This window comes from Hesperophylax consimilis, chromosome 20 (genome assembly GCF_061612785.1).
Source record: "Hesperophylax consimilis isolate HC1 chromosome 20, BYU_Hcon_1.0, whole genome shotgun sequence".
NCBI classification, from domain to species: Eukaryota; Metazoa; Arthropoda; class Insecta; order Trichoptera; family Limnephilidae; genus Hesperophylax; species Hesperophylax consimilis.
The window spans coordinates 31,312,379-31,384,467 of NC_142855.1; the positions used below are offsets into that span (position 1 = coordinate 31,312,379).

The 72,089-nt window shown below is 37.1% G+C and overlaps 1 protein-coding gene and 2 long non-coding RNA genes across 3 annotated transcripts; 2 read left to right on the forward strand and 1 right to left on the reverse strand.

The window, feature by feature from the left end:
• The first annotated feature begins 9,878 nt into the window (after positions 1-9,878).
• On the forward strand, positions 9,879-13,291 carry LOC149414546 (uncharacterized). Its single transcript, XM_089644224.1, has 5 exons — positions 9,879-9,883; positions 10,651-10,812; positions 11,030-11,298; positions 11,875-11,943; positions 12,641-13,291. The coding sequence occupies exons 1-5, from the start codon at positions 9,879-9,881 to the stop codon at positions 13,030-13,032; spliced, it is 897 nt and encodes a 298-aa protein (XP_089500350.1). The 3' UTR covers positions 13,033-13,291.
• Positions 13,292-29,772: 16,481 nt separating this feature from the next.
• LOC149414547 (uncharacterized) lies at positions 29,773-30,552 on the forward strand. Its single transcript, XR_016303999.1, has 3 exons — positions 29,773-29,875; positions 30,208-30,335; positions 30,453-30,552. It is a non-coding gene; the product is annotated as an uncharacterized LOC149414547 (long non-coding RNA).
• Positions 30,553-47,532: 16,980 nt separating this feature from the next.
• LOC149414548 (uncharacterized) lies at positions 47,533-49,854 on the reverse strand. The gene is made up of 3 exons (XR_016304103.1): positions 49,801-49,854; positions 48,049-48,201; positions 47,533-47,695 (listed from the first exon to the last, which is right to left on the reverse strand). It is a non-coding gene; the product is annotated as an uncharacterized LOC149414548 (long non-coding RNA).
• Between the last annotated feature and the right edge of the window lie 22,235 nt (positions 49,855-72,089).

Genomic DNA, 72,089 nt, shown 5'->3' on the forward strand with positions numbered 1-72,089 from the left:
AATATATGACATTTTCCATCCGCAAACATAATGTACCCAACAACTGCCCTAAACCTATTATTCACTCGTGTTCACTCAATTTACACACTCACGAAAACACACCTAATATAAATTGCACGTGTTCTACCCTTAAATCATCAAATGCAGTTAAATATTTGGGAATAATCATAGACAACCAACTACGGTGGGAAGCCCATATCAGTGACACAGTAAACAAACTTCGTAAACTCTGCCATGTATTCTGCTCCCTTAGGTCCATCCTTGATTTACAGACTTTAAGAAGCGTATACTTTGCCCTTTTCCAATCTATAGCAACGTATGGTATAGTGGGATGGGGTGGTTGTGCTGAATCCATTATTAATCCTATTATTACAGTTCAAAAACTAATTTTGAGAATTATATTTAAATGCCAACCTACCCATCCCTCTAATGAACTCTTTGCTAAAATCAGGGTCTTAGATATACGACAGTTATTTACTAAGGTAAGCATTTGTTACATACGAAAAAATAACTTACTGTTGGCTCCACAACACCAAGCTCACACCCGCTTTTCATCAAACCTGGGTTGCGTGGTTCCTCAAACTAAAACCTCTTTCGCTCAACGGCAATTCTGGTTCATCGCGCCTAAAATATACAATGCATTGAGTACCGACTTAAAGTCAAGTAATTCTATATCCATATTTACTGCTCGTGTACATCAATGGATATTTGAAAGGGGACGACCTTTCTTCAAAGATTATATGAGTTCCTAACACAAAAAAAAATTAAAAACTTCTTTTCCAACTTGTCTCATATCACGAAAATTAAAATTAAGTGTTGAACATAAACATGTTGTCTTATAGATAATACCTAAGATATATAAACTTGCACACAAACAATTATATGCATTAAACAATCTACATCAATTATGTTTAAATTTTAATCTTAATGTTTAATATTTTAAATTTTTATTTGTATCTTTTTAATATACATATAATTTCTCTTTATTTTTCAGTTTACTATTAATTTTAATATACTTGTTTTTAGTTTAATTTATCATCAAATTTGTTTTTCTTTTTTTTCTTCTCTAATTCTTTCTTATGTTTCTATAAAATAGTATTTTTTAGTTCTTCTAAGTTATTTTTATTATTATTACTTCATTATGATTTATACTTACATACTTTTGTTACTATAAGTATTTTTTAGTTCTTTTATGTCATTGTTATTATTATTTCATGTATAACTACCACAACACGGGCATTAGCTTAGTATGGTAGTTAAAAAAAATGTCTAAACATGTAACTTGTAAACATTTATTAAATAATAAAAAAATTAAAAAAATAAAATTAAAAAAAATTTGGGTGCCGCATCACTCACTGCTCTACTTATACACGCAGTAATATTAAAGTGCTGGCGACATCGGGGCGGACACGGTGCGGTAGTTAGGGCACTACTCCTGTCCGGAAAGCCCGTCTTGATAGAAGGAGAGAGGCTCCTTCTATTACTTCTCACTCCAGAAGATAGGTGGAAACTTGAGTAGCAATCGGCCATCATGAGAAATACCCATCTGCCCACTGAGAGACAGCCTGGATTCTCACTGCCTGTAGTCCGCCATCAATAGGATAAGTTCCTTAAACAGTGCCCACATGATGCCCCCACAGGTGGGACCTAAAGAGTCGGCGATCTGGTCAATGAATGCCCGCTGCGTTCATTCCCCACAGGGGTTGATGGGGTCCACAGGGCGACTACTTAGGCCCTAGATCAGTGGTTCTTAACCTGGGTTCGATCGAACCCCAGGGGTTCGGTGAGTCAGTCTCGGGGGTTCGGTGGAGGTCAAGACCCCCGACTTATATGATTCGTGGTGACACGCCCCTCTTGTCCATCATTGGCTGCATGGGTGAGACAGCCGTTCACGTTTAGTGTTGAGACAGCAGTCAACATCAATGATGAATACTTTGATGAAATCATTGAAATTCAGCAGAGCCAGGTTCAACAGCAACTCTTCAGAACAACATCGCTCTCAACGTTTTGGTGTCAACAAATGGAAACATACCCTTTTATTGCTAAGAAAGCTCTGGAGATTTGTATACCGTTTGTACACCTATAAATATATACCACATTTTGAATTTGTAAAAATCTAATTTTGTTTTTCAAATTAGGAGGGGTTCGGTGAATGCGCATATGTAACTGGTGGGGTTCGGTACCTCCAAAAAGGTCAAGAACCACTGCCCAAGATGTTCCCCTCCGATCCACCACCATACGAAAGAAGAAGAATAACCGGGTCAGTGATGTCAGTCAAGTTTATTTGAATTAGAATTTAGAGGAAATCAATATTATTACAAAGAACTGATGACAATACTCACGGTGGGTACTCCACCCTCTTTGGTTCTGGTGACGCACATCTGCGTCGCGTTCCTGACTGGCCTGGTGATCACATCGGAACACTTCTCGTAGGAGACTGGCTTCATGCTCCACTGAAAACACATACAATATAATAACAAAGAACTGATGACAATACTCACGGTGGGTACTCCACCCTCTTTGGTTCTGGTGACGTACATCTGCGTCGCGTTCCTGACTGGCCTGGTGATCACATCGGAACACTTCTCGTAGGAGACTGGTTTCATGCTCCACTGAAAACACATACAATATAATAACAAAGAACTGATGACAATACTCACGGTGGGTACTCCACCCTCTTTGGTTCTGGTGACGCACATCTGCGTCGCGTTCCTGACTGGCCTGGTGATCACATCGGAACACTTCTCGTAGGAGACTGGTTTCATGCTCCACTGAAAACACATACAATGCCGTTATAGCGAGCAATTTAGTCCGATTGCTGCATTATTTAACAATAATTATTCATAATAATTTGCACATCCATTTTTTAAATAATTTTTCATAATCATTTGCAAATTCACTGTGAGGCGTTTTCTTAATTCAAATAAAAAAACTAACTTGGTGTACACCACTTTTTAATCAAAATGATCGACGTCTTTCAAAACCAAAGGTTTCTTTGTAAGGATAAACGTAAAATGAAAAAAAAAAATTATAATAACCAATTAATCACTGCTCATTGCAATATTATTGTCCATAGATACTAATTTGTTTATACTAATTTGTGTATCCTTATATTTGTCAATTTTCTCTATTCTGACGAAGAAACCACTGATTTTTTTTACATTAAACCCACACAGGAGGTACTGACGTAAATGATTTGCCTCAGGGTCTATGTTATCTTTGCGGATGCTGTGTGGAGGGTCTTATTAAGGAAAGGAAGCAGAAGAATTTCTGAGAAAGAAAAGTATGAGGAGTAGGTAGGAATCAAGGGATCAATCAGTATGTCCAGGAGTGACTGACGTACGATCTATCTATCCTACTGCGGCGCAAGGCGTTGCGTCAAGAGAGACCAGTTGGTGAGGTCAAAGGGTCTCCCCAAACCAGCCTCACATATCAATCAGTGTGTCCAGGAGTGACTGACGTACGATCTATCCATCCTACTGCGGCGCAAGGCGTTGCGTCAAGAGAGACCAGTTGGTGAGGTCAAAGGGTCTCCCCAAACCAGCCTCACATATCAATCAGTGTGTCCAGGAGTGACTGACGTACGATCTATCCATCCTACTGCGGCACAAGGCGTTGCGTCAAGAGAGACCAGTTGGTGAGGTCAAAGGGTCTCCCCAAACCAGCCTCACATATCAATCAGTGTGTCCAGGAGTGACTGACGTACGATCTATCCATCCTACTGCGGCGCAAGGCGTTGCGTCAAGAGAGACCAGTTGGTGAGGTCAAAGGGTCTCCCCAAACCAGCCTCACATATCAATCAGTGTGTCCAGGAGTGACTGACGTACGATCTATCCATCCTACTGCGGCGCAAGGCGTTGCGTCAAGAGAGACCAGTTGGTGAGGTCAAAGGGTCTCCCCAAACCAGCCTCACATATCAATCAGTGTGTCCAAGAGTGACTGACGTACGATCTATCCATCCTACTGCGGCGCAAGGCGTTGCGTCAAGAGAGACCAGTTGGTGAGGTCAAAGGGTCTCCCCAAACCAGCCTCACATATCAATCAGTGTGTCCAGGAGTGACTGACGTACGATCTATCCATCCTACTGCGGCGCAAGGCGTTGCGTCAAGAGAGACCAGTTGGTGAGGTCAAAGGGTCTCCCCAAACCAGCCTCACATATCAATCAGTGTGTCCAGGAGTGACTGACGTACGATCTATCCATCCTACTGCGGCGCAAGGCGTTGCGTCAAGAGAGACCAGTTGGTGAGGTCAAAGGGTCTCCCCAAACCAGCCTCACATATCAATCAGTGTGTCCAGGAGTGACTGACGTACGATCTATCCATCCTACTGCGGCGCAAGGCGTTGCGTCAAGAGAGACCAGTTGGTGAGGTCAAAGGGTCTCCCCAAACCAGCCTCACATATCATAATACGTAACATAATTACGGTCCCAACTGGCGCCATCCAAATAACTGCAGGATTAGTAGTCTGCAACCTGGGCCTGCAAATCTATTATAATTGTGCAAATTACTTACCTGAGCCCTCCTCCTCTAATCCACCGGGATAATTGACGGCAAAACAACCTTTTTGTTCTTTTGTTTCCATCCACCTATCAATAATTCCTCTATCAGATTGTAAATGCCTAGCTTAAACGCGCACCCTGATTATCTTCCTGAATTTAGTTCTTTAATCTCAGTAATTTTTTTGTTCTTACTATTTGTTATAACGAGGTATGGTTATTATTTTATCGTTATATTTTATTTATCGCACGTTAATCGAGTAAGCGATTAAATTTTCCCTTTTCATACCAGTATTAAAAGTATTATTATTATTTCTATCATTTTTCTAGTTTAAATTCGTAAGTTGACATGAACACTGAATGTAAATAATTCTCCGAAGTCCGAAATTCTCTGGATCCGATAATAATTATTTTATCTTTAATTATTATTGTCATCATTTTTCTAGTTTAAATTCCTTACAACGAAAGATCGCGTTAATCTCGAATTATAACCGTTTCCCCTCTTCCAACACTTCGTATTAACAACTCGGTTTATAACGCGACACCGTAGTGTCGTTTTCTAATCCCTTTCTTTTTTCACTGAATTTAAACTAATTAAAATTTTCAACCTTAATTTATTATCACGCCAAATACTGTGTTTAACTAATTCTTTGAAGTTCTAAAATTCTCTAAGGTCCGATATTAATATTAAATTTTTCCAAACACTGAATCTAACTGTACGTTTTTGACTAGAGAATTTTCCTAAGTCCACAAATAATTACCAAAGTGACGTTAGGGCGCAGCGCGACGCGTTAGAACGGTTCCCGGCGATTTTCAAACTCTGCCAAAATTCACGAAAAGACTCCCAGTTTTTTCTAAATTCAGCCCTTTTATAGTCCCGTTTCCTCATTAATCACGTCAAATACATGCTATTCTAACCTTTATCGACTCGTATGTTCTTTTCTATTTAGTCCATAGTCGCATCATGCTAATTAGGCCATTCTGATCATTTCAAGAAGGTTAACACCCTGGCGTTCGTTTCATGTGACAAAATGATCAGGCGTGGACTGGGAAGCGGTTCCGAATTCCCATACGGCGTTTTCTATATAACGCTCTAGTGCGAGCTGTCCTTTTGAAGTGTGAATTCCGGGCCTTTTATTTTAAAATGCTATCGTGTCCGCACAATTTATTTAATGGCCGTCGTTTATGATGTGATACGCTTTGTTTTTAACGCTTTCACGAGCTTAGCTTTGATCTACTTCACTTTGCCTCCGACAATTTAAACGGTGTACACGTCCGTTCCCCCCTCTACCTTCCAAACCAATCACTTCCGACAATCATCCCCATGTCTTGATGGCCCAAAACCATGTCCGTATTTTTTTCCAAAATCAGCGCTTTCAAGTGTCTGAAACGCCAACCTGTTTTCTCTTGGTATCCCTTTTGCAACTACCTCCGCGCCATCAATCTCCTGTAAACTCAACGCTGTTTCTTTGCAGTCCCACGTCATGCTTAGGATAGAAGTTCAATGTTTGCTTTTTTTTCACTTTTCTTACGTAATTTGTCTGTTTTTCCCTTATTTCTGTTGTTTTCTTTTAAGTGACACGTGTAACTGCCCTCTCCCCCACTGATTTCCACTTCCGGTATGTCTTAACGTAGGATTCCACCAATTTCTCTCAGTCCTCAGTTCGTTCGCGTTATGTTTCTTACCTTTCTTGAAACACGTCCCCCTCGTTTGTCGATGGTTTACGATCCCGTTCGTCACACCCTTGCATTCCAATCCCATGACGTCATCGTACCACCCCACTAACAAGGTTCCCGTTTTTTCCTGTAATAAATCGAGATAGCCCCGCCCTGTCCAAAGTCCATTCCTTTGTCTGTTTTGGTAAACCACGCCAACTTGCCGCCTCGCATCTTCTGGACCCTCTTGATTGGTGGGAGATTAAATCGAGGCCTACGATTGGTCCACCTCTCTACCTCACAGAGACATCTGCCTTCAACCCTGTAAAGCTTTATCCACCCATCCATTTGATTGTAATTACTTATTTCTCGACTCTGACGCTAGAGGCCTCCGTCTGTATTATCTCAGTAAAAGTGCATCATATCACAACATTTAACAAAAGCATGTACCCCATCATTGTTTTTAATCGATCAAATAACTTAATACAATCACCTCTTTCCAGTAATCTACTTTTCTTATCATGTAAAAAATGTGTTATTGTAATTGCATCAAAACCATTACAACTTACTATGCTTTATACAATTATATACATTTCTTATTTTGTTATTGCATTTAATAACTGGCGAACTCCTTCTCGACTATTGCCAACAACAGAAACCAGTGGTACAACTTATTTTAATAATATTCTACATATTGATACGATTACCCTTAAATGCAATATTACTTTAATTACTAACAAGAATGAAATTAACTTTTTAAATTTTATTGTTTTTAGTTCGGCGAACAATAAGAATTTTCGGAAATATTTTTTTCTTACATTACTTAACCGTGCGTTATTTTTACCTACAAACAAGATTTTTATCTCAAAATCATTATTTCAAATCCCATGTATACCACATATTCATAATACCATTGCTTTCAATTCTTATTTCTTTAATCTTCCTAATTTCAAAATGACCAACTATAAATTATATTCTTATGTTACATCTTCACAACAAATCAATACCTATATTACTAATAAAGATATCACTGTCACTACATCTTTACTATTAATAATTAACGCAATGCAAAAAACCAAAAAATGGAAGACTTAACAGATCTACTAGATAATACAACACCTATCCCATGTTCATCAACCAACGATTCTGAAGTTGTACGTCAATTATTATTAATTAATTCTACCCTTATGATATTTTCAATGAACATTAGAAGTATTAACAAAAGTTTTGATGAATTATCCATTCTTCTTACTGACCTTGCCTTAGATTTCGATGTAATTGTCTTGACCGAATGCTGGATTCAAAAAAATTTCCTTCCTAAAACAATAAAAAACTACAATCACTATAACACACTACATAACCAAACTCAAAACGATGGCGTTATTGTATACATCAAAAATCACATCCCACACTCAGTCAAAGAGGTCAGAATTAAAAACGCCAACTGCCTTCAAATACAACTTGATAACCTCATAACAATCCTTACTATATACAGATCTCCGAATACACATGATATAACCCCATTATTATACTCACTACAAGAAATATTAACAAACATAAAACACTGCCAAAACACTTACATAATTGGTGACCTTAACATAAATATAATCAACAAAACGCATCCTCAAGCCAACGAATACCTAAATGCACTAACTTTATTAAGATATTTGCCAGCTGTCACCACTCCAACAAGAGAATCAGACATAAACAATAGTAGTTGTATAGATCATGTGTTCGTTAAGAGTAAACTAGACAACAAATTCATTGTATATCAATCAACTATAACAGACCACTATGCAATCATTACTTCCATTACCAAAAAAATTCACAAACCAACTCAAAATGCTCCACCCCAAGTAATGATTTCTTATGAAATTCTCCTAGATCATGTCTCGAAAGAAAACTGGGAACTCATCTATTCTTGTACTGATGCCAACTCTGCATGCGATTTATTTATAAATACTTTACATAACCACTTGGCCAAAGCAACATCATATTCAAAAACTAAAACAAACCGATCGCAAACAAAAATTAAACCATGGATCACTGCTGGTATTCTCCACTGTATCAGAAAGCGTGATAAGATCCATCACTTCTGTAGGAAAAACCCTAGCGACTATGCATCTCTCATATTCTACAAACGTTATAGAAATAACTGCAAAAAAATAATTGACACTGTTAAAAGGGATTATTACAAAAAAAAAATCAGTGAAGCTACCGATGATAAAAACAAAATTTGGAATATCATAAAAGATATAGCCAACATTAATAAAACTGACACACCTATTGTTAAAATTAATATCGAAGACAAAACAATACATGTAAATTCTGAACCTGAAAAAATATCCGACCATTTCAATCAATTTTTTTGCAATATCGGTCCCAACTTAGCAAAAAAACTTTTAGCCAGAAAAAACGTCTCAGAGAAAGATCTTGCAAATGGTATACCTATCAGTACTCTGACCTACAACCCGTTTCACTTCACTCCCACTACTGAATCAGAAATTATGGAAATAATAGCATCTCTCAAAAACAGTAACTCCACCGGAATAGATCACATCTCGGCAAAAATTATTAAACACCTCCAAAAATTTATCGCCCCCCCTCTTAAACACATAATCAACTCAAGCTTCAAAACTGGTACTTTTCCTAACTCCTTAAAACAGGCTACAATAATCCCAATCTTCAAAGCAGGTGACAAATTATCTGTAAATAACTACCGACCGATATCCTTACTAAGCACAATATCTAAAATTGTAGAAAAAGCTGTGAAACATAGACTCTGTAAGTTCCTCGAAGATAACAACATATTATCAGACAACCAATATGGCTTTCGCAAAGGTAGAAGTATATCTGATGCAATAGTTGCCCTCACGAAAATCGTTTCCTATAATCTTGACATTGGTCGCAAACCACTGGCTGTCTTTCTCGATCTTGCGAAAGCATTTGATACGGTCTCTCATTCCTTACTGCTAAAAAAACTACATCGGGTTGGAATAACAGGAGTAGCCTACACATTTATTTATTTATTTATTTATTAAACGCCATAAAAGGCTTTTACAGTAATGTGATACATTATATTATAAGTTCACAGTGATACATAGGCGAATATTAGTATTAAATTGAAGAACACAACAATATGCATATAAAACGACATTGAATGTGATACAGCTGAAATTTTCTTAAGGCATAGAATGCTACAATAATAGAAAACACTTCATTTACACAGGATAAAATATACAGTAAAGGTGACTTGCCAACAGATATAATCTAGCAAAGTATTATAGTAGCGCAAATAGTAGTGAGTTTATTGTTACAATCAAATTTATATCTCAACTTGGCCACTATGGCCGGAGTGTATGGCAAAGTAGCTTCAACAATTCAGGGCTGTCAGAGACTTGACAATTAAAAATATTTTTTTATTATTAACCACTGGAACGATTTCGGTCGAAAAATCGACCACTTTTATTTTTCTGCGATTGATATCGGTCCAAAAATGGACCGATTTTTCTACCATTCGTAAAATATTTATTGTAATTATTTAAAACGTTTCCATGGCCAGCTACTTGTTTTATCGAATAGCTGATAATATATTCTCTTTGTCTATGAACTTATCCGTTGTCTTTGAAGTGTTATTTAACGAGTTTTCGCGGTTTTTTTATGGCGTCCTGTCAAAAAACAAAATTATAAATTTTCAACATTCACGAAAGTTTGGCCTCTTCCTAAAATGCCGTAAGTAATTAATTTATTGGGTTTTTAACGCATAATTATATATCTGTGTAATCATGATTGACTTATCTATCTTTGAAATGCGTTTTTAATTCGTTTGTTTGTAATATATTGTTTTGGTTGAAGTTTTTGTGTAAGAATACGTCAACTGAAGACGTCATCTGTTTTTGATTTACAATAATGTCTTAAATACTGCACTCGCGCATTTGAAATATAGATATTCCATCACAGTGATTCAAAACAAAGAGACATATATAAGTTTTATTTGAATTGGTTCATTATTAATACAGATATTTGTTAACCAATTATTTTAAGTCATATGTCAAAAAGTTGACTCTTTTTCACATGTAAAATGGTGTAAAGCCTTCGTCACACAATAAAAATTTAGTAATTTAGTTGTATAATTAATTAATTTGTTTACTTTTACCAAATTTGTGCAGAAACAGCTGTCGTCCAGGGAAAGGGATCACTCCACGACCCAATAATTATTTTCAAATTTTATATTGCAATATTTAACAAAATTTAAACATTTAAGTACTTACATTAAGTGTTTTCAATTTAAAATATATAGAGTGGTGCTGACTGCAAGAGGAGGCAGAGGAAGAAGGAGAGGTGGGGTACGAGCTGGTGCCGGACTTCCTGCACGTGGACGTCAACGCAGAGCTGCAATTGCAGCGTCGTCTGGAGTGTTAGTATTTTTTAATGTTTTTTTATGAAAGTACTTTGCTGTGGCCGTTGAACTCATCATATATTTGTATTTATTTAAACAGCGACCCTGCTTTGCTACTGGTGCGAGAGGATCGCGTCAAGGCCCTAAAGGCTGTTAGGGCACTGCCTGCTTCCTTCCGGCTAGAGCTGGAAAGCCGAAAATTCAAGAAGCAGGCGGCGCGCATTTTGCTCCCTACCGCACCTCCAAGAAAAACTAAACAAAAGTAAGTAATCGTATTTAGATGCTTGATACAATATTATTGTTTTTTCCTGACAGCGTTCCACTCTTACAGTGAGAGTTGGTAAGATCAGCGCTCTGTGCATTTGGCACATTCAGTGCATATTTTACAGAGTTCTAATTTTATTGTTTATTTACATACTGTACTTACTGTTTCACACGTGAATGAGAACAATTTATATGATTTATGTAAATGTTTTCAGAATTCCATCTCCGGAGAGAACAACGTGTCCCTTTTCACAAGGGACGCCTTCACCGTTGCCACGACCCGTACCACCTCCGTGGATGTCCACTCCCGCACAGACCCAATCAACGGCTCCCAATGCACCAATTATGCCTATCCGTGCAGCATCTCCCGAGCCGTTACCTGGGACATCGCGGAGTGGGGAACTCTTCTCTCCGGAGGCCGGCTATCACAGCGAGCTGTGGGTGGACGTGCCATTCTACGAAGAATTGTCGGCGTTTGGGAACGGTGAGTTTATTTTTTGAAATGTCATACCAGGGGCTCAATATAAAATCAATTATCTATATTTTATATTGATATTCCTAGCACAGTTTCACTGTTGGTATATTGGCAGGAAATAAGCATAGTACTTAAAAATTCCACATAAACATACAAAATGTATTGTTGTTATGACGTGGATGCATCATTACACATCTTTTTTTTCTGTAACGGGTATTGCAGAGTGAGAAATAAGACATGCCGAACTTCTTTGCGAGGATTACATTTGATTCACCGGCTTCTAAACGGTGTAATACAGTATTTTTTTCTTAAATTGAAAAAACACTTTCGCTTCACGGGACTCATTGTGTCGAGCTTCCTAGTCAAAAGCGAGGCTGTATTGGTAGGTGGGTTTTGTAACCGGACAAATTATCATTAAAATAGGTCGCTTTACGTAGTTGGTCACTTTAAACGGATACGTTTTCCTACTAAAAGCTATGAAACCTTTCTAGAGTTTACATTATCGTCACTTAAAACAGTAGACCGTTAAATGCAAAGTCATTATATCCAAATTCTACTGTTAATTTGTGTTTTCTTTTATTTCAGAGTCAGACATGGGCAGAAACAGTAACGTGGACGAGGCAGCTGTACTAGAAGAGTCTGTACTTGGAAACCGTGAGTTATAAAACTAACTAACTTACCTTCACGCCATTTCGGTAGGCAGAGAGGATGAACCACCATGCAACTCGATCTTGGCACACACACTCTTTTCTTCATTCCATACCTACCTGACTGTGCTATTCTGACTCCTGACATTGCCCGCCTCAAGTATTTGACTAACTTTTTATTTATTTTTTTATATGAATACCTCACAAGAGCCTTTTTTACTAACCACAATTTAAATACTAACGCAGACCCGTGAAAAATCATTAGATATATATTTTTTTATGTGCTTATCAATTGCTCCCAACCGTATGGAGCCAGTGAGACTATGGCATCCCCAATCGGGGTATGTTGTGAGGCTGAAGGTAGCGGGTAGGGGAAGGAGGTGTGGAAGAGGGAGGTGGAAAAGTACCTGGCTATTCAGAACTGGTCACCAAACACGGCTAAAGCCATTTCAAGCAACGTTTCAATTCTGAATGGGGTCTTACACCAGGGCGATACTATGGGTATCTTCCACTCTGGAACGTGCCGCAAATATAATATATATTATTTTTAATGAATTTTGTGTGAAAATAACACTAATTATTCAAATATAATTTATTTGATTTGATCCCGCGACCATCGTATTGCGAGTCATAAGCCGTACCAGAGGCAGTGGGTTATCGTAATATAGACACATTAAATTAATTTGGGTTTCCTGTTGTTTCAGAAATGGATATGGACAGATCGAGCGACGAGGATGACGAAGCGAGCGACGTCGACCACGAAGAGAGCGATGAGGATACATGCCACCAATACCTTATCATAATATTATCAACGTTTCACCTAACTCCCATAGACTTTAGTAGACAAGACCAGGTAGATAGTGAGGCAATGCGTTCGATTCTGCCGCCTGAAGGTTACTCTTTCGATTGGTCTAATGATATCTTACGGGATAAGGGAGACTTTCACAGGCACGCCAAGACCAACTTTCAATACCGACGAAATGGGCAAACCTTTCTTAAAATCTTTGATGCAGATTTCGTTGAACTGATCGCGAGAGAGACCAACAGGTATGCAGATCAATCAGACTTACAAACCTCAACTCGTACTAGACTATAACAAGGTAATGGGGGGGGGGTTGACCGAAAAGATCAGCTTTTGTCAGGCTTCCCCATTGAACGACAGCGAAACCTGGTCTGGTACAAGAAGCTTTTCAGGAGACTACTAAGCGTTTCGGTGCAGAATGCGTATATATTGTACGGCTCAAAGCTCCGCAAGGAAAATAAACGCATTTTGTACCGAAACTTCAGGAGTGAGGTTGCGGATGAACTCCTTCTGCTGTTCTGTCGTAGTCAAATTGACACGACTGTGCGGACCATTGGCCTAATAGCTGAAGGAAAGACTCTGCGACCTATCCTGAAAGGTCCGTAGCGGAAAAAAGGTGAAATGTGCGTGGTGCAACATAAATAACATTTTCAAAAGGACCCTTACAAAGTGTGATGTGTGTGATGTGGCATTATGCTATGATTGCATGAAGCCATATCACACTACAATATAGATTTGCTGAGGGTTTTTTTTTATTTCATTTTTTTCTTTTTTGGTTTTTTAGTTATGAAATTCAGATTTACAAATTTAATTAAATTTGTTTGAACATCAATTATGATGGCCTGGATGGCTGGACTTCATTTCTGGAATCATTTCTTTCCGCATACTCACGTCTCATGTTATGTTGTCCTCAAAGGTTCTATATGATAAGGTTCGGTGGACATTTAATATGTATATTTCAATTCTGATCATTGAAATATGCATGTTAACAAATGCACAGGTATTCTCATTTTTCCCTGTTTATTGTACACATTAAATAACTCGTTTTATTTTTATGTCTTAATTATATTTTGTCAATTTTTCTGTAAAGAGGCTTTTCCAGATCTAGTCACTAAACATAACTAAGCCAATTCAAGCAATGTTCAATTCTGAATGGTGGTCCCTCACCAGAGCGATACTCAGAATCTCACTCTATAGCGAGGCACAATGATATTATTATGTATTGATTTTCTTAAATTATGAATAAACCAATAAACTGAATACATTTTTATTATGACAAAGTGTGTAAACAATGTTTAAATCAATATACTGCTCTTTCATTGTAACCATACAACTGTAATATTGATTTAAAAGGATATTAGGGCTTAATAAATAAATCAATTATTGGTTCCATCAATTATTTTCCCCTCACCCATTTTTTTTCGATACCTTTGCGTTTAGATATAAAATTATCACTTTGATTTTATTTGCCATTCTAAGGTCATACAAAGGTTTGATATATAGGTATATACAAATTTATCATCATTTTACATATTCCGATTTACCCTATGTAGATTGACCTTAAGGTAGCTGTCAGAAGTGATTTTTCGTCAAATATTGGTGAATTTCATCAACTTTCAAAGTATCCCCCCTGAAATATTGGCAATGTTTATATCTATGATATGTATCTCATTTTAAGCCTTTTTTCCTCGTTTTGCACGTTATATAAAAACATGGTTACAAATCTCCAGTTCTAATTTACAATTATTTAAAAAGTAGCACCATGATTTTGACATCGTGAAATAGGCTCTCTGTATAATTCATCAAATGAATAAAATAAAGCCAACACGGCAACTATGCTTATTAATAATTGTAGACAGTTAATGTATCTTCCTAACGTTATACCCGTTTTTGTGGTAAATTTATTGTATAGTATAATACAGTGATTTCAATTTTGACACGTCACGCACTCAAATTTAAAAAAATTATTTTCTAACCAAACTTTTGAAGAGAGCATAACGTACAAAAAATTATTTTTCTATTATATTCTTGCATCTGTGGTTATCAAACAGGCCATAGAGAACATAAAAACGTAGAAAATATTCTATAAAGATATTTAAAACTCCCACTGGCGGCAATTTCAAATCACAAAAACGCTAATTTCGCGCATTTATAAAGTTTAAGATTTTTTAATAATTTATCTATCAATTCTAAAAATAAAGAATAATTATTAAAATATAGGTGAATTCATTGGCTGTATAGCACTACAATCAGTTTTATGTCTCCGTATTAAAATTCGGAGGTTTGATTTTTTTAATGTTGGCGAAAAATATTCAAATTCGTCGCCAAAAAACCGCGAGCAATCGGAGAAAAAAGTTTTTTGACGCGCGATCGTTCGAGTGGTTATAATAATACATCCGTTAGCCAACACTGTAAGAAATCTCAAGCAGTTTATATTGATGCTATACATATACATTTCACATATATGTATATATTTATTTATTGATTTATTGTGAAAAACAGTATAAGCCATTTACATTTCACAAATAACAGTTTATAAATTACAGTTTATAAGAAGTAAGTACATACATTTATTTGCATGGGTAAGTGCATCAATACTATCTGATTAATTAGATTTGTTAAATAGTATGCTTATTGCCGTCTTAAATTCTCTTTGGTTCAAATTGAAAATGTCAATCACAGAAGAAATGTGATTTAACAAAGTAGTTATTCTCCCCAAAGGCATGATCATTGGTAGGTTGGTCCTGCCCCTTGGAAAAATAAATAATCTGTGCTGTCTAGCTCTGATGAAATTATCAGGGACATAAAAAGAAATTCGTTCCAGAATATCTGGATTGCAAATGTGCCCATTTAGCAGCTTGTGCGCCACTAACACCATTGCAATATTTCTCCTAACGTCTAGACGTTCTATCCCCAGCATTCCGGCAAGAAAATCAGAGGGATACAATAAAGGGTAATATCCGAACTCTCGCATGTAGAGGTATCGCATAAACTTTTTTTGCACCTTTTCTACATCATTTGAGTAAAGGGCATCTTCGGGTCCCCATATTATCGATCCACTCTCAAGAATGCTGCGAACCAGAGTAAAATAAAGCATTTTTATGACTGCCGTATTCGTAAAAGATTTCGAATTACATATAACAAAACCCAGCATTCGCATTGCAGAGTTGCACACCGAATCGACATGAGTTCGGAAAGTCAAACGCGTGTCAAAAGTGATTCCTAAATCCTTCGTTATCGAAATATGTTTTAGAGAGGTACCAGACATTTTATAGTTAAAATATAAAGTACGCTTTGCCCTTGTAATGCACATAATTGAACACTTACTACTGTTAAAATGAAGTTTATTTTGATGACTCCACTCTACTATACCGTCGATATCGATTTGTAGACGAATGGAGTCTTCATTTGTCGTTATACAGGTGTATAGTTTAATGTCATCCGCAAATAATAAAATTTTTACAAATCTTATAAACATCCCTATGTCATTAATAAACAATAAAAATAATAGTGGTCCTAAATTAGACCCTTGAGGGACCCCAGAATTTGTGGCGTAGAGTTTCGATGTGAACTGCCCGTAAACAACGTATTGTTTTCTATTAGACAAATAATTATGAAAGAACAAAAGCAGCATGTATGAGAAGCCGAAGCTTTCAAGTTTATTAAGTAATATGAGGTGATCCACTTTGTCAAAAGCTTTCGCAAAATCATTATATGAGACATATACTTGTTCGTTATTGTCCAATATATTTGAGACGTAATCCGTAAATACCATTAAGTTGGTCGTTGTAGACCTGCCCTCTCTAAACCCATGCTGCTGGTTTATGAGAAATGGTTCTACTTTATAGTATATACGTTTTTGTATTACGAGTTCAAATAATTTGGCCGGTGCCGAAAGAATTGCCACAGGTCTGTAATTAGATACACATGATTTATCGCCGTTTTTGTGTAAGGGCGTGACTTTTGAGATTTTCCAGCGGTCGGGGAACTTACCGGAGTTAAGTGAAATATTAAAGATATGTAAAAGCGGTACCATTAACGGATCTGCATATCCCTTCAGGACAATTGTGTTAATAAAATCTGGTCCAACAGATTTTTTTGGTTTTAGTTTTTTAATTGCAGCTAGGTAATCATTTTTATTTACACTTAAAATTTCAACATTTTGAGCTAGTGAAGAGTAACCGCCTGGGGTGTATGAGTCAAATTCTGCACTATGTTCGCTATAGACTGACTTAAAGTAATTCGCAAATGCTTCCGGAATATCGGGCCCAGTATGAGTACTTCCGTTCCATGACACTGAGTTTAGAAACCCACCGTCTTTCCTCTTTTCGGATACAAATTTCCAGAAGGATTTCGGATCACTCTTGACGTTTTTTTCGATATTATTTATGTAATTCTTATACGCAATATTTATACTACGTTTGATTTTAGATCGTAGAATGCAAAACTTTTCCCGATATCTTATCAATCCGGTGCGCCTCCAGTTTCTGTGAAGTTTGCATTTCTTTTCCAGGTCACTAATAATTTCACCATTAAACCATTTAGGGTATCTTCTTTCAAAACAAGGTACACGCTTTCTCTCAAAACACATGTCAAAAAGGTCATAAATTACATTAAAAATATTCTGCTGCTAAATCTACATCTTTAAGTTTTAATAAGGGTTTCCAGTCGTGAGAATTCAAGTAAACATAAAAATATTCGAAATTACCACGTTCTATATTCCATCCTCGCTTAACACAATTTCCATTGACGTCATTTAATAAATTCCGACAATAGGCTTTGCTTACATTGAGCGCGAATTCTATATATAAAGATGGGTGGTATGAATCTTCACTAACAAGTGAGTATACGGATTTGAACACTTTTAAGTCAAAATTACTGATAATAACGTCCAGTGTCCTGTTTGTTATATTAAAGATTAAGTTTTTCTGTTCCAATTGAAATAGTTCCATAAAATATAACAAATCTGTTTGAGTTGCTTTGTGACTCACACAGGAGTGTAAGTTAAAATCGCCAACAATAATAATTTTTTTATCTACTAAAAAGTTAAAACTAGCTATGATTTTATCGAAAAAATCAGAGTAAGTAGTTCTCTGTGAAGCCGGTGGAATGTACACTATACATATATAAATACTAATTTCATTTATTTTGGCCTTAATCCATAAGTTTTCGCCATCATTTTCTAGAAACGTGAGTCTCTGGCATTGTTGGACGCGATCACGTCTCGCGGCTAGTAGCACTCCTCCTCCTCTTGATTGGCCTGAAGTTCTGTCCTTTCTGAAGACGTCATATCGTTGATCGAACAGTTGACAATTATGAATACTGTCGTTGAGCCAGGTCTCTGACAATAATATAAAGTCGTTGTCTTGTATAATAACACTATGTAAGAAGTCATCGGTCTTAGATCTCAATCCCCGCACATTTTGATAATACATTGTGCAGGGGAGTGAATTTACTTTAACTCTGCTCTCTAGTCATTTAGTGGCCGAAGAATCGTTTTGTTTGCCTCGGTTTTGAAAAATGACGACGCTTCCTTTGCAGTAGTAAACTTACTGCAAAGGAAGCATCTCGTCGATCATCTTGTCCAGACTTTCTGGAACTGCTGGCGTATGGAATATTTAAATACTTAACAATCGCGGCAGAAATGGAACACGAGTTCAAACCCGGTAACGATAGGCACAATTGTAATGATCAAGTGTGACAATATCGCGCCTCTTCAATGGCCTATTGGCATAATAGTCAACGTATATCCCGGTTTGGACGGAGTGACCCGTGTTGCTGATGTCAAAACGAACACCGGCATATACCGCATAGCAGTAGTAAAACTCTGCCCTTTACCGTCGCAATAATAGTCTTTGGCAACTTGGTCATCAGGTGGTACATCTAAGGCCCTCTCTTTTATTTTCTACATTAAACTTTTTAATTTGGTTTAAATTTACCGCTGATTAATTTTATTACTAAATTAATACAATAGCATCACATATTAACATTTTTCTAACCTTTTTGCAAATTAATATTAATTTTACGGCGTGTTACTACAATTTTGTTCGTTTTAACGTTAAAGCGTACTGACCCTCTTATGGTTTATGGAAGTGGATTCTTTCATCCCCTTCCAAGCGGGGGGCATGGTTGCGCCAATGCGCAATAGACATTAATTTATACATACATCTCATGCACACATACACAAATACCTGCGACCACTGTACTGAGATAGTATTATTGTCCTTTGTCCTACTTTCCTTTCCATTCCTGCTAATTTATGTGCCCTTTGGTAATCAGTATGTTGCAATAACCCGAACCGCTCACAATAAAACCGCATTCGCGCGAGATCTCATCTCACTTACCTCTAAGACATTATATTATATCGTGCAAACCGCTTCGTGTTAAGTGACATTGTTGTGAGGAGAAAAGACGGGAAGAAACGAGTGCCCTTTCCTAATGGTGAGTCCTTCGTTTATCCGTACAACAAATATTGTCTTGTGTGCAGTGGTCATTGCTCAATCATCCAAGGTCCTTCGACAATCATTTCTTACACTATCATAAAAACAACTTCATAACTTCTTATACACCAGTGAGTTTTATATTCAAACAAACAAAAATATATTTATTTTTTCAAAAGAAGCTGTGATTTGACATTTAAAATAAATGAAATGAAAATAATCGGTTTAAGGTCATTTTATTGATAAATTTTATTGTCTACCGGTTTCGGTACCACTGTACCTTCACCAGGACAGTTATAGATTCAATTATTTCAATGCACTCGGCTGAAAATTGGTTTTAAATTGCACGTGATATTCGGTCATATATATGAAAAAAGTCAATTTATAAAACCCAGTTAAGAGAGTCTACATATTTGAGAACCATCAATAACCAATCAACCAGAAATAACGTCACTAATGTCCAGGCGATCATCGCGAAGACAGGACCCAATTGATTTAATTAATTTTGGACAATTCGTTGATATTATACTTCATAAAAAAATGAATTTATATAACACAGTACAGAACATTATTGTAATTATTTATACGTAATTAATAGTATAATAGGTTTATTATAACGACAAATAACTTTGTTTACATCACATTTATTTATACCTATACACAATCTTCATGTTTTGTGAACGATGTTCACACCATACGGCAGAACAGATATTCTAGCACAACATAGCATGACAAGAGGAATGGTGCTATTGAATGAAATCTCAGAAGCACTAGATATATATAATTCTTCTTTAAATAGCCTAAAGTTTTTTTGTATAATAATTATCTTCATAGGTGTTAAGATTGTCAAATTGAGAATTGTACAGTAATTGGATAATCTATCTGTTGTGCAATAAAAAATAAAAAAATTAAAAAAAAATTAAAAAAAAATCATCAGGATTAGATTTACATTAAAGTTAAAAATTCATTATTAATCACAAATAGCGAGGAGGGGTAAGAATAAGGTGGAAGGTTTAGAAGTGGTGGGAGTCTCAAATTGGGAATTAAAGTGTCATTAGAAGGGAAAGTCCAGTTAAGTGGAAAAATATTTAAAACATTCAATATTTATTCTATTTATATTTATACATTTGTGAGAAACACGCAGTTTATATAATACAAAGGTTAAGACAGTAAAGTATCATAAAAATAGAATAAATTATTTTCAGTTATTTATGTACGATATTTTGACTTGTGTTCTATCTCGTATCCAACAGCCAACAGCCAAAAAGTTTTCTGAATTGAAAGTTGAAGTAACATTTTGAATTCATAGAATTAAGTTGAAATTATATAAAAAAAAACGCCAAAAAGGAAATATTTTTTAAGAGAAGCGATTATATTAATACGTCTAAACAAAACATGGAAAATACAGCGAAACAAAAAGGTAACGATCGCAAATGGGGATCGAAGATCGAAGACCCAGAACCAATGATAAGTTGAATATTCATTCTAGATTTGTTTAAAAGTCAATAGTTGCCCCATATAAATAAAATAAGATCGCAAAGGAATTTCCGAGACACTATCTATGTAGGTAACCAAAATATATTCGGGTAGAACCTTATGAATAACTAACTAACCATCACGCCGTTTCTCTGCAGGGATGGGCAGAGGACGGACCGCCAAACAATTTGGTCTAAACATACACTCCTCGTTTCATTCCATGCCTCACAAACTTATAATCTTACAATAAGAAGGTAGCCATAAAAAATAAGGAATTCACTACCGGTAATATTTTTATTAATTAAATTGAAATTACGCCAACGAAATGTCAGAAAAAAATTGTTCTTTGAAGCTCAGAGGTAGAATGTTGTCCCAGTAAGACAGAGTTCCTGACATCGGTCCCCAGTTAAGACCGTTAAGGCGGTTTAACCAGCGGACGAGAATTCAAATTTCGTTAAAAAATGGTCAATTATTGTTGTTAAATTCTTGGTTGTAGCTTTCTTCCTAATAAGTAGTTACATACATATATGTAAATTATACGTCGGAGTGAGTCAACATAAATAAATACAAATGCAGTTTGTTGACATGGTAGATATAAAATATGTGGGTATATGAATATACATTTAAAAAAAATTCAAATATTTGTTTAATTTGTTTTTTTTTTAAATATTTTACACGAGTTTTCCAAAGGTGAGTAAAAATCTTTTGTTTTACTTATTTATTCGTGTGTCCGAAAGGTATTGCCGGTAAGTTTTATTTCTAATACTTATCTTTAGAGTATTACTTGATTTGATATGTATGACATTGAAAAGAGGGTTTATTCCTTACAACTGAAGTAGTATACATATAGGTAGTAATACGCAGTTTCTTTGTTTTTATTTGGTCGCTTAAAATTAGGCAAAAATCGACCACTTAACCCCTCAAGTCGTTTACACTCTAGGTTCGTTTTGGCGTGCTTGAAAAAAGTTGCCTTTCATTTGTTTCTGGCTTCAGGCAAAAGTAGACCGGGACGCCTCTCTGTGGGAAAAGAATTCATGTTCAATTTTGCGTGGAAAACCCGAAAAACCGAGTAATCCGGATTTTTTAGAAACTCTACCGGATTCGTACGGCGGGAAAATTAGAGGAACTCTGTCGGCGGAAACTGGAAGCGTTCGAGGCGCGCCATACTCGAGTACCGCGGTTCACTCTCCCGCCGCCAGGACCGGTGAAACTCTGGCAAAAAGTCGATTGCGGCCGTATAATTGTCAGAGCTTCCAAATCTGGGAATCGACGTTTCTCTGCCGAATTTTGCAGAAATCACGAGTGTTGCCACGCGCGCGGTTTCGAAACCGCCAAATTTTGGTGCATTTTCGCAACGTTTCGTTTTCATAGATCGGGATGATCTGTAAAACTTTTTCTCCTCGACAGTTTATATTTTTATTCGACATCGAACGCACCCCGAACGCGAAATCATTAAAAAAAAATTTCTTGCGCCTCTGTCGCTTGAAAATTGTGCGTTTTTCGCATTACTCGAACGTAAATTAAAAACACGATTGATTTTGATCGAGCGTCGGGTCTGAATTAATCAGGTATCGTTGATTTTTTTTTAAAATTTCACGAAAGATGTTTTTAAATTTCCCATATTTCAGGGAATGTGGTTTAATTTATGTGTAAATGTTTTTCTTTGCATAATGGTATCATTATATTAGGACGCCGTGTCACGTGGTATTTTTGGCAAATGGCGGACTGCTTTCTAGAAACCCACTATCGGTTTGTGTTTTAAATATTATCAAGTCCGCTGAAATGTATACGATATTAGTGGATGTTATTCTTTATGAATTTCCGCGTGTCTTCGACGACTCGGATCAAGTTGCATCATGGGATTCTTTAAGAAATATGGATTCATAACGTGACGAAAAAAAATGGTGGTTGTTGGATTAAATTTTCGTGAGGTAAATATTCTTATTTAATGTTATGTTTTTGCTGTACCGAGTTGAAAATGAATATAACGTTACAATATATATTAATAAATGATTATAAAAATGGCTAACTGTATCAAATCTCATTTGTAGGGTTTTGAAACGTATTCTGCTGTCTGCGTTTTCCAATTGACGATGCTGTAAGATCGAAAATGAACTTAAAGTGAGTTTTACCCATAATATAACGTAATAATATATATTAATAAATGATTATCAAAATGGCTAACTGTATCAAATCTCATTTACATGGTTTAGAAACATCTCCACTGTATGCAATTGACAATGGACACCTTCACGGGGCGTCGTGTGTGGATCTTCGGTTAAAAATACACCTAGGCGATTTCATCGATGGTTATTGATGGCGTTTCTTGGACAGGTATGTAAAATGGCAGACGTATGATAGTTTGACAATTGCCATTATCGCCGAGTCTGTAAATTTTGCAATATATATTGATAAATTATACAAAATGCCTAACTGTATCGAATGTCATTTGCAGGGTTCTGAAACGTCTACGTTCAGTATTCGAGAAAGCCGAGGAAGGACAGCCGGCGTTACGTTACTGGCGTTGCTTCAGAAATATCGTCTCCAAGCCTTCAAGTCGTGATGACAGTGCAACGCTTTGACTCGACGTTCTGATCAAAGGACAGCGCAGAATTCTGGCATCTCAAGGTGAATATTATCATGTTATAATTAATTAATTAATGTCATTATTATAACGTAAATAAAAGCCTAACTTTCATCTATTGAAACATCTCTACTGTCTGCTTATTGCAATTGACAATGGAGGACATATCCACCAATGATAAAAAAGAAAGCGTAACACACCACATTTTAACCCGTTAGTTTTGGGCAAAAGGAAAAAGTGTTGACACGCAGTCCGCTACATCTACACGCGAGCATATGTATTTAATTATCAGAGTTGTGCCGTTTAGAAAGCCTCATGCTATCTATAGGAAAGGAACGAAACAACCGCAAATGGCTCGAAACGCCGTTTGCAGTTGCTGCGTTCCTTTTCTGGCTCGGTTCGGAGCTTATAATCACAGGGGCCCAACTACAAAAACTGGTGTTTTGAGTTAAGCTGGGTTTTGGTAATGCCATTATAATATTTATTAGTGACACGAAGCGGACCTTAAAGTTACAAAGTTTGTTTGCATAATTCTATTAGATAGTAAGTTACATTTGTGTTTTGACCATCAGGCGTTTCAATTATTGAATATCATTGTAACATTTGAAAGTCAACACAATGCAATAATATTAAAATACAAGACGCGTTGGACGCCATTGTAATATTTAAAATTCATAGCTATAAAATTTTACATGTTGAACGTCAAATTGTATTATCATACAAAAGTTAAAACGCTATTAACACTTGAGACAAGAAAACATGAGCGACTCTTTAATTATAATATTCAAATAACATATCTCAAGATCGTGCACTGTGTTTGTAGATGGTTAATAAACCCCTATGTTTCAATATATATGTTTAAACATAGGGTACAAGTAATATATATTACAAAATGTATGTAATTAGTTCTGGCTGCTATTTGATATTACATTTGAAACTTTGACAATCGCCATTAACGCCGATTCTGTAAATTTTGCACAATTCTTCTGATCATTTGTCTCTTATTGCAGATTTTTTTGTTGTACCAAGTTAAAAAATGAATATAACATTAAAATATTATATATTAATAAATGAATTAACAATATGCATAATTTTTGTCGTTTGCAGGATGTCAAAACTTCTCTACTGTCTGCGTTTTTAAGTCCTCGAGAATGAATGAACTTCAGCCGGCGTTACTTTGAACTGGAACTAATTTCACAATTCTCTCTATGTCTTTCCAAAGGCGTGATGAAAATGATGACACTTCAACGCTTTGATATTTTAAAGTTACTAATCATCCATGAATGGTATAATTATGGAACTAATTACATAACTAGCTTGCCAATTAATATATCTACTTAAATCGGAAACGATCAAGGTTTTTAATTGGACGGCCAATTTGTTCATTTAAAATTTGTTCACAGGCCACAGGGGGGTCGGTCAGGTACCTACAGCTATTTGATTTAAATGAAAGCATTCACTTTATTTACATTCGAACATCAAATCGTAAATATGAAATTTGGCTCACACATCTTGCTTCATTCACATTCAAACATTTCATAACACACCACATTTTAACCCGTTAGTTTTGGGCAAAAAGAAAAAGTGTTGACACGCAGTCCGCTACATCTACACGCAAGCATATGTATTTAATTATAAAATTAGGCAGATGCCTCTCGCTGCATCCACATTCAAACATTACACCACGCACCACATTTTTACCCATTACTTTCGGGAAAAAAGCAAAAGTGTTGAAACACATTCTTTGCTTCTTCATTTTTATCTCCTCTGTCATTTTTATCAGAGTTGTGCCGTTTAGAAAGCCTCACGCTATGTACATGCTCTCGACTGGAGATCTGGCAGCCAGAACACCTTGGGCCACCTCGGTACTACCAATAGGTAAATACCGACACACTTGTTTAGATGTTCCAGGACTCTCGGTATCAAGCAGGGCGGTGGAAATACCCATGCCAGTGGGAAGCACCAAATCCTGCTGAAAGCATTGTGATATAGGGCTGCTGTGTCGGTGGGGTCTATGCATACATAACTGTTTACAACATGAGCTCTCTTGGATGCAAATAGGTCCACCATGGGTCTGCCCCAATGTACACGAGCTGAACTTCGATTTATAGGAAAGGAACGAAACAACCGCAAATGGCTCGAAACGCCGTTTGCAGTTGCTGCGTTTCTTTCCTGGCTCGGTTCGCAAATCGGGAGCTTACATATTTAAACGACCTACAAATAATACAGAATAGACGTTTTAATCATAACCCATATACCCGAGAGTTGTGCCGTTTAGAAAGCCTCATGCTATGTACACGAGCTGAACTTCGATTTATAGGAAAGGAAGGAAACAACCGCAAATGGCTCGAAACGCCGTTTGCAGTTGCTGCGTTTCTTTCCTGGCTCGGTTCGCAAATCGGGAGCTTACATATTTAAACGACCTACAAATAATACAGAATAGACGTTTTAATCATAACCCATATACCCGAGAGTTGTGCCGTTTAGAAAGCCTCATGCTATTTATAGGAAATTTATTAGCGACCAGACTGTGTTTGCCGAATGGTTGTTGGAGTTGGGGAATGGAACATTACCAACTCCTCAAAGTTGCGTACCGTCATGAAATAGTTTTACCGTCAAGTACGATTTGCCAAGATGTTATAAGTACGATTTGCCAAGATGTTATTAGCGCACTTTACGGAGATTCTCATTCTGTAGCGATTAAAATTTATTTAGTGACAGAGCGATACTGTGTCCCAAAAATGTAGATGCACGTAAAATTAACGAAAAAGTCTAGAAAAATTAGAAGGTCCCTTGAAAACTTTTTATAGTATTGATTTCGCGAGAGATGACTAGGGTTATCCAGATCCCGAGGAGCAGGTTAGATTTCCATTGGAATTTTTAAATTCTTTCAATCCACCCGGTTTACCTGTTCGTGCATTGAATTTGAAGATTGGAGCCATAGTAATGCTGTTAAGAAATATGTCCATCGCAAATGGCTTATGCAACGGAACTCGATTGATAGTTAAAAAAATTTCAGATAACATTTTACAGGTTGAAATAATCACAGGATATAAAAGGGGAAGCATTCATTTAGAATTATATTAGATACTTCCGCAGATGTACTTTTAATCTTTACAGGCGCCAGTTCCCAGTTCAGCTTGCTTATGGAATGACAATTAATAAATCGCAGGGTCAAACTTTTAATCAGATTGGTGTTTATTTACCAGAACCCGTCTTTACGCATGGACAATTGTATGTAGCTTGCTCCAGAGTCAAAACAATAAATTCATTAAAAAATCAAATAGTCGACGGAAGTCGTCAAGGTATAAATGATGCTGGAGTTAGAACCCAAAACATTGTTTACAGGGAAATTTTAGATTAGATATTGTCGTTTCATATCTATTTAAACCATTTTAACTATTTTTATATTCTGTTTAAACTTTAAAAAGTAAAACAAGTTAAACTCAAAAGTTGTTCTAAATATTACTAAAAAAAATGGCTTGACTAACATATTAACTATAAAAAAAATATTAAATATCTTTGAACACTGTTTAAAATGAAATATAGATTCAGTTTTTTTTTTTTTTTTATATTAACTCCACACAGGAGGCCCTGAAGAAAATAATTTCCCTCAGGGCCTATGTCATCTTTGGGGATGCTGTGTGGAGGGTCTTTTTGTGGAGAGGAAGGAGTGAACATGGGTCTTGAAGAGTCCCATGTTGTAGGAGGGAGGAAACACAGAGGCCGGTAGTTCGTTCCACAGCCGAGCTGTTGAACTTAAGAACGAATCGTAGAAGCGACCCGTTCTCATGTGACAAATGTCAACCGTGTACAAATGTTGGGCGCGCGTTTGGCGTGTATCCCGACTATGCACCGGTGCCGAAGGGATCAATGACGCTAGTTCCTCAGAGCATCTTCCATTGTAATACCGATAGAACAAGGACAGCATACCTACCTGACGCCTGTGCTCTAAAGATTGCAGTCCGCTTGTTAAGATTGGGGAATCTGTCAAACGGACCGCCCGTTTTTGCACAGAGTCAAGGGTTTTTTTCAGGTATTTAGGGGCTCCGGACCAGAGATGGCTACCAAATTCGAGAGTAGGGCGCACTTGCGATTTGTACAGGGTCAGCAGTTGTGTACTATTAAAGTATCTGCGGGCCCTGTACAGTACGCCCAGCTTCTGAGAGGCCAACTTTACTCTGGCTTCAATGGAGCCCCCGTACCTGAGCTGGTCACTTATAGTTACACCAAGCATATCAATGGAAGGCCTGTTCGGAAGATTGCTTCCGTTGAAGGAGACTAGATTGTCATTTGGATCCCTTTTAGACGTAATCAGACAGGATTGGGTCTTTGAAACATTAAATTCGACGAGATTATTTTTACCCCAGGAGGAAATACTCTTGAGATAACCGTCCATTCTCTGCTTCAAAGCCCTCCGAGCCGTTGGAGTTTGTGTGCCCTTTGGGGGCTTGTCAAACAAAAAGCTATCCTGAACTGTACTGTCATCCGCGTAACAATGAATTGGTGCACATGTCAAAAGGTCATTGATGTGCAACAAAAACAAAGTCGGAGACAGAACCGATCCCTGTGGGACGCCAGCATTTATGGAGTGTAAGGAAGAGGTGAAACCGTCAGCAACCGCCTGAATCGACCTATCCCTTAAAAAGTCAGCAATCCACGTACACAGGGATGCGGGAAGTCCGTAAGAAGGCAATTTGTTGACAAGTCCTCGGTGCCAGACCCGGTCAAAGGCCTTGGATATGTCTAGTGCGACCGTTTGGGTCTCACCGTGACGTTCCAGGCACCGCCCCCAAACATGCGTCACATACGCGAGAAGATCACCGCACGAGCGGTTCCGCCAGAATCCGTATTGACGGTCGTTGATTATTTTGTTCTTCTCGAGGTATGTGAGCAGTTTGTCGTTGATCACACGTTCCATCACTTTGGACAGAACTGATGTGATCGCTATGGGGCGGTAGTTGGCCGGGTTGGAGCGGTCACCTTTCTTGGGAATATGGTGAATGACCGCTTTTTTCCAACCAGAGGGCACAGTGCCACACTTCAGGGACATTTTGAAGAGCTTTGTCAAAACTGGAACTATTTCCGCAGCACACCTCTGCAATACCAGGGCAGGTATTCCATCAGGTCCACTAGCTTTGTTAACATCGAGCCCCCGTATGACGTGGAGTACATCCCGATGCCGGATCCTCAGCTTTTTCATAAAGAAGCCGCAGTGAGGAACCGACGGCGGAACAGCACCTCCGTCATCGAGGGTCGAGTTTTCCGCAAACATTTTCCCTAATAAGTTAGCCTTTTCGGTGGCGGTGTTTGCTAGTGAGCCGTCAGGTCTGGTAAGAGGTGGCAAACTGGGTTTGCAAAAATTCCGACCTATTGAGCCCGCAAGCGACCAGAATGCTCTGCTGCCATGCGGGCAGGCAGCCAGCTTTTTGCTGATCTGCAGGTCGTGTTCGAATTTTGACCTATTAATGATTCTCTTGCATTCCTTTGCCGATTTGTTGTATGCTGATCTGCTTTCGTTCACACGTTCTTTGGCTCTTATTAATAGCTTATCTGTACGCGAACCCGCTCCCACACACGGCTCTCGAGACAAACCTTCCTCTCCGTACAGTAGCATTCACGGAAGTCGACTCTTGGAACAAAATCCCACTACAATAGCTGACGCAGCCAAGGATGGCAACACGCAGATCATTGCCTCAACCTCAGCAGAGGTAAGTATCCCGGCCCCGCAACCCAAACCAACTAGCTCTCCCAATCAGGAGAATAGGAAACGACCTAGGATCACAGACTCCTTAGTTATAGACACTTCGAGTATCAACACCCATGAATCACTATCATCTATCTGGACACTTATGGACACCATTTCTACTACTCTGACAACAGGTAAGAACAAGATGAACAAAGACGAGCGATCAATAATTACCCGATCCATGGACGATATTAAAAAAAATCATATCCAGCATGGCTGTATCTCATGCATCGGCGGTGGCACGTGCGGCAGCTCTATCTGAAATACTAGAGCCCCAAAAAGGATTATCTGATAAGGTCGACTTGTTAATAAAACAAACAGCTGCTCCCGCAACTTCTGAGACAATCCTGAGCAGAAAATCTTACGCGAGTGCCGCTACTTCTGGTCCCATGTCCAAAACTATTAATGTGGATGGTATCCAGCGATCACTGCCTCCCTTAAAACCAACCGTGTTATTTTACCCAACAATCCCTGAAGGTAAGACCTCAGAAGATACGCAAAAGAAACTTACAGAGCTCCTAAACCCCAAAAAAGATGGGTTCCAGGTTGTTCGTACTAGGAAAATAAAGGGTGGTGGCGTGGCTCTCCAAACAAGCAGTCCAGGGGGCTTACTCGGTAAATTTCGATTTCACAAACGAAAACGTTTCTGTTTGGCCAAATTTATCACATCGGACTTAAAACAGTACTCTGTAACGACATGGATAAAGTTTGGTTTATTTTAGCGTCGTCGACGTCGGATACGTTTGCATCTCACATAACTCTATACAGAAATGCCAAAATTGTCTATTGGCATATTTATTAGCGCGCTGAATTTTGACGTTTCCGCTGAATTTATATCACCTATTGACAACAATTGATTCATTTATCACTCAATAAGGAAAAATGACCGTAAGTTGTATTATTATTTATAATTTTCATGTTTATTCTGTATTTTTTTACGTTGGTAAATGTATTTCGTAAGGTATCGTAACCTTTCCAAGAAGTAAAGGACTTTATAACCTCAAATTCGCTTTGAATGAACGGTGTTTTATACGTACAAATGACATTTATTTGTAGATTTCTTTTCACCTAATGACGCTACTCATTATGTTATTATATTATATTCACTAGGTAGTGTGTATTTTTGCCTTTGTCAGTTTTTTATTAGTCACCTCATTTGCGTGATGTTCATTTACTATTTTACATTGTTAGTTATGTAATACATGATAATTCTCCTACAGACTATTGCAACGAGTGTGCAGCTGGAGTTGTTGGTGGCGTGGCTCACAGAGAGGCCTGCCATGTCTTCCGGTAGATTCCAGGGCTTGGATCAGAAGAAAGGCCTCGCACAACGTTTCTAAACGACAATGTAAGTACTTACACTGAAATATCTTGGGGTGTATAGGAATTATGCTATGAAAAAGAGTAAGAATCGTATGTAACAAATATATTTATAACAAAATAACATAAATATTTTCACTTTCAGTCAAACATAGAATGGACGAATTCCTTCAGATCGAGCGGGAGAAGGTACAGATCAAGCGGGAGAGGCTACTGGTTGAGCAGGAGAAGATTGAACATCTCAAACAAATGAAAGAGATGATGGCTCTGATACTCTCAGAGGTGATCAAACGGAAGTGTAAGATATGATTTATTGTATATTAGACATTATAATGGCAATATACTGGTACATATATTAATATTGTCATTTAAAAAACAGATTAGACAAAAATTACAACATTCTGAGTCAGATTTCTCAATAATACACCTTATAATCTATTGTAGCAGTAATTAAACATAGTAGCAAAAGCAGGTACGGGATTTTTAAAGCAAGATAGCGCCATCTTCTATAACGTCTTGTGCTTCATTATACCCCAGTAATGGCAGTGAAGATAGTGAATGCATGCGCTGTTTTTCACAATATTGCCATTAAAGCTCAAATGCCAGAACCAGAGGATGTTATTATTGAAGATGATTTTAGAGAGCTGGTCAGAGATATTTAACTGTGGCGATTGAGAGTCTCAACAAGCTCACATTGAGTTAGCCGACCTTGCCTGAGGTTATTGTCGTGTCCATCGTTAATATCAAACACTTCTCTACAATCATTTTCAATAATAACATCCTCTGGTTCTGGCATTTGAGCTTCAATGGCAATATTGTGAAGAACAGCGCATGCATTCACTATCTTCACTGCCATTACTGGGGTATAATGAAGCACACGATGTTTTAGAAGACAGCGCCATCTTGCTTTTAAAATCCCAAAACAGCGTTCTATACAATTTCTAACCCTGCATTGCAATTTCGTGTAATGCTCTTCTGGTGATGCTGGTACCGCATTTAAGATTGGGGTCATCATGTATGGCCTAAGCGGAAATGCTGAATCTCCTGAAATATTATAATATTTGATATACATATTTGAACAAATACATTAAAAATAGCCCACTTTATTAAAAACATGAATGAAATTTACCTAAAAGCCAGAAAGCTTCTTGATTATTTTCTTCTTCCAAGTGTGGTTTTATTGCCATCATTTCACATACGTGTGCATCATGTGATGCACCCCCATACCTTGCACATATAGCTATTATTTTTAGGTTTGAGTCGCATATCTACAGGTGAAAAATAGCATGATATATTTTATATGATGGGTGTATCAGCTAGTTTGTCCATATTTAAAAAAAAATTATATTTATTTACCATGAGAGCATTCATCGAATGGAAACCTTTTCGGTTGAAATATGCCTCTTCGTGGACTTTGGGTTTTATTATTGCTATATGGGTTCCGTCTATGCATCCAATTATACCCGGAAATTGATATTTCTCATAAAACCTGAAACATATATAGAGTTTTATGATTAAAATCGATATAGATACTGAACTATCAATACAGTTTTTATAATTTAGTTGTTTTTATGGTTTCAGGACAACAAGCTGAGTGCTGTGCTTGCAGCACTACTATGTATTGGAGACGCGACAATGCGGCGCCTTATTGAAATATGACTAATTAACAGCCGATTCTGGCACATGTACCATCACTTTTTACCATTTAGTACCCATTGTAGCAAAGGTACTTTTATAACTCTTACTTATTTCCTATCAACCATTTCTAGTTGTACCAACTTATCGCTATAAGTTTTATGATCTACTTTTTTGATCTCGCATCTGAAAAAGTATGTTTCTGATTTTGTTTTATGTATTTAATAAATCAAAACCAAATTTTTTTCTGAAGTCATAAGATTTGTACTTAAATACTTCCCTACTTCATTGTAAACCATAAATTTAGTGTAACATTTTGTTTTATTTCAAATGACAAATTACACAATTTTTCCAAAGTAACGTCACTATTCATATTGAGTTATATTAAATGTTCAATATACCGTAGATGATATGAATAGAGTGTAGATACGTTACTGAGACAAACGTGCTTTGACTAAGTGGCAATACTTTAGAGGGCCGTTCACATAACTATTTCATTTGTACACACATTCTTTGAATGGCTTTACTTTTCGTAAGCGGTGCAACATTTCAGTAGGATTAGTATCAATATAATGATTCGTTTAGTTGGATTAGTATGTAATAATATACACATGTACTTACTGTATCATGCATTTGTTATTGCTACTACTTGTTTATCTAAATATGTTTTTACCATTTCTCATTTACTGTACGTGTTCTAAATGCATAATCTTTTCTGTAATACATTGGTAACTGTATGGAGGCTGTAAAAAGATGAATATCTGTTGTTTTCTTATAAATCTACAAATATAAAATATTACACCACATATGTAATTTAGTTGTTTTTTGTATTTCTTATTGTTCCTTCCTTCAACCTCGATACAGACAACATGTTATAAAATTCATATTACTTTAATCGCTAAGACGGACCGTTCTTTGCTTAAATTTCAAAAACAAACTGTTTCATCATGAAATTCAAGTGAAAGAAAGATAGAGCATGTGCTAAATGGGTTAGAACGAAAAGGTACCAAGTCAGTGGCGATATTGGTTTCCATTCAAATCTACATGGATGGCATTTTTACAGTTCTTCTATTCTATGACGATAATGATATATTATTTATTTAAATTGGCCTTAGACTACGCTTGTATACCAATATAATATCCATGTTGATGCATTCATTCCTCATTGGTGGAGACGTTATAGTCTGTCATCTGAATATGCCACAATCCTCGGGTAAACAAGATAAGTAACAATAAAATACAATAGATCAAAACAAACCCTTGTTTGACGGAATTCCTTTCTTGTTGTGTTCCTGGGAATTTGATGTGCCGGTGCATTATTCTGTTTAATGCCGACACAATCTCGTTCAAGTGTCGGCTCACTGATTGTTGCGACAGGCTTGAGTGAAAATCAATCCCCACAATTTTTTGGTATGACCCTGTCGCAAGAAATAAGAGTGTCGTTAGAACCTTAAAAATAAATAATGTATTAGTACGGCAAATACACGGCAATAGAAGATAAGATAGGCAGAAAGAAACAATACAAACTGTATAAATGAAAGAGTACCTAGGTACAGGTAATGGACTAAAGAGAATTATTTTTAATTTCTAATTGTAATTTCCACCGGAAAGTGCTGTTGGGGATTTGCAGATATTGTAAGAAAAAATGATTAATTAAATAATGTTGTATTCACCTTAAGTTCCAAGGGCACTCCGGTTCTTATTTTAGTCAACATCAAAATTTTCCTTATAAAACTATCCCTTTGCAGCGTTGGACGTTTGCGAAAGTTTCCTTCCAATCTAAATTACGCACAAATTACTTAAATAACCCAAATTAAGAACCTAATAATCTAATTTGTTTACGTAAATATTGAGAAATGTCAAGTAATACGATTTTCCAGAACTCATTCTCATATCTTACATGAATATAATTTAAATAATGTTAAATTAACACCAGTATCACAAATTCGTGACTTGGGAGTTATATTCGAATCAAACTTAACATTCACAGCGCATATAGATGATATAACTAATAAGGCTTTAAAGATTCTTGGCTTCCTTTGTAGAACCCTAACTGATTTTAAGTCATTGGATTGCATGAAAACACTCTACATTTCACTAGTTAGAAGCCAAGTGGAATATAATTCACCTATTTGGTCTCCTTTCTATAAAGTACACTCTAACAAATTAGAACGGGTTCAACACAAATTTCTTAGGTACTTAAATTTCAAGCTTAAAATTCCAATAGAAAACATTAATTATGTAAATTTGATGAATGGACTTAATTTAATTACGCTGTCTGACAGAAGAACCATTTCAGACCTAATTTTATTATACAGAGTCATGAACAACCTTATTGACAGCCCTGCCATCGTTGCTGCTATTAAACTCTATGTACCGACAAGAAATACTAGACAAAATACAACATTCTTTTGCGACACATATAAAACCAACTATCAGTCAAACTCACTTACCAATAGGATGCATGATTTGGGCAACAAGTTTGGTGGTATTATAGATATATTCCATGATTCCCTTTATAATCTTAAATTCAAATTAAACCAACACTTTGTGGAATCATACAAATTATTGTAATAGATTTAACGATTAGATATGTTATTGTAATGTTTTATATTATATTTTGTTCTTTGTTATTGTTAAATATTATGTTGTTTAAAATGTTTCTTTACGCCATATTCTTCAAAAACTACTTGTATATTTTTTTAAAATTCTTCACTTTTATAACTCTTAGTATAAATTCTAACTCGATAACTTATGTAAAACTTATTTATAATCTATGTAAAAGCCCCTATGGGCGTATAACAACAACAATAAACAATAAACAATAAACAATAAACAGTAAATAGTTTTTTCTTGTAGTAATTGTTGAAACGAAGTGTAATTTCCATAATCTGTGCCTAAAAGTGCATCGGTTAGGTATATATTTATCAATTCGGTTGAGGTATTGTTTAATTCGAAATAAAACAAATTACTTGCCTTTTAAAACTAGTAAATTCGATTTTATTAACTTCGAAAAATATGTCATTGGGCGATATAAAGCTCTAAACGGTCCCAAACCAGAGGTAGTTCGACCTATTTTGATAAACCCGACAATCAAGCCTTTGGAGCTATAATGTTTCTAGCTTTCGGAGGTAGAGAGTACCAAAGTTAACAAGAACTGTCAAAATACAAGGAGCGGCGGCAGACGTCGATCTAAAGCGAAACGTTGAGCTGTCACTTTGAGTTGTCGATTAAATTCGGGTTTACGACTTGCTAAAGAGTACCAAAATCAGTGAAAACGGGTTTGTCAGTCGTAAACCCGCGGAACGGACGCTTGTGAGAGATACAGAGTCAGCCCCCAGGAGGTATAAGTAATATCAAAAAAGCTGAATCAAAGTTAACTGAGCAAGGCATTAAAATCATCAGCCCCCAGGGACGCTTACCAAAGATAGTGATTTATGATGTACCAAAGGGAGATGCCTCCAGAGATGCCGCCCTATTTGAGGAAATTTTTGCTAACAATATTACAGGTAATTGTAACCTAAATAAGGACGACTATTTGCGCACTATGCGCAGAGTCGCACTCTTTGGAAAAAGAGACACACCCACGATGAATATGATCATAACATGTCATCCAGAGGCTAGAAAAGTCCTTATTGATGGTGGCTTGTGCTTCCTGGGCTGGAACGCGTGCAGAGTACGAGATTATTTAGGAGCAACAAGGTGCTTTAAGTGCCATCAATATGGACATATAAGTAAAGTATGTACTCAGGTTCACATCACATGCCGTCACTGTTCTGTTACCGGACATGATTTCGAAGACTGTCCAAAAAAGGCTCAAGCTGCAGTATGTGCAACCTGCATTAAGTTTAATAAGCGCCCGGATCACGTGACCGGTGACAGAGCATGCCCGGCATACAAAGCCGCCATCGAAGCACAAGTTCGAATGACGGATTATGGACAGTAATTCTCCCCTTATAATAGGTCAGATTAACCTGCAGAGGTCCCGGGTGGCCACGATCGAGACGCTGCGGGTCATGACTGACCTGCACATCGACATAATGCTTATCCAGGAGCAGTACACATGGCAAGGTAAAACGCCAGTAAGTCATCCGGGTGCGGTTCTCGAAGTCGGCAGCTCACCTGGGGCGGGTGTTCTGATTAATTCTTCGATGGTCAGCCCCCTCCTTCTGGTTGGGCTGTCAAACGAGTTCCAAACCTGTGTCTCATTTAACTTCGGTAAAACTGAAATCATTCTGATATCGGTATACTTTAAATACGGAAACCCGGTCGGACCACATATCTTGTGCTTGACGCGCGCCCTAAATGCGCTCAAAGGTCGTAACATAGTTATAGGAGGAGACTTTAATGCTCGCTCGCCATTGTGGTTTGATAACTGTGACTACCGGACGGAACGATCAGACGCCGTCCCTGCCTAATCAGACGCCTCCCACACCGGACAAGTGTACACAGAGTCGACTGCGCCTCCCCCATCGCCATGGCGGGCTTGAGGAATGGCCGAGCAAGCTCGACAACCTTCCGCCCACCCTCCGAATGCCTGACGCTCACTTAGTCCCTAGGGTCTTCGGGCACGCCCCCAACCTTCCCACATACTTTTTCTCCAGGGCATAGTCAGGTTATCCGGCGGAGGGGCGCGGTAGTCGTTCTATGTGTACGGACAGACCGATCGCCATGCACATTCTCGATGGGACTGCCAGTGGACGGGTGTAATACTCTCCGGTAATATTTATATATGTTTAAATGTAGATTCCTACAATATAAAAATGAATGTACGTGTTTCCTTTCTTTTTTTTTCTTTCTCTACAGATGGCCTAGGCTTTAAGCAGTTATTTCGTCCTGTATTATTTTTAGGCCTATTTTATTTTACTATACCTGTACATATTTTAATATTGTTATTTGTGTTTTTGTGTAAAATTGTAGACATCCTGAAGCCTAACCACTATGCAGGGACATTGGAGGTCTAGATTCATTTTATAATAAATGTAGATGTTCTAAGAACGAACAGGGGTTGGAATAGCCGCACTTTAAAGGGCTATTCCACACAGATAAAGTATAAATGAATTATATGGCTTGTGACAGGCGATGCAAAAACACAATACATAACGTTAATTCACAATCAACTTACCGGTGAAATGATGGTGAAATCTGCATAAGCCTCATCTGTCAACACTGGAACGGGATTGTCGTTAAATATGATTTAAGATTTTCACGGCCAAAAGTATTTTTGTTATTTGTTTTTGGGGTATTATGCCGTGTTACGCAACACGGCATAATACCCCAAAAACAAATAACAAAAAAAAAAAAAAAAAAAAAAAAAAAGGGATTGTCGTTCGTTATCACTCGTTATTTTAGATTAAATTGCGATAAAAAATACGTATTACGATTATTCCGATAACACAACCGGGGATCGATATTGACAGGACGAACCGTTTTTGTGCAACTGGCTCGGCTCACGGCTATCCGTCGTTTTAGCTGACTTGTGCGAATTTAAACTACACAGTTCAAATTCTGACGATACGATTGGTTAGTACACGGCCTGTCAAAAGCAATTGGCGTTACGGAACAGTAGAGTCGTTAAACAAAAAAAAAATTAGAGTCCTTGTGAGAGCCCTGAAGGAGTAACCATCTGTTACTTATACCAGGGCGGGTAAGCGGTGGATAACCTCCAGTGATCTGCTTTCGGACGTTCGAGATGTGTTGTAGGCTCGGTAAGCCGCGTTTTTTCGTCGAACTGCTTCGGAGCATTGTCGACTGAACCACGGCTTTGAGCCCACACCAGTTTCTTTAGTAGTCGATTGTATGAAGCCATCCATCGCCGATTTGATGACTTCACCAATCTCCTGGGCACATCTTGAAGGGTCCGAAGCCCGAAAACAAACAGCTGACCACGGAAAAGCGTTAAAATGGGCCCGCATACCGAACCAATCTGCTGACCTATAGTGCCACACTTTTCTCCTCAGCCTCTCATTGGTTGGTCTGAGGTTAACGGGGATTGATGTCGTCACTAGGCAGTTGTCAGATGATCCCAGAGGCGCTGTGACGTCAATCTTATAACCGTGTGGCACAGTAGTTAAGAATAGGTCTAACAGATTGGAGCGGTGAGTCTGGACATCAGGAACCCTTGTAGGCTCTTGAACTAGTTGCTCAAATCCGTAGCAAATGGCAAAGGATTCCGCCTGTCGGCCAGCCGAGTCCGTTGGGCCTGAGAACTTCAACCATGGTTCGTTATGAACATTGAAGTCCCCCAGAACAATAAACTCGGCCAAAGGGTAGCGGGGCAAGAGGTCATCAATAGTATCGCTCAAATGTTTGAAGAGTTCGGAAGTGTCTGATTCGTTATGGTTCGGTGAGCGGTATAGACATGCGTAGAATCTTGCCGTACTGGCAAGATTGACGCGCACCCACATTACGTCGAATCTGGAGTTTTCCAGACTCAATAGTCGCACACAGTTGACGTCAGCTCGACTATAGAGGCAGACTCCTCCTTTAGGTCTGAACTTGCTTGCAAGGGTAAAGCCCGGGCAGTCCAGATAGGAGGAGTCTGGCGGCTCGGCTATCTGATTTTCGGATAGGAAGAGAAGGTTGGGACGTTGGGATAAAAGATGGTGATGAACGGAATTTAGATTTGTGTGCAGGCCGCGAATGTTGGCAAAATTTACCAACAGTTTTGGCCCGCACCGGGGACGCCTGCTACTCGCCGCTGTAACGATGTTAAGTTTGTTTTGTTGTGGGTTCATGATTTTAAGTTTTTTTTTTTTTTTTGTAAGGGTATGAGGTGAAAGGAAGGTCTGGAAAGGAAAGGTATGAGGGGTGGGTAGGAATCTGGGGTTCGGGCTGTCCAAGAGTGATGAGCGTTTGGTTCCAACCCACCCACTGCGGTGCTAGGCGATAGGCTGGGAGAGTCCGGCTGGAGAGGGCATCCAATGCGCCCCAAACGCTGCTGCTGGGTCCCCTCCGGTCACGAACCGGCACAACAGCAGTGGCGGGGTTTTTTCACTCGCTGATGGGGCAGCCCACCCTTAGTCGTGAGCCTGAGGGTCGGGCCCCTGTACTATCGAGCGGCCCGGACAGCGGTAACCGGTTGTAAAGGGTCTCCCTCAACCAGCATCTCCCAACCGGCCCGCCACGCAGAAGGTCGGCCGACGCACCCGCCACCAAGACCTGGGCAAACCTTAACCCATGAACCCGGGCACCCCTGCTAAGTCACCAAACGTAGCGAACCACTTGGGGTGACCTGTGGTAGAGGTGTTGGTCATCCAATAAATGGTTCCCAGGGCGGCGGTACCCATTCCCGCCTACCAAATTGAGTTCAGTTATAGAAAAGTAAACATCTACGATAAACGAATAATTAATTAGGTAAGTTTTTAGATTCTCACGGCCAAAAGCAATTTGTTGTTTGTTTTTGGGGTGTTATGCCGTGTTGCGCTAACTCCTTCTTTAGCCGACGTTTCGGACAGCGTCGGCTAAAGAAGGAGCAACACGGCATAACACCCCAAAAACAAACAACAAAAAAGTATTTATGTAAGTTCAAGTAGTTGTAGGTAGTAAACAATTATATTTATATTTTTAATATCATACTTAGTAAAGAGAGTGAAATGTGTATATTTCTTTTCTACGGTTTTTACTGTGGATTCCTAATTGTCGAGGCATATTCCAGTGTACTTCTGACTCATACAAAAGTTAAAACGCTTTTAACACGCGAGGCAACAAAACACGAGTGTCTTAGCGCGTTGTTCCGTTCAAAGTTTTTACAGCTTTAAAACCACTATTCCATATTTTTCTAATATTATATGTATTGTGAGAAGTGTGCAACAACCCAAAGACGTCACAATTCAAGTGTTGTGTAAATCAGACGTTAAATTTGTCAAATCTAACATGTTTTGCATATTCTTTGTAAACAACAAACAAACTATATATGTACATTTATATTGAATGTTTTGTTACCCAATAAAAATATATTTTAAGCATTTATGTTATAACGTGTTTCTTTCCACCACCATTTTCAATATGCATTTCATTATAGGTAAAGACTTCCATTATAGGGGTCGATGTATAAAATGTTTAAGACTTATAAAAGAAAATATACGCTACGTTAACGATATGTAGACAAATCACATCCTGATTGTTTCATTTTTAATTAAATGTATTCATGTCATAACTATGAATATGTTGAATGTGAAGTGTAATCGGATAAACTGTTTTTAATTGAACTGTTAGCAAATAAATCCACTTTTGAAGTTATATAGCTGTTTCATTTTTACAAATAAAATCTTTTATTTAGTAACAAGTTGCAACAAATTGCAGTTATTGTACATAATTTCATGGACATTATTTTCACACTAACTGCACAGGAGGCCTGAATGAAAATAATTTCCCTCGGGGCTTATGGCACCTTAGGGGATGCAGTGAGGAGGGTCTTTTGAGGAAAGAAAAGAGTGAATACAGGCCTTGAAGAGACTCATGTTGTAGGAGGGAGGAAAAGCGACCCATTATTTTAATTACAATTTGAAGAATTTCAAATTCGGTTATTATTTAAGTACTGCGTACAGTTCTTCCAGTGAAATAATAAAAAAAAATTACATTTGATGAATTGTTCAAGTCCTGTGAAACAATCCATACTTTTACAAGTAGCGTGTAAATCTTAACACAGCATAGATTTGTTGGTCAAATACATCGTACCTACATATAGTTTTGTATTAATGATCGACAAGTCGGTAAATGCAATCTGTAAGACAGATGGTAGAAATATATTACAAGTCTGTTCATCGCTACGCAAATCATCCAAATTTTATTTTTTTATTATTAAAAGCCAGTTGTTTCACAGAAATTCAAATATAACATTCAATTGCCATCAGAGAGCCGTTCAAGCAATTTTGGCCGCGTTGAACGCTGATTTCAGTTTCAGCTTTATTTGGATATTTTTGTAGTTATTAAAAAAATACGTATGTATTATGGTAGATTATTCTCCCTGCAAATGCTTATGAATATACCCTGGGAGAAAAAAGGATTATTATTATTCGTAAATATTGTTCACCTTTCAATGGTTCAGATTTTGGAATACACACTACGTTAAAACGTAATTATGACACGAAACGACAAATTAATTTTGAATACATTGTAAAAGATGCATTTCAATTCTATTTTTATTAAATTAAAGTTTAAAAAGACTTCCTTATGTCTAAAGCACGAATTTGACGTTTTGTATCAAAGAGTTTACTGAAACAAAGTGCATTTCCCGTAAGCTTTTGCTGCAAATTATGGTATAATAAACATTAAACTGCACAGCCTCATAGAAACTATAAAATAAATCGAAGTGTTATGAAATAATTATTATTAACCTGCAAAAAATGCACATCCTACAGTTCAAACATAAATATTGAGTTCAAATGACATATGTAAACCACAGATCGATGATAAAGTAGATCGATGATCGATGAACAACCAGTGTTTTGAGAAAAATATTTAAGGCTAATCAAACTTAAAAACGTTTTCCAATAAATTGTATCCACATACAATGATAAAGATTTTTCATTTAATAATCAAAAATAACATAGGTAATGCTTCATTCACATTCTGATGTTTTTTTTAAACGAATAATTTTTTTGCATTATAAATATTAAGTAGGTTGAAGTAACGATTTTTTTTTTATTAAAGGTTTTTGCATTTCGCGATTAATAATAATCATTTAATTTAGGGTGGCGGTCATGAGAACCGTCGCCCCGGGAGCCATTCATACATAGCATGATCTCTTTATTTTTTTAACCAGTAGGTAACATATTTCGTTTTGCATATATTTATTTTTTTTAATTAAATTAATGATAATTCTTAAAAAGCCATTTCTGCGAAAAATTAGCTCAGTGACACAGACGTTTGGGAAAGTAATTTACTATTAAAAACGGTTTAATTAATTGTTTTTGTTTTTTTAAATAAACTTTTTTCAGTTAAAAGTTTTTACATATGGGTACTGTCGCCCCGTAGTGAAAAAATGATCAGTATATTTCTTTCTCTAATTTTGTAGTCCCACACTCTTCGTCTCATCTACACCCAAACATCAAATGGCTTAGTACATTTACCCATTAGTTGCCTGCAACGGGCATAAAGCTAATTTTAGGCAGATACATTCAAACATACATACATTTGAATAAATTTGTGGTCACACATTCATTGCTTCATTCACATGCAAACATACATATTACATTTTTAAAAGTTTATAAATTTTGCGTATTTTTGAGGTTAGGTTAGGTTAGAACATGAAAAATAGGTATTTGAATCAAATCACAAACCAGTCTATACAAACCTAGCGTAGCCTACAAACTACTTGAAAACTGGGATATAACTCTAAAGGGGACGCGAGCAGGCGTTATTAAAGGGGCAATTTTTTGTTACAGAAAATATGTATTAGAATTAAAACACAAACCAGTCTATACAAACCTAGCGTAGCCCACATACTATTTGAAAACTGGGATGTAACTCTAAAGGGGACGCGAGCAGGCGTTATTAAAGGGGCAATTTTTTGTTACAGAAAATATGTATTAGAATTAAAACACAAACCAGTCTATACAAACCTAGCGTAGCCCACATACTATTTGAAAACTGGGATGTAACTCTAAAGGGGACGCGAGCAGGCGTTATTAAAGGGGAAATTTTTGTTACAGAAAATAACATGGAAAATAGGTATTAGAATTAAAACACAAACCAGTCTATACAAACCTAGCGTAGCCCACAAACTACTTGAAAACTGGGATGTAACTCTAAAGGGGACGCGAGCAGGCGTTATTAAAGGGACAATTTTTTGTTACAGAAAATATGTATTAGAATCAAATCACAAACCAGTCTATACAAACCTAGCGTAGCCCACATACTACTTGAAAACTGGGATGTAACTCTAAAGGGGACGCGAGCAGGCGTTATTTAAGGGGCAATTTATGTTACTTAAATATTTGTAGTCCCACACCCTCGCCTCATCTACATTCAAATACTACACCACGCAATTAATTTTTACCCATTAGTTGCCTGCAACGGGCAAAAAGCTAGTATATATTAAAACTAGGTTTTATTTCCAACTATTTTCTACGGTACCTACCTACATATGTAGTTATGCGATTGCATAATATTGTATCGCTTTCATGTATTTGTTTTCATGATTAACGGAGCAATCTGACTCGTCTAATTTTCGAAAAGTTATTAAATTCACGAGTAAATTTCGATTGAAAAATCATAGGTTAGTATGTCAAAAATAACCTTGTTTTTTTTCGTAAAACAAGAAGCTCAATTCACAATATGGCATTATGAAACTGACAAAAAGTCACACAAAAAATATTAAATATTTTTTTTTTTTTTTAATAAATTTAATTTAGATTAAATTTGATAATATTATTATTAAGTTCTGCAAGTGTTTTAGTTTTTTATTATTGTGACAGCTGTTTCGGCTTACAAGGCCATTTTCAAACAGTTTGAAAATGGCCTTGTAAGCCGAAACAGCTGTCACAATAATAAAAAACTAAAACACTTGCAGAACCTAATAATAATATTATCAAATTTAATCTAAATTAAATTTATAAAAAAAAAAAATTAAATGGAGTTCTACGAATTAAACACAAAAACAATAAATAAATTAAATATGTTGAATTATACCAATGTAATAGTGAATTGGACAATAAAATAGAAATTTTGAACAAAAAAATGATTTGAATCGCACATCACGAATCAAAATTCATTTGGTTCGTGGCACTTTTTGACTACCAATCACAAACAGTTTCATGTACTTTAGCATAAGTTTTAACATTTATACATGAAAAAACGATGACAGACATAAACTCCTGTCAATAGTTGATTCTTTTCCCTGGAAATTAAACAACACAAAATTATCGCCAAATGTTATAAAAAATATGTGCTTATTCTGACTGATTCTTTCGAACGACTCTGTAGCATAAAAGTATGTACAAGGATAATTAAATATCACTTACCTTTTTTTTCTGAAAATATATCTCCCACGTACGTTTTTGATGTCGTAATTTGTGCTATCTAATAAAACTTTTTTCCGGGGGTATTTTCCTCCTCATTTTTAAGCGAGGAATTTCTTTAAAATATTATCAAGTAGACTGGCGTGGAATAGACATCCGCTCGCCGCCCTGTCGCAGCGGGGAATGATAAAATTACGGGGTTATCACAAACAACAAACGCGAATCGAAATTAATTACTATTATGTACTTTAAGAATATATTTTTTGGTCATAAATTATTTCTTATGTTTCAATAATGTCTTGGTAAATTATTTTTTTTTTTAAATCTGAACTATACTAATATGTAAGACCATAAATAAATAGTCCAATTGAGGGATTTTCGTCACGAAACGCGTGCCAGGATTTATTTATTAGTAATTTTTATTGGAAATAAAAACTAAATTCTTATACATACTTATTGATAATTTATTTATTGTTTATACTGAATTATTATGTGATTTGAAATATTTGTTGTATAATACAACTTCACCTTTGAAAATGCAACAAATCTGCGCATCGTCCAACGGTAACACTTTATTATGATATGACAATAATATAATTTTTCAAAACTTTACATCTTACTTTACAAGATAAAATAACGATTTTTCGAAATCAATTTGTGTTTTTTTCTAGAAAAGTGTCCATACGTCTAAAAGTGGCCTCAAAAATGCAAAATTTCAGGTCAAGTCTACCTATTTCGCCTTAATATTTTCTTTAATTTCGGCGCGTTGATATAATTTTTTTATAAATTTCCGACTTTAAGTCCGGGTTAAATCTTCCCCATAGGAAAAACTAAACCCTTCCACAAATGATCATCTAGTCAATGAACACTATGCAAGTGCATTATATAAGCAAAATAAATACAATACAAGAACAACACGTCAACTCACCAGAGATCAAATGGGAAAATAATTCACCGACTCCAGATATTTTTATATCAGATGGTTCGGCTCTGTCGAACTCCTAACTGGGCCTAAAAATCCTACTGATCCCTCAACATAAATATGTAAAAAAATCTTTCGTAATCCTACATGTATTTAAAATTACTGATTTTTGCATTTTTAAATATAAATTTTTTGATAGACCTAATACGCCTAGATTTTTAATGAGAGAGGCTACGAATAATGAAATTAAATAATGAATCATTAATTAACAAAATTATAAGATTAAATATAACCATTGATTTGTGCAACTTAATTAATGATTTTATTCTTTCGTTCCTTTGGTTTCAAAGGGGAAAAAAACTAAACGTTTACCATGAGAGAACCGGTTAGTTTCAACCTATTATGTGAATAAGCCTGCTGTATCAAAAAGCAAATATATTTTAGGAATATCCGGCAAACTTTACTAAAGACGAATAGTTACACACGGAACTGATTTTGGTTCACTGTGAATCAACATGTAACGTATTAAAGATGAGTTGTGTGAAAATGAATAGTTGCAGTATGGACACGAAAAAGGTGTTTCTCAACCACGGGTAAGCATGTGACTTTTAAGATTTCCCTTTGTAAAACATGAATAGTTGCAGTATGAACACTAAAAAGGTGTTTCCCCATTGTGGTTTACCATGTGTGTTGTAAGTAATTCATTTGTGGAACATGAATATTTGCAGTCGGGACAAGAAAACGATTTTATTCCACAGTGGGTAAACATGTAAATTTTATGAAATCCCATTGTAGAGCATGAATATTTGAAGTCAGGAAATGTAAAAGGTTACTCCCCACCGTGGATAAACACGTGTTTTTTTTAAATCTTTCTTAAAATTGCATGAATAGTTACAGTCGACACATGAAACAAGTTTTTCAGTACTATGTGAAAACAAGTGACTTTTAAGATATCTTTTTGTATAGCAGGAAAAATTGAAGTCAGGACATAAAAAAGATTTTTCCCAACTGTGACTAAGTACATAAATTTTTAAATGCCCCTTAGTAGAACACGAATAGTTGTAGTTGGAACATGAAAAAGGTTTTTTTTTAATAAAAAGAAAAATAACTCTGTTAACATCACCTTATTTGTACAAATAAAGTTATGTACACAAAGTTATTTGTCTTTCTGCTAAAATAAAAAGTGCCATCACAAAGTGAAAACCTTTCCGAAGAAGTTTTCTTCGGAAAATTAAAAAGGTTTTTCTTTCATGTGAGTAAACATGTGTCTTTTAAGATCTCTTTTTGTAATGCAGGAATAGTTGCATTCAGGACATGAAAAAGGTTTTTCTCCACTGTGGGTAAACATGTGTGTTTTAAGATTTCTTTTTGTAATGCATGAATAGTTGCATTCAGGACATGAAAAAGGTTTTTCTCCACTGTGGGTAAACATGTGTCTTTTAAGATTTTTTTTTGTAATGCATGAATAGTTGCATTCAGGACATGAAAAAGGTTTTTCTCCACTGTGGGTAAGCATGTGAGTTTTAAGACTTCCTTTTGTAATGCAGGAATAGTTGCATTCAGGACATGAAAAAGGTTTTTCTCCACTGTGGGTAAACATGTGTCTTTTAAGATTTCTTTTTGTAATGCATGAATAGTTGCATTCAGGACATGAAAAAGGTTTTTCTCCACTGTGGGTAAACATGTGCCTTTTAAGACTTCCTTTTGTATAGCAGGAATAGTTGCAGTCAAGACATGAAAAAGGTTTTTCTTCACTGTGAGTAAACATGTGACTTTTTAGATGCCCCTTAGTAGAACACGAAAAGTTGCAGTTAGAACATGAAAAAGGTTTTTCTCCACTGTGGGTAAACATATGAATTATAAGATTTGTTTTTGTATGGCAGGAATAGTTGCATTCAGGACATAAAAAAGGTTTTTTTCCACTGTGGGTAAGCATGTGACTTTTAAGATTTCCTTTTGTATAGAAGGAATAGTTGCATTCAGGACATGAAAAAGGTTTTTCCCCACTGTGGGTTAACATGTGAGTTTTAAGACTTCTTTTTGTATAGCAGGAATAGTTGCAGTCAGGACATGAAAAAAGTTTTTCTCCACTGTGGGTAAACATGTGAGTTTTAAGACTTCCTTTAGTATAGCAGGAATAGTTGCAGTCAAGACATGAAAAAGGTTTTTCTTCACTGTGAGTAAACATGTGACTTTTAAGATTCCCTTTTGTATAGAAGGAAAAGTTGCATTCAGGACATGAAAAAGGTTTTTCCCCACTGTGTCTCATCACATGAATTTTTAGATGCCCCTTTGTAGAACACGAAAAGTTGCAGTTAGAACATGAAAAAGGTTTTTCTCCACTGTGGGTTAACATGTGACTTTTAAGTTTTCCTTTTGTATAGCAGGAATAGTTGCATTCAGGACATGAAAAAGGTTTATCTCCACTGTGGGTAAACATGTGACTTTTAAGTTTTCCTTTTGTATAGAAGGAATAGTTGCATTCAGGACAAGAAAAAAGTTTTTGACCACTGTGGGTAAACATGTGACTTTTAAGATTTCCTTTTGTGTAGCAGGAATAGTTGCATTCAGGACATGAAAAAGGTTTTTCCCCACTGTGGGTAAACATGTGACATTTAAGATTTCCTTTTGTATAGCAGGTATAGTTGCATTCAGGACATGAAAAAGGTTTTTCTCCACTATGGGTAAACATGTGATTCTTAAGATTAACTTTTTTGGGACATGAATAGTTGCAGTGAGGACATGAAAAAAGTTTTTCTCGAGTATGGGTGCACAGGTGCAGTTCAAGCGTCGACTTCTGAGAGCAGGAATAGTCACAATGAAGACAAGAATATTGTTTTTCCCCAGGACGCGTCCTTAGCAATCCGCCTGAAAAAGATAAAAATTAGATAAATTTATATTAAGTGCAAGGAGATACAGCATAATTAAGAGAACGTATTGCGAACTTGCTCACTAACTGCTCTGGTAGCTTAGAAAATAAACAAGTAAAAAATCCACCACTCCAGAACGTTCCACAAGATTATTCTTATGAATTTAATGCGTAATAACAATAAATTAATTAAATTTAACTCGCAATCGAGGACCTTAACCCCAAGCCATACTTAAATAATACAGCCAACTCCTAGTCAGAACCCAAATACATTAAATTCTGTTAAATAATTGTCCGGTGAAAAACCACCACCCCAGAACCGATTAAAATTAATATAAAAAAATCAAATTACTTGCGGTCACGTTTATTATTTTAGAGCGCTTTAAGCATTCCATTTTAACATCCGGGAGGTTTATGTCAAGATCAGTATAAGGAATTCCACCTGCAACTTCTTCTTGGGATCCTGGTTCTGCCTTGATGGTAACAGTCTCCACATTAATATTACCTGGAGAAACGAAAAACATTACATTGGCACTACTTTGGAAAAAACTGAAAGAAATTAATGTTTCCGCATCAATATTAACATTCTAGCATCAACAACAAGAGACCCAAGTCATCTGGAAAATTAAAATGTTGCACCAGTAAACACCGGTTAATATGGAAAGAGGAGTCAGACAAGAGATTATTTCTATATAAGATTCTAAATGATGCATGACAGTCAAGAAATTCATAAATCGAAAAGCTTTTGAATACCACTACGTAATACTAAAAGCAGGGATTTATTTCAGTGGTGACATTCTGGTATTAAGTACCATAATATGTATTTATCATTGCCCATAATACAAATGGAGGGAAATAAGTATGCCGAGTCATTGGATATCTCCTATTTATTACTAAACTAATACAAAAGGTTGTAACTCAGGCAGTTCAGGCATGTCTAATAGTAAATTATATTTACTAATCGCATATAAACGAACTTCAAAAGGGCGTTATTATATAAATAAATACACAATAGGATCGGAAGTATGTCAATGTAGCCACGTAAAAATCTGCTGTCAATAACTTCGAAAATATTGTTCAGAACGAAATCTAGAACGCCAAAATAAGTGATGCAATCCTAATTTTTCATCTGCAAGGACAATAAATATTTTCGACTTTAGTTAAACAATTTGAGAGGCGGGTTTTGGTACCGCCGCCGAGGGAACCGTTTATTGGATAACCAACACAACTGCCACAGGACACCCCAAGTGGGTCGATACGATTGGTGATTTAGCAGAGGTAACCAAGTTCATCGGGTGAGGTGTATTCAGGATGTGCCTGCCCACCAGCTGCTTGAGGTGCCAGATCGGGGAGAGGCTGGTTTCCTAGATTCCTGCCCAAGCCTCATACCTTTTACTTTTACAGTACTTCCTTTCCCTTCGTTTTCTTATAAAAGACCACCCCACAGCATCCCAAAAGAGGACATAGCCTATAAGGGATATTATATTCCTTTGGGCCTTATGTTAACGGATAAAAAAAAAACAAAAATTTCAGCGAAGGTTTAAAATAAATATCATCAATATCGGTTGAGAGAGCATGCACAATGTCAGACAATAACAAACGTGACATTGTTCATGCTCTCTCAAGTCGGAGAAACAACACATTCTAATGGAGTCCACATTGATTTTGAAGGGTTGAGAGCATTTGAGCATAATATCAGTCATGTTGTTGCGGGACACTGAGCATGATTTCTCTACTGTTTATAGTTAATGTCGACTTCATCAGAACGCGTCGTTTTACTGACTCGGCTTTGTGAAAAACGGCTGTACCGACGTCTACCTATTCTACGTCACTTATTGTAGGAATCTTCAAGGTATGAATTACAGCAGTCCCTAACGACAACCGAAACACTCTGCCCCGACCGACCTCACAACTTTGCCCAATCACAAAAATAAATAAAAATATTATTAACATAACCCAGACCAGCTAAGGTAGCTAGGCTAGCTAGGCTAGCTATATGTAGGAGTGAGCTTGTCGTTATAGACAGGCAAAAACCTCCAGTTTAAATTATTATTCCCGATCGCATTTTACGTCTGTGTAACAGTTATGTAACAAAAATAAACACCTGAATTGCTTTGGAAAATAAATTCCGGGCATTCTTTTTTGATAAAAGGATAGTCTTTATCGATTTCCGTAAGTATCACAGGAACACTCTCTTCCGCACTTGTGCCTGGTTCTAACTTGATGGCGGTGGAATCCATGCTCTTGCGTAAGGATCTGGTAGTTCTGTTTCACTTTAATTTTGTTATGAGTTCGAAGGATTTCTTGAGAGAAAGATGGAATGTTTTCGTTCAAAGTGTTCAAATCGACCCAACGAGTAAAGCCAAAATAACATAACCAACAAAAAGTGACGGGATGCACGCGGAGATATATCCATAGAAATTATAGAATTAAGAAAAAATCGAGTTTCCAAAGATATTGCAGTGTTGCCATAAAACAACAGCGAACAAACTCATTTCAAGTAGGAACTTTCAAGATCTGTTTACATTTATGATTATTTACTTTAACTATTGATTGTCTGTCGCAAAATCATTTTGTAATTTGTGATATTTCCATTGTTTCAGGGGCATTCAACTAAGCTCTGGCCTTGAAACCCATTTGAAACCGCCACGCCCACCTCATTATTCTATTAGAAAACGACTAATATTGCTAAAAGCTCAGATCTCATTGGTTAGAGCAGAAGGATTGGATTTATCTCTCGCTCTCTACCATATTCACTATTGTAACAGAGAGAGATGACAGAATATTGTCGTTTTACTGTTATCAAATCATTCAAACAAAATTAGAGTGAATTATTTATGCACCCGGTTTGGCATTGCCTTAGCATTTGCCAAAATACTATCATTTCGCGTCGAAAATATTGCGTGTTAAAGTTCCTCGGGATAACAATACAAAGCCAGTATAGTGTTAGCGAGTTACAATTATATATTCTACCTACCTACGTAAGTTCAAGTTTAAAGTGAATTGACAGTTTTTAGGATAATTTTTTTTTTCAAAAATGCTTCATACTTGGCATATGTCTTCCTCCACAACGTATAAATGTTATTTATTATATCGACCAACTTATTTATGTTATTGATTAGTGTTATCCTGTATTATCTTATTGTTTTGGTGAAATTAAAGATTTTTAAACATCTGTAACCATGAGTTCAAAATAGGCAGAAAAATGTCGGAATTCATCGTCGTACTTTCGGACAATCATGTATGTTTTTTCTGGTCGTTTTTGCAAATTTCTTATCATTTTGGGTTTTTTCTTAGATTAACAAGTTTCACTGGCAAAGTTTCATCTAAGTTTCAAGGAAATAAATTGTAAAAGTTTTCTTAGTCAAACGAACCTCACCCTCGGAAAACATTTCGACATTTTTCTGCTTCAAGGACATTTTTATTTTTAAATAGTTTTTTGGGCTAAATAATGAATTGCTCAGAGCAATTATATTGTCTATCGTTGCACCTTTTTTTAAATGGCCTTGAGTTTTTTCTACCTTTTCTATTTTTCTTTTCCGCACGGTAAGTACTGCTTGTATATCTGTGGTTAAGTACTGTATAATTCTGTTGGATACAAAAAGCCCGAAGATATCGATCTATAGAGTGGTTTATTTATGCATTGCTTCTTGCGTCGCACGATGGGTGGTTTATTTATGGTCGCACGCAATTCCTTGTTGCTCACCTTTTCTGAAGTCAAATTGTATTTATTGTACAATATTTAACTAGTGACGTTTCTTCAACATTGGAACTGATGCCTTGTACTTAAGTATATATATGTTATGTTTACTAAGTATTACTAAATGCCTTTTATTGGTGCAGGGTTTTTAAAGAATATATCACATTATTCAATATTTGCGACAAATTATATTGAGCTACCCAACACCAACCAGGTAAACATGTGACAGAAGATAGTTTTACATTTTAGAATTACGGCCGCTGTTAACCACGAGATTAGTGAGTTCCTCCAATTAGTCAAGAAGGCAAACTTTACCATAGTATATTTGACAGTTCTGCTCTTTGTGTGGCTAACGTCACTAGAATTACTCATTAAAGTTGATTTTGTCCGTATAAATAAATTTTCTGTCGGTCTTGTTTGTGCAGTCAACATTGCGTTTAGTTCTCCAATAAGTCATTATCTGAGTGGTCTGTCTTCTGTCGGTTAATTGGTGAAAGTGGCGATTATATATATAACAATATTTAACAATTATTAGCACAATTTAGTAATGTTGGCCTCACTGGGTGGCTTACCCATTCTGAGGCCTCCATATTCTATTGCAATCCATAATCCTCTTTGTAACGCATGTGTTTTTAGCCACACGGTTATTTATTGCAATTGTAATTCTGATTGTAATTTCAATCGCGGTGACAAGTAAATCTATTAAATATGATTCTTTTATTTTTCGAATCTTAAAGTAAACGCAATAGGTTATCAATAAAAAATTAAATTGTAACGATAAAAAATATTGCAAATGGAAATTAAATCATTTATTCTATATTTAATTTAATTGTAAGATTATTTTACATTTAAAACTTTCTATTTCCTATATAAATTCAAATAAAAAAAAATAATAATGTTACAATCTACTTTTCAACTTTCAAAATTTACTCTGGAATTTTTTTGAATTGGAGGGGACCCACCCTTTCCCGACGGCTGTGTGAGGAAACTGATTGTTTAACCTCATTAGCCGCACACGTCAGGACTCTCTAAGGAGCACAAATTTTATAAGTGGAAGTATGATTGAAACGTAAAAATATACAAGCCGCGTATCGAGGGCAGTTTACCCCACTATCACGGGGCAGTCCCGGCAAGAATGAGCGTGGCAAGCGGCCTGGCCACAACGATCCCAAGCACCCACGTCCCTTAGCCAGTTTTCCGAGAGTACCCTCGAAAAAATGTAAATGGAGGGAGGGGAGGGAGATACTCCCAAAGACCCTAGGGAATGAAGTGAGCCTCAGGTCACCGGAGGCAGGACAGAAGGGGACCGGGCTCACGCAAACATTCCCCAGGCCCGCTCATGATGCCGTGGGAGGCAACCGTGGTTCGTGGGACAGCCGCACCGGGTTAATGTCACCTTACTGGATGCAGGAACAGGGTCTATCCGCCCCCTTGGTGGGGAAATGAACAACACAGTACGATAGAGTTCAGTTCGACAACCTATTCATAAACCAATTTGTTAGTAACAAATAAAAAGGCAAATGACAAACGTAGAAAATAAGTTGTTAAAAAATAAAAATAAAACACAAAGCAATCGCGCATAAACAATATTAATGTTGTTATAGAGGAGTAACCGTGGAGTGACAGGTAAAATACGCTTGGCACCTGAAAAAAAGATGATTTTAATCTAAATCAGCAACTCTAAGCATCCTTCATCAACTCGCAGTGTCACAGAATGTGCTCGGCTGTCTGGTTAGTGTCACCACGTGAACAGTTCAGATGAGGAGACAAAGCGAGAATATGTAGTCGCACCCTGAGCTCCCCATGACCGGAAACCAATTGCGTCATATAGGTATCCAGTTTTATGTGCGCCACTTCCATTCTGCTTTTAACTGAAGGGAAGAAAGAGAAAGTCAATCTACCCTTCGTCGACCTATCCCATCGCTCTTGCCATACACTCAGCGTTCTATCTCGCATGGCTTTCAATAAGCCAGGAAGGGACACCGCTCCACCGGGTGTCAGTTCGACTCCCAGGTGGACAGCGGCCTTACCTCTTGTCAATGCCTTTTTTGTCAAAAGTTCCCTAATTTCCAAGTCAATCGGCAGTGTACCAGCCAGAACCGGTAATGCATCATTAGCCACAGTCCTATATGCGCCCGAAAGCGCCAACAGGGGAGTCCGTTGGCCCCGCTTGAGGGCCAAGTGGATCAATGCATTATCCAGCCGGTGCTCCCACAGAGAAGCGGCATACGAGACATGCGTCACGTAAACACCCCTATATATGAGGCTAAGTGCCGGAGTCCGCAATCCCCACTCAGCCGTTGAGAGCCTTCTCAATTTCAAGAATAGGGCCTGTGCCCTGCTAGGAACGCTGTTGACGTGCGCTAGGAACGAAGAAGATCTATCTAAAGTGACGCCTAAATACCTGGTGCTTTCAACGAAACGAATAGTGGAGCCTCCCATTCTGATGGTGGGGTTTCTGGCACGACTGAGCATACCCTTCATCAAGAGTCCCACGGTCTTATGGGGAGCGAAGTTCCGCCTGTTTCTCTTACCCCATTCAAGAATTTCACGCAGACCCTCTTCTGATTTACTCTCCACTTCCTTTCTGCGGTCCCCTGAGACCAAAAGAAACTTATCATCTGCGTAGTCGACCGATATGCATCCTTCAGGCAAAGGTAACCTAGAGGAGTCGTCAAAAAGGATGTTCCACAGGTCAGGCCCGAGGACTGACCCTTGTGGACAGCCCATGTTAACGTCACGTATGATTAAAAAATCACCATACATCACAATAACCTTTCTGTTACGTAAATAATCACTAATAATATTGAACAGTAAAGGCGGGCAATTACCACTTTTCAACTTAGTTAAAATCATCGGCCACCACGCATGATCGAAGGCACCCGAGATGTCCACAAATATTCCAATTACATACTTCTTGGTACAAACCCTCACCCATTCAAGCGCATACTTAATGGCGTGCTCAGTGGACTTACCGGGGACGAACCCAAATTGGCGGTCGCAGGGTGGAGACAGGGTGAGACGGAGCCTATGTTTTATGATTTTTTCCAGTATTTTACCTAAGATTGGAAGTAAAGTGATGGGTCTGTAGGCTCCGATATCTGTTCTCGGCTTGTTGTTCCCCTTTGGTATAATCTGGATCACGCCTTTCTTCCATTCTGTAGGGAATACTCCTCTACGCAAGTACGTTTCCAACACTTGATAAAGCTCCTCTTTAGCTTGGATCCAAACATTTTTCGCTATTATGCCGATCAATCTGTCAAATCCCGGTGCCTTCTTCGGACCCAAACCCTTAATTATGATTTCAACCTCTGCTCGACTTAATGGTGGTACGCCGTCCCTCTGGGCGAGGTCTCTAGGTGGAAGCCGTGACAGGTTTCTTACCTCTTGATGGTGAACACTTTCCCCATTAACTGAGTCTAGAGGAACTAACTTGCCCAGAAGTGTCTCAAGAGTGGAGACTATGTCAACACTCTCTGCGTTCCCTTCGCTATTACTTATTTTTTTTTTTATTTTTTTTTTCATGTTCTCCGTAAAACGGTTATTCACCAATACATTATGGAGAAGATTACAAATTAGACAAAAAGTATAGCAAAACACATAAAAAGGTCAGGTTCACTACTTTGTGACATACGTCAAAAGATAATTGTTAAACTGCCTGTAGGTTATGTTAAAAATGTCGATGGTCAATGCAGACTCGTTGAGCAGTTCAGTCGCTCTGTTGACTGGGGCGTTCTGATAGGCAGAAGTCCTCGCTTTTGGAGCATAAAAAAGGGTATGGGACCTTCCACGAGTATACTTGTCTGGGACATATAAGTTAATCTCTTTCAAAATAGGTGGATTATGTATAGTTCCAGAGATTATCTTAAAAAAATGTTTTCCTAAAAATATTTTTCGGCGGGCTTCTAATGTATTAAGATCGAGCATTCCTGCTAAGAATAAGGATGGATACAGGAAAGGGTAGTACATATATTCCCTCATATATAGGTAACGCATGAATCTCTTTTGTACTTTTTCTATTTCGAGAATATGGTTTTGCTCGGAAGGGGCCCAAATAATGGAGCTATATTCCAAGATACTGCGAACAAGTGCTTCATACGTTCTTCGGATTGCGATTCCGTTGGTAAATGATCTTGAATTACGAAGAACAAATCCAAGCATTTTGTTGGCACGGGAGACAATATCAGATATATGGGATTTGAAAGAGAGATTTGCTTCAAAAATTACGCCAAGGTCTCGAATCTCATTTTTACGTGTTAATTCATGTTTATTAATGTGGTAGGGGAACAGGAATGTATCTTTGGACCTTGTAAATGTAACGACACTGCATTTCTGAATACTGAAAGGGTAAGTTGTTCAGTTCCGACCATTTGACAAGAGAATCAAGATCGTTCTGCAGAAGAATGGAATCGATGTAACTTTTGATTGCTTTGAAAAGTTTTATATCGTCAGCAAAAAGGAGATATTTTGAGTGGTTTATAGTGTTGCCAATGTCATTGATGAATAGGAGAAAGAGAAGGGGTCCTAGATTCGATCCCTGGGGAATCCCGGAGTTAGTTTTGTATTCGTGAGAGATATGGTGTCCGTAACTGACATACTGACGACGATTGCGTAAGTAGCTAGCCACAAAAGCGAGGAAATTCTGAGAGAATCCGATGTCACTTAATTTTTTTAATAAAATATCATGGTCGACTTTATCAAATGCTTTCTCGAAGTCTGTATAAATCACATCAACAGGTACAAAATTTTCAAATGAATTATTAATATAGGTAATGAGATTCATAAGATTTGTTGAAGGTGACAGTGTGGGACGAAATCCGTGCTGATTTTCGGTGAGTGCGTGTTTTGTTTGGTTATATATCTGTGAATAAATTATGGTTTCTAAAAGTTTTGCGGGTGCTGACAACACAGCTACAGGTCTGTAATTATCTATTTCTGACTTTTTTCCTTTTTTATGTATAGGCGTTACTTTCGTTAGTTTCCACATTTCCGGAAAGATATTTTTGCGAAGTGATAGGTTAAAAATATGTTTTAGAGGAGCACCTTTATTACCGAGCACAACGCTCGATAAGTATCGTTCTTATCCTTTTCCCGAGTTTTGAAGAGCGCTGTAGATTTCCCACGGGTTGGCGTTACCCACTTCATCTACCCAACTATGCCATGGAGCTAGTTTTGATGAGAGGACGCCCGAACGATAGGCGCCACGGGAAGCCCTAAAACGGGCCTGAAGTGCAGCCGCTTCTTCAGGCGAGCATATACTCCACCTAACCACTACCAGGCCCCTATAGGCTCTTTTGTAGGCCCCTTTCAGCAAAGTCAGCTCTTGTGTCCACCACGGCGTCCTAATTAACTTCTTTGGGTTTGATCTGCCCAAAGAAGTTTCAGCGGTTGATACCGCCGCCGCGTTGAAGAAATTCCCCAAGTTGTCCGGGTCCCTAGCGGCTACGTCATGAAAACCCCTTAAAGATTGACGCAGCGCATCCCCAAAGCTATCCCAATTCGCCCTAGTGGTTCTGAAGTTCCAAGATGATTGTGGAGCTTCTGTCTTTGTAATTCCCACTGAAAAAGTTATCAATCTATGATCAGAAACTATCGCACACTCATGAACATATTTTTGACGCAACAGATCCAGAGCAGAGAGTGAGATCAATGTTGCTTTCGCCACCGGTTCCTGAAAATGTTGAAAACGTACCTGGTTCATTGAGGATGAACAGACCTTGCGCTAAGATAAGATCTTCGACGGCATAGGATCTTTCCGTTCGATTTCCGTTAAAGTCGAACCAGAGAGGCGAGCGCGCATTGAAGTCACCTCCAATATTTATGTTCCGTCCTTTTAATTTATGCAAGGCACGCGTGAGGCTCAAAATATGCAGTTCCACTATATTACCATATTTAAAATATACTGATATCACGATGATCTCAGTATCGCCAAATTTAAAGGAAACACAGGTTTGGTATTCGTTCGACTTTCGATTCGTTGGTAGTCCCTCGAGAAGGAGGGGGCTAATCAACGAAGTATTAACCAGAACATCCGCCCCGGGAGAGCTGCCTACTTCAAGTACCACCCCTGGACTAATGATACCAGGTTTTTTCCCTTGCCAAACGTATTGCTCCTGAATGAGCAGAATGTCGATCCCATGGTCGGTCATGACCCGCTGGGCCTCAAAAGTGGCTATCCGAGACCGCTGCAGGTTTATCTGGCCTTTGGAGAGGGGATTAGCGGCGGCCATAATCGGTCATGCGAACTTGAGCCTCGATCGCAGGTCTATTTGCGGGGCAGGCTCGGTCACCAGTACAATGATCGGCTGGTTTCTGAAACTTGGTACAAGTTGCGCAGATAGCGGCCTGTGCCTTCTTGGGGCACTCCTTGAAATCATGACCGGCTGCGGCGCAGTGGCGGCAAGAAATGAACTCCTGAGTACAAGATTTGCTTACATGGCCGTACATGTGGCATTTGAAGCAACGGGTAGCTCCCAGGTAGTCACGAAACCGACAGGCATTCCACCCAAGGTAGCAAAGACCGCTATCTATTAGTACCTTCCGGCAATCCGGATGACACGTGACAATCATATTCATAGTCCCGCTTTCACGTTTCCCAAAGAGGGATACCCTCCGCATTGTCCTTAAATGGTCTTCCCTGGAGAGAGTTGATCTTTCTGCGACGTTATTATCAAAAATTTCCTTGAAAAGAGCCGTGTCAGCAGCTGCGTCTCCTCTGGGGACGTCATAAATGACTATCTTGGGTAGTCGTCCCTGTGGGTTAACCATTTTCAAACCTTTGAGGGATAATTTTTCCGCCGCCTTCTGAATGTTTTTGACACCCCCCGGGCTATCAGTTTGCAGAAGAACGCCTCCACCCTTGATCTTACGTGTCCTAACCACTTTAAAACCGTCGGTTTTGGGATCCAGAACCGATGTAAGTACATTCTGGGTCTCCTCAGATGTTTTGCCTTCAGGGGCAGTGGGGTAGAATAGAATAGTGGGCCTCAGGGAAGGCAGCTTACGCTCCTGTCCCTCGAATAAGATGGAACCACTGGGAGGCGCTCCGGAAGCTGCACCCGCATATGTTTTTTTACCTAACACTTTTTCAATAACTGGTGGAATATGGGACGGACGTTTGATGAGTAAATCTATTTTTTCCGATAATCCCTTCTGTGATTTTTATTTTTTTATTTTATTATTTTTTTTTTTTTATTGTTTATTTGCAAAAACAGTATGAACCAGAACATTGCAATATCGATAATTAACATTTACAAAAAAGTGAATAACAAATAGGTACATTTACAAGTGGGACAAAGAAAAAAGTTTCAAATTTAGATTTACAATTTTAAGTATTGAATAATAATATTTCACGTTTAAATACGTTGTAGGACATGTGGAAAATATCCACATTTCCTGCGAGGCAGTTAATTAACCTAGTGATTCTTCCTAAGGGCATCACCATTGGTAAGTTAGTTCTGCACCTAGGAAGAATCAAAAGCCTGTGTTGGCGGCCTCGCGCGAAATTATCCGGGACATAAAATCCTATTTTAGCCAGAATGTCTGGTATTGATACTAAACCGTTTAGTAGCTTATACGCCATCAGGAGTAATGCAACATCCCTTCTGGAACTAAGGCTGCATATACCCAGCATTCCCGAGATAAATGCTGTTGGAAACAGCCATGGGTAATAACCAAACTCTCTCATGTAGAGGTATCGTAAAAACTTTTTTTGTATCTTCTCGACCATTAGTACATAGACAGACATTTAATAACCTCGGCAAAGGCGTCAGCTCTTGCGTTGGCGGCGGTACAGGTATTTGCCAGGTTTGCGAGCTCATTACAAATTAGATCTATACTTACCTCTATAACTGAGCGGTCCTCCTTTTTCATTTTATTTTTCATCTCATTCACCTTTGCCGAGATCGTCGAAAGGGGGCTCCAAAATGGGGCGAGATAATCCTCCTCGACTGGCATATCTTAGTTGTCACCTGAAATGAACTGATCCTCAATTCTGCCACGCTTTTTTTTGCTGGGTTAGGCGACGGGTTTTTGGCCACGTCACCAGTACCAGTGGAAATATTTCCAGAAAGAGCGTTCGCTACATCCTTCGGGGCGGCCAAAATGGATGCTGCTCCCTCTTCACGGAGTAAGCTGCCATGGATACTGGTGAAGTGGGCCGTCTAGGACTACCAGGCTCCTTGTGGGCTTGAATACTCTCCATGAGCACATAGGATCTGGGAGAAGGTCGTCTCCTTTGTGAGGATATCTCCTTCCCTCTTGCCTGCGCTATTTTAATAACTTTCTCCTTTGAAAGCTCATGGAGAGCTTCCTCCTCGTCGGAGGAGTCCACGGAGGACATATTACACATAATAAAAATAAATGAAAAAGAAACAACCAACCTAAAAATTAAAAAAAATTAAAAATCCAGACAAAATGCTGGAACTTACCGCTGTGGGTAGAATGCAAATACAGATGTTATTTACAAAATCTGCAAACTCACCAGAATACAAAATCCGAATTTAATTATGTAATTGAAGATTAACACAGTACTGACAATAGTTTCTGCCATGTTTATACAATTCAGATTAACTCAAAACACATTTAAACGTCACTACAATTTTTGGTAATCCGACCCGAAAATTAACTAAAAAAAACTATTTTTAACACTTATTATTTACTATTTTATTGCTGAAGAATACACCTCCTCAGTACTCCTCCTCTACACAGTACCCAAATGATATTCACAACAGTGCCCACCTCCTGAGTATGGAGTCATCTACCTTGCTACCCTGAGCTGGTGACTCATCCGACAGACAAAGCCCGAATGATAAATCAGGTTTTGGCGCACTGATTTTTAGAAAAGTCTCTCGGATGAGTCGTCACCATATAAGCCGCGGTAACAAGACAACCATTCTGAATCGAAAGGTTACTGAAAACGGCGATAGCCGTTTTTCCTGATCCGATCTGGAAAATAATATAAATATTGGTATTTGGTAACTCAATATAATATGTCGCAAATGTTGAATAATGTGAAATATATTTTAAAAACCCTGCACTAATTAAGGGGATTTAGTCTTACTTAGTCAACATAACATATATCTAGTTACATTCAAGGCTTCAGTTCCAATGTGTGGAATAAGATAAAGATAAACTAGATAAATAGAAGTGCAATAAATACAGTATGACTTCAGAAAAGGAGAGCAAAAAGGTATTGCGTGCGACCATAAATAAACCACTCACCGTGCGACGCAAGAACCAACGGAAATATTACAAGTTACAAAATTAGTTTGCCACTGACAATAAATAGTTGAAAAAAAATAATCGTACATGTCAACAGCTCTTGAAAGTTCCTACTTGACATGAGTTTGTTAGCTGTTGTTTTATGGCGACACTGGAATATCATCAGAAACTCGATTTTTTTCTTAATTTTGTAATATCTATGGATATAACTCCGCGTGCAACACGTCACCTTTTTTTGTTGGTTATGTTATTTTGGCTTTACGTTGCGTCGATTTGAACATCTTGAACTAAAAAAAATCCATCCTTCTCTCAAGAAATCCTTCGAACTCATAACAAAATTAAAGTGAAACGAAACTACCAGATCCTCACGCAAGAGCATGGATTCCACCGCCATCAAGTTAGAACCAGGCACAAGTGCGGAAGAGAGTGTTCCTGTTATACTTACGGAAATCGATAAAGACTATCCTTTTATCAAAAACGAATGTCCGGAATTTATTTCCGAAATCAATTCAGGTGTTTATTTTTTAAATTTTTGTTACATAACTGTTACACAAACCCAATATAAATAGAAGTGCAATAAATACAGTATGACTTCAGAAAAGGTGAGCAAAAAGGTATTGCGTGCGACCATAAATAAACCACTCACCGTGCGACGCAAGAAGCAACGGAAATATCACAAGTTACAAAATTAGTTTGCTACTGACAATAAATAGTTGAAAAAAAAATAATCGTACATGTCAACAGCTCTTGAAACTTCCTACTTGACATGAGTTTGTTAGCTGTTGTTTTATGGCAACACTGTAATATCATCAGAAACATAATTAATATATAATAATTAAAACTGTCGGTTTTGCTTCTCTATAACGACATGCTCACTCCTACATATCGACCTAAGCTACTCTTCTGGGTTATGTTACTAATATTCTATTTAATGTTTGTGATTGGGCAAAGTTTTGAGGGGTGTCTGGTTGTCGTTAGGGACTGCTGTAATTCATACCTTGAAGAGTCCTGCTCTAAGTGAAGTAGAAAAGGTAGACGCCGGTAGAGCCGTTTTTCACAAAGCCGAGTCAGTGAAACGACGCGTTCTGATGAAGTCGACATTAACTATAAACCGCAGAGGGATCATGCACAGTGTCACGCAGCAACATGAGTGACATTATGCTCAAATGCTCTCAACCGTTCAAAGTTAATGTGGACTCCATTAGAACGGGTCGTTTCACCGACTTGAGAGAGCATGCACAATGTCACGTATGTTGCTGTGTGACATAGTGCATGCTCTCTGAAAAAAATAACCCTTATAGGCTATGTCATCTTTTTGGAAGCTGTGGGGAGGGTCTTTTATAAGAAAACGAAGGGAGAGGAAGTACTGGAAAATTAAAAGGTATGAGGCTTGGGCAGGAATCTAGGAAACCAGCCTCTCCCCGATCTGGCAAGTCAAGCAGCTAGTGGGCAGGCGCATCCTGAATACACCTCACCCGATGAACTTGGTTACCTCTACTAAATCACTGGCCGTATCGACCCACTTGGGGTGTCCTGTGGCAGTTGTTGGTTATCCAATAAACGGTTCCCTCGGCGGCGGTACCAAAACCCGCCTCTCAAATTGTGTAACTAAAGTCGAAAATATTGATTGTCATTGCAGATGAAAAATTTCGATTGCATCACTTATTTTAGCGTTCTAGATTTCGTTCTGAACAATACTCTCGAAGTTATTGACAGCAGATTTTTACGTGGCTACATTCACATACTTCCGATCCTATTGTGTATTTATTTATATAATAACGCCCTTTTGAAGTTCGTTATATGGGATTAGTAAATATAATTTACTATTAGGCATGCCTGAACTGCCTGACTTACAACCTTTTGTATTAGTTTAGTTATAAATAGGAGATATCCAATGACTCGGCATACTTATTTCCCTCCATTTGTATTATGGGCAATGATCAATACATATTATGGTACTTAATACCAGAATGTCAGCACTGAAATAAATCCCTGCTTCTAGTATTACGTAGTAGTATTCAAAAGCTTTTCGATTTATGAATTTCTTGACTGTCAAATGCATCATTTATAATCTTATATAGAAATACTCCCTTGTCTGACGCCTCTTTCCATATTGACCGGTGTTTACTAGTCCAACATTTTAATTTTCAAGATAACTTGGGTCTCTTGCTGATGCTAGAATGTTAATATTGATCCGGAAACATTAATTTCTTTCAGTTTTTTCCAAAGTAGTGCCAATGTATTGTTTTTCGTTTCTCCAGGTAATATTAATGTGGAGACTGTTACCATCAAGGCAGAACCAGGATCCCAAGAAGAAGTTGGAGGTGGAATTCCTTTTTTTTTATTTTTATAGTGAATACCTCACAAGAGTCCCAACTGCTCCCGTCTGGAGCCAGTGAGACTATGGCATCCCCAATTGGGGGATGTTGTGAGGCTGAAGGTAAGTGGGGAAGGGAAAGAGGAAGGTGGGGAAGTACCTGGCTATTCAGATGTAGTCACTAAACACGGCTAAAGCCATTTGGAGCAACGTTTCAATTCTGAATGGTGGTCTTACACCAGGGCGATACTGGTAGTATCTTCCACTCTGGAACGTGCCGCAAATATACTTTATATTATTTTAATTAATTAATTGTGATATAACACAAATTAATCAAATAAAATTTATTTGCGCACGCCGGGTTCGAACCCGCGACCTTCGGAATGGCAGTCCAATGCGTTACCACTGGACTATGCCGGCCTTATACTGATCTTGACATAGACCTCCCGGATGTTAAAATGGAATGCTTAAAGCGCTCTAAAATAATAACCCTGACCGCAAGTAATTCGATTTTTTTTATATTAAATTTAATCGATTCTGGGGTGGTGGTTTTTCACCGGACCATTATTTAACAGAATTTAATGTATTTGGGTTCTGACTAGGAGTTGGCTGTATTATTTAAGTATGGCTTGGGGTTAAGGTCCTCGATTGCGAGTTTAATTTAATTAATTTATTGTTATTACGCATTAAATTCATAAGAATAATCTTGTGGAACGTTCTGGAGTGGTAGATTTTCTACTTGTTTATTTTCTAAACTACAATTATCCTGTATCTGCTGACACAAAATATATATTTATCTCATTTTTATACTTTTCAGGCGGATTGCAAAAGGCGCGTCCTGGGGAAAAACAATATTCTTGTCATCATTGTGACAATTCCTGCTCTCATAAGTCCACGCTTGAACTGCACCTGTGCACCCATACTCGAGAAAAACTTTTTTCATGTCCTCACTGCAACTATTCATGTTCCAGAAAAGTTAGTCTTAAGATTCACATGTTTACCCATAGTGGAGAAAAATCTTTTTCATGTCCTGAATGCAACTATTCCTGCTATACAAAAGGAAATCTTAAAAGACACATGTTCACTCACATGGAAGAAAAACCTTTTTCATGTTCCAACTGTAACTTTTCGTATTCTACAAAGGGGCATCTAAAAAATAATTTGCTGAGACACAGTGGGCAAGAACCTTTTTCATGTCCTGAATGCAACAAGTCCTTCTATACAAAAGGAAATCTTAAAAATCACATGTTTACCCACAGTGGAGAAAAACCTTTTTCATGTCCTGAATGCAACTATTCCTGCTATACAAAAGGAATTCTTAAACGTCACATGTTTACCCACAGTGGGGAAAAACCTTTTTCATGTCTTGATTGCAACTATTCCTGCTTTACAAAAGAAATTCTTAAACGTCACATGTTTACCCACAGTGGGGAAAAACCTTTTTCATGTCTTGATTGCAACTATTCCTGCTACAAAAAAGGAAATCTTAAAAGACACATGTTTACCCACTGTGGAGAAAAACCTTTTGCATGTCCTGAATGCAACTATTCCTGCTATACAAAAGGAAATCTTAAAAGTCACATGTTTACCCACAGTGGAGAAAAACCTTTTTTATGTCTTGATTGCAACTATTCCTGCTACAAAAAAAAAATCTTAAAAGACACATGTTTACCCACAGTGGAGAAAAACTTTTTTCATGTTCTAAATGCAACTTTTCGTGTTCTACTAAGGGGCATCTAAAAATTCATGTCCTGAGACACATTGGGGAAAAACCTTTTTCATGTCCTGAATGCAACTATTCCTTCTATACAAAAGGAAATCTTAAAAGTCACCTGTTTTCACATAGTAGTGAAAAAAAAATTTCATTTGTCGACTGTAATTATTCATGCAATTTTAAGAAAGATTTAAAAAAACACGTGTTTAATCATGGTGGGGAATAACTTTTTACATGTCCTGCCTCCAACTTTTCATGCTCTACAAAGGGATATCATAAAATTCACATGTTTACCCACAGTGGAATAAAATCTTTTTCTTGTTCCGTCTGCAAATATTCATGTTCCACAAAGGAATTACTTAAAACACACATGGTAAGCCACAATGGGGAACCTTTTTTAGTGTTCCTACTGCAACTATTCATGTTATACAAAGGTAAATCTTAAAAGTCACATCCTTGCCCACGGTGGAGAAACACCTTTTTCGTGTCCCTACTGCAACTATTCATTTACACAAAACTTATCTTAAATACGTTACATGTTGACTCACAGTGAACCAAAATCAGTTCCGTGTGTAACTATTCGTCTTTAATAAAGTTTGTCGGATATTTCTTACATAAATTTGCTTAAGATACACCAGGCTTATTCACAAATAGATCGAAACTAACTGGTTCTCTCTTGCTAAACGTTTATTTTTTTCCCCTTTGAAACCAAAAAAACAAATTATTAAAATCATTTATTAAGTTACTCATATTAATGGTTATATTTAATCTAATAATTTTGTTAATCAATGATTAATTAATTAATTATTTCACCATACCTAGCTCTCTCATTAAAAATGTAGGCGTTCTACAGCTATCAAAAAATTATATATAAAAATGCAAAAATCAGTCAATTTAAATACATGTAGGATTACGAAAGGTTTTTTAAATATTTATGTTGAGGAATCCGTAAGATTCATAGGCCCTGATAGAAGTTCTACCGAGCCGAACCCTCTGATATGAAAATATCCGGTGAAATTTTTTTCCATCTGATCACTGGTGAGTTGACGTATTGTTCTTGTATTGTTTTGTGTTTATTTTGCTTATATAATGCACTTGCATAGTGTTTATTGACTAGATGATCATTTGTGGAAAAGTGTGTGGAAGGGTTTAGTTTTTCCTATGGGGAACATTTAACCCGGACATAAAGTCGGAAATTTATAAAAAAATTATCATATTAAGGCGCTGAAATTCAAGAAAATATTACTTTTATATTACTTGTCTTTTATACAAATCTAGTATGAATATTCAACTTATCATTGGTTCTGGGTTCGATCCCCATTCGCGATCGTTACATTTTTGTTTCGATTGTATTCATGTTTTTTTTTAGACGTATTAATATAATCTTCTCTATTAAAAAATATTTCCTTTTTTGCATTTTTTTTAAATAAATTTTTACTATAATTTCAACTTAATTCTATAAATAAAAATGTTTCTTGAACTTTCAATTCAGAAAACTTTTTGGCTGTTTGTTGGATACGAGATAGAACACAAGTCAAAAAATCTTACACAAATAACTGAAAATAATTAATCTTCCATTTTTTTTATACTTTACTGACTTAACCTTTGTATTATATAAACTGTTTTTTGCTCGCAAATGTTTATAAATATATATTAAACAAAAATATATATTGAATATTTTTCCACTTAACTTGCCTTTCCCTTCTTATGACACTTTAATTACCAATTTCCGGCAGTTCGTTCCACAGCCGAGCTGTTGAACTTAAGAACGAATCGTAGAAGCGACCCGTTCAAGCAGTTCGATCAGTTCCTGGGTTGGAGTCCCAAATGTGACAGTGTCTTTTTCATATTCTTCTGTTCAGATGTTCCATTGAGTTTCCCTAATATTGTCTTCATTAATTAAAAATAATACCTACTCTAGATTGGCCACAGGTACGCAATACTATCGATGTAATGCGTGGATACAGCACTACCATCGATATGTATTAAAAATAATATCTATTCGTGAACGGACGCAATACTACCAACGTAATGCGTAAACGCAGCACGATCGTCGTTATGCATTACAAACCACGCAGGATGCTTCTTAGTTCTGAGTGTCAAGCGGCATCGTTGTAAATTAACCTGTGTAGTCAAGAACTGTCAAACAACTTTAAATAATATTTTTAATACGGAAACACTGTTTTGGGGATCGCCACCCGAAAGCAGAGCTCGCGAGTAGTTACTTTAACGGCCGACATTCCTGTTTCTCGAGTCTGGCCTGGCAGTCGACAATTCTCGGCTCCTACAAAATCCTTCTGATATTAATTTCGTGTCATAGTGTAACGTATTTTCATTAAACTTAAATTATCAAACTACATCTTTTTACTTTACACACAACACACATTAAATGGTCGGCTATAAAGGTAAGTTATAGCATCCGACACTACACACATTAAATGGTCGGCTATAAAGGTAAGTTATAGCATCCATATTGGTGACCCCGCGACACAGAATACATAACTACCGACATTCGCATTTAAAATAATTTTACGACAAATCCGTCACTGCCAGGGACCAGAAATGAGAAACAGAGAATCCCGGGCAAGATCTGTAAGTACAATTCAATTAATATCTCTCTTACCAATCAATTTTCTAATATATATTTAATTAAATGTCCCGGTAATTTAAAGAAAATATACACGTGGTGTATTTTCCATCAATACCATATTAGTCAATCAATCCCTAAAGTTTGAAATGTTTTACTATTTTTATGAAAATTAAGTGCGTGTTAAAATTAATTTCAGTGAGAAAATCTTGAATACAAGCCGCCAACCACGTGGCCAACCATGGCATCACAATCTTTTGATGAATTACAATCCACAAACGCAGCATCTACTTCCCAGGAAATGAGGATGACGCAATAATCCACGTGGACAAACCAGCAGTTGAACAGTCAACCTACCCACATAAATCTCCAACAAGTAACTTAATATATTACCAATTTCTTATTTGCCATATTGCACAAAAATGAATTGTTCAGCATACCTACAGAATTATGTTTTAAATGTACATTATTGTAGTAATTATAAGGTTTTTGTCCAACAATTGCCAAACATTACTTTGAGGTAATCAACATTTAAGGCCGAGTGTAGTTTTTTATTAATTTAAAATAATGATAATATTATTAAGCAAATCGATAATGATAGTGTTTTCAACAAGTAAAAATTTTTTTTTACATTTTTTAAATTAACATAGGCTTAGTAATTATCAAAATCAAATCGAAAATATGACCTTTTTCAGACCGTAATACGTGCGTTTTAAAAAATACTATTAAAGGCTGAATATCGTCAAAAAATACCTGAAGGGGTTTTCTTTAAACGTACGAAGAAAAAAACTAAAAATAAAATAAAATAGGTTCGTAGTTTAATTTTTTGATAAACACAAATTGTACTTGTTTTTAAAATGCAGATTATAAAACTTTGGATACGTTTATTTAACAAAACTAAACGATAAATTATTGGTATTATATTTTTCCATTTTTTAAAGTTAATTTAATATTTTTTATACTACAATTTTAGAAAGAACACTTAGATTTTTAAATAACAATTAAAATAGGCCGTCAGGTGGCGCCTATTTGAAATTTTTATTACGGTAGAACATCGAACTAAAAGCTTCTTCTAAATATCCCAACAGATGGCGCTATCATGGAGGGAGTCTTGGTTATTGTTTATTTTTCAAACCGATTATATTATTAAGTTATTACTTATTAAATTATATGATAATTATTAAGTTATTATTTATTAAATTATATGATAATTATTAAGTTATTATTTATTAAATTATATGATAATTATTAAAATATATATTATAATTAAAATATATTAAATTATATGATAATTATTAAAATATTATTATTATTAAATTATATGATACTATACCATATTTTTAAAAATTAAATATTAATAATATGATAATATTTTGTAATCCTACATGTATTTAAAATGACTGACTTTTGCATTTTTATATATAAATTTTTTGATAGATCTAATACGCCTAAATTTTTTATAAGAGAGCTAGGTATAATGCCAGTAGCCGAAATTACAAATGTTAATATTTTAGTGAGAATGCCAAATTCTTTTGAACTGATTTCCTAAATCTGTGTATTTTCTTATTTTTTCAAAAACAGATTTTTCGATAGGTATTACAGGAATTTGTTTTTTTTATATCAAAGTACTTAAATAAGTACAAAAAGAAAAAGAGCAAGCAGAGGAACTTTTGTGTACAATGGATATTCCGTTCATGTGCCCTGCAACATTTAGAAGACACGAGAGGTTAGTTGCTATGTCATGGACGACCCATTTAGCTGAACAAATGTCAAGCAACATACGACAAGAGGCGCAGCTAGCTCGTGACAATGGAGACTTCGATGAAGGACATCCATTTATAACAGCAATTGTTGACGGAGGTTGGTCCAAGAGAAGTTACGGACATAGTTTCTCTGCAAAGTCAGGAGTGGCCTGTATTATCGGGAGACGAACGGGGAAGCTTCTATATCTCGGTATTAAAAATAAGTACTGCCACAAATGTGCGATAGCACGTGAAAATACGCGCCCAAATGAGTGCTGTATTAACCATTCCTAACTATTTAATTTAAATAAGATAAAATGTTTGCCATCATATCATATATAAATATATATATTTGTTTGTATGCAAATGTATGATTTGTTTGATTAAATTTTTGTAATTGTTTGTACCTATTTATGAATTAACTGAATTTTTACAAGTGAATTGTTCTCACAAAAGAGGGAACATCTAATAAATAAATAAATCATGTTTGTTTTTATAATTTTGGCAATATAAAATGTTCATGTAAAATATTGTATGAAAAAGTGACAGTATTAATTTATAAACACATTGAAACGAAAGGAACGAAGCAACCGCAAGCAGCGTTATGCGTTGTTTGCGGTTGCTTCATTCCTTTCTCAAAGACAAATACATAGCACTATCTTTTTTATGTCAATACAAACATGGGATGCTAGGAAGAGGAATATGGGAAAATACCTGGCTATACAGATCCGGTCACCTAATACGGCTAAAGCCGTTTCAGGCCACATTCCGATTCTTTTTTTTTAATATATTACTTTGAAAAAGTTTATTTGTATTTATTTTTGTTCCATTTCCGTAGTCCTCAATAATTTTTATACCTGTTCTGAGGTCTACATACTACAAACTGAAACATGAGTACCACCACAGACATTGCGGTATGATGAGTATTTTGGATATCAATATCAACAAGCTTTCAAACTAATTGTTAAAATTAGTCAAGTTGAATATTTGCCAGTTTCGTTCCAGATTCGATTTGATGAATACAAGCGAATTTTGGACACGAACACATTTTGTAGACGGTTCGGTCGGAGCCGCAATGTTTTTTTTTTTTTATTTCTGTGGGCCTTAGAAAACAATAATGTTATTTATAACGGTTATTGTGACCGAGGGAGAACGAACACAGGTTCTCTGTTTTTTGACCAGATGTAGGTATATTTTTTACAATGCCGGCCGGCGTAGTCCAGTGGTAAGGATTTGGACTCCCATTCCGAAGGTCGCGGGTTCGAACCCAGTGTACGCAAATAAATTTTATTTGATTGATTTGTGTTATTTCACAATTGATTAATTAAAATAATAAATACTATATATGCGGCACGTTCCAGAGTGGAAGATACTCCCAGTATCGCCTTGGTGTAAGACCACCATTCAGAATTGAAACGTTTCTCCAAATGGCTTTAGCCGTGTTTAGTGACTGTTTAGTATCTAAATAGCCAGGTACTTCCCCACCTTCCTCTTCCCCATCTAAAATAGTTATAATAATAATATAAAATTAAATGTCAGGCTTTCTGTAAAAATATTGAAATACATACAATTAAATAAAATGTTACCTTGTATATATTCGTTTATATTCTAACGTAGTATAAACTAATTAAATAAATAATACAAAAAAATAGTGCCATCTGGTAACTGAAATTCATAACTTTTATAACGATGATAACGAAGACTTACATTACCGCCATCTTACTGTTTACAGGCAAACGTTTTTAAAATAAATTCTAGTTAGAAAAAATATTGTTTTGGAAATGAACAACAGAGTTCTTGTGTGTCGAAAATAGTTGATTTTGACAGGTCTACACTCGACCTTAACATCTTATAGCTTACGTAATGCGGTTTGCGTCTTCACTAAAATCCAATACAAACGCGAACTCGCTAATAACTTGTAAAGATATCCGGTAGATGGAGTAGATTCTATTAGAACTCTACCCTCTAGTTTAACTTTGATTTTGTATGCCGAGCATAAGGTATTTCGTATCATATTATTGGAAATGACCTCATCGGAAGAAACAAACATACCTTCATCGTTTCAAGAACCTGTAATAATTTCACAAGATAAGTTGAACAATATGGAAGACCAACGCCCATCACATTCAGAAGCAAACGTGCACCATGTATCTGTACGCCTACCAGCTTGCTGGAAAACCAATATAGCCTTATGGTTTTCCCAGGCAGAAGCACAGTTTTCAAATTCCAGAATTAAGGAAGATTTTACCAATCATCGCGGCATTGGACTCTGAAACACTACAATTGGTTAGTGATATATTTATTGAACCACCGCCTAAAGATAAAGATAAATATGTACGTATAAAAACGGCATTAATTGAGCGCCTGCAGGACTCGGAAGAGAAACGCCTGACCCGTCTACTCACAGGAATCCAGTTAGAAGACAGGAAACCTACTGGACTTCTACGACACATGGTAGAGTTGGCGGGACCAATGCTTAATAAAAGTGCAATAGTGAAGACTCTTTGGCTGCAGCGCCTGCCTCAACACGCCCAAGCAATACTATCAGCACTCCCTGACAACGATATAGAGCAACTAGCTTCGGCCGCTGACAAAATCTTAGAGGTCTACTAGAAACCAGAATGCGGCGCGGTGGAGGAAAATCACAAACCAGGCCCGTCGCATCACGAAACAGGATTAAACACCATTCTACAAAATCTACAAGACCAGATTGTTTCTTTAACCCAAGAAGTGAAACAACTTAAATTGTCGAAAAGCAATCAGAACGACGACCAGTCCCACAACTTCCGTGGCCGTGGGTACCAAAGCCCACGTCGGAGAGATTACTCCCAACCAACAACAAGTTCATCTCGGCAATCTACCGCTTGGAGACCCAGGTGCAGGTCTCGCGGTAAAGACTCTTGGATATTGCCAACCGCATGCAAAGTACGGCGACAAGGCTTACCGGTGCTACAAGCCATGCACATATGCTAGCACGAACGCGGGAAACGCTAATGGAAACCCACAAGTAGGGACGTGTGAACTTCCGTACAACAGTTGTCGTCTCTTCATTTACGATTTAGAAACCAGACAGAAATTTCTAGTAGATACGGGTGCAGATGTTTCTGTTAT

Excerpts from the sequence above, each read along its gene's own strand:
- LOC149414546 (XM_089644224.1), top strand. Across the intron at positions 11,299-11,874 it reads ATTGTCGGCGTTTGGGAACG|AGTCAGACATGGGCAGAAAC; the intron begins GTGAGTTTATTT and ends CTTTTATTTCAG. Across the intron at positions 11,944-12,640 it reads AGAGTCTGTACTTGGAAACC|AAATGGATATGGACAGATCG; the intron begins GTGAGTTATAAA and ends CTGTTGTTTCAG.